The sequence below is a fragment of the Theobroma umbraticum genome, unplaced genomic scaffold (genome assembly GCF_002168275.2).
Source record: "Theobroma umbraticum cultivar Fairchild unplaced genomic scaffold, ASM216827v3 scaffold_204.0, whole genome shotgun sequence".
Taxonomy (NCBI): domain Eukaryota; kingdom Viridiplantae; phylum Streptophyta; class Magnoliopsida; order Malvales; family Malvaceae; genus Theobroma; species Theobroma umbraticum.
The window spans coordinates 4,677,665-4,733,956 of NW_018397267.1; the positions used below are offsets into that span (position 1 = coordinate 4,677,665).

At 33.5% G+C, this 56,292-nt stretch overlaps 9 protein-coding genes and 1 pseudogene across 19 annotated transcripts; 7 read left to right on the plus strand and 3 right to left on the minus strand.

Annotated features, from left to right (window-relative positions):
- Nucleotides 1-2,924: 2,924 nt before the first annotated feature.
- Nucleotides 2,925-4,770, plus strand: LOC110424746 (uncharacterized). 2 transcript variants are annotated; one of them, XM_021439403.2, is made up of 3 exons: nucleotides 2,925-3,062; nucleotides 3,422-3,636; nucleotides 4,003-4,770. In XM_021439403.2, the coding sequence occupies exons 2-3, from the start codon at nucleotides 3,478-3,480 to the stop codon at nucleotides 4,480-4,482; spliced, it is 639 nt and encodes a 212-aa protein (XP_021295078.1). In that variant the 5' UTR covers nucleotides 2,925-3,062; nucleotides 3,422-3,477; the 3' UTR covers nucleotides 4,483-4,770. The 2 variants fall into 2 exon arrangements, with proteins under 2 accessions (XP_021295078.1, XP_021295077.1); XM_021439402.2 differs by lacking the exon at nucleotides 2,925-3,062 and having other exon boundaries at nucleotides 3,069-3,636.
- A 6,689-nt stretch (nucleotides 4,771-11,459) lies between these two features.
- LOC110424736 (histone H4) lies at nucleotides 11,460-11,985 on the minus strand. The gene has a single exon (XM_021439391.2). It carries the CDS (start codon nucleotides 11,907-11,909, stop codon nucleotides 11,598-11,600), a length of 312 nt encoding a protein of 103 aa, XP_021295066.1. The 5' UTR covers nucleotides 11,910-11,985; the 3' UTR covers nucleotides 11,460-11,597.
- A 174-nt stretch (nucleotides 11,986-12,159) lies between these two features.
- On the plus strand, nucleotides 12,160-13,813 carry LOC110424735 (large ribosomal subunit protein eL42-like). The gene is made up of 4 exons (XM_021439390.2): nucleotides 12,160-12,431; nucleotides 13,130-13,309; nucleotides 13,455-13,529; nucleotides 13,626-13,813. Exons 1-4 carry the CDS (start codon nucleotides 12,429-12,431, stop codon nucleotides 13,683-13,685), a joined length of 318 nt encoding a protein of 105 aa, XP_021295065.1. The 5' UTR covers nucleotides 12,160-12,428; the 3' UTR covers nucleotides 13,686-13,813.
- Nucleotides 13,814-14,669: 856 nt separating this feature from the next.
- On the minus strand, nucleotides 14,670-16,718 carry LOC110424231 (uncharacterized). 2 transcript variants are annotated; one of them, XM_021438769.2, is made up of 2 exons: nucleotides 16,464-16,718; nucleotides 14,670-15,285 (listed from the first exon to the last, which is right to left on the minus strand). In XM_021438769.2, the coding sequence occupies exon 2, from the start codon at nucleotides 15,172-15,174 to the stop codon at nucleotides 14,887-14,889; it is 288 nt and encodes a 95-aa protein (XP_021294444.1). In that variant the 5' UTR covers nucleotides 15,175-15,285; nucleotides 16,464-16,718; the 3' UTR covers nucleotides 14,670-14,886. The 2 variants fall into 2 exon arrangements, with proteins under 2 accessions (XP_021294444.1, XP_021294443.1); XM_021438768.2 differs by having other exon boundaries at nucleotides 14,670-15,208; nucleotides 16,464-16,708.
- A 978-nt stretch (nucleotides 16,719-17,696) lies between these two features.
- Nucleotides 17,697-21,473, plus strand: LOC110424825 (Serinc-domain containing serine and sphingolipid biosynthesis protein). Of its 2 annotated transcripts, none has more exons than XM_021439530.2 (7): nucleotides 17,697-17,857; nucleotides 18,051-18,292; nucleotides 18,942-19,181; nucleotides 19,352-19,463; nucleotides 19,541-19,715; nucleotides 20,368-20,608; nucleotides 20,959-21,473. In XM_021439530.2, the coding sequence occupies exons 2-7, from the start codon at nucleotides 18,109-18,111 to the stop codon at nucleotides 21,246-21,248; spliced, it is 1,242 nt and encodes a 413-aa protein (XP_021295205.1). In that variant the 5' UTR covers nucleotides 17,697-17,857; nucleotides 18,051-18,108; the 3' UTR covers nucleotides 21,249-21,473. The 2 variants fall into 2 exon arrangements, with proteins under 2 accessions (XP_021295205.1, XP_021295206.1); XM_021439531.2 differs by having other exon boundaries at nucleotides 17,715-17,857; nucleotides 18,054-18,292.
- A 130-nt stretch (nucleotides 21,474-21,603) lies between these two features.
- LOC110424826 (ubiquitin receptor RAD23b-like) lies at nucleotides 21,604-25,272 on the minus strand. Its single transcript, XM_021439533.1, has 12 exons — nucleotides 24,960-25,272; nucleotides 24,687-24,848; nucleotides 24,126-24,164; nucleotides 23,955-24,031; nucleotides 23,824-23,868; nucleotides 23,057-23,234; nucleotides 22,825-22,959; nucleotides 22,676-22,741; nucleotides 22,522-22,569; nucleotides 22,334-22,443; nucleotides 21,971-22,049; nucleotides 21,604-21,885 (listed from the first exon to the last, which is right to left on the minus strand). The coding sequence occupies exons 1-12, from the start codon at nucleotides 25,023-25,025 to the stop codon at nucleotides 21,769-21,771; spliced, it is 1,122 nt and encodes a 373-aa protein (XP_021295208.1). The 5' UTR covers nucleotides 25,026-25,272; the 3' UTR covers nucleotides 21,604-21,768.
- A 1,231-nt stretch (nucleotides 25,273-26,503) lies between these two features.
- LOC110424824 (Protein kinase superfamily protein) lies at nucleotides 26,504-36,218 on the plus strand. 8 transcript variants are annotated; one of them, XM_021439527.2, is made up of 24 exons: nucleotides 26,519-26,760; nucleotides 26,872-26,992; nucleotides 27,113-27,152; nucleotides 27,391-27,571; nucleotides 28,494-28,748; nucleotides 29,071-29,195; nucleotides 29,459-29,503; nucleotides 29,592-29,673; nucleotides 29,767-29,835; nucleotides 29,924-30,094; nucleotides 30,202-30,267; nucleotides 30,796-30,864; nucleotides 30,958-31,077; nucleotides 31,228-31,298; nucleotides 31,564-31,800; nucleotides 33,368-33,477; nucleotides 33,618-33,715; nucleotides 33,792-33,848; nucleotides 34,451-34,576; nucleotides 34,661-34,709; nucleotides 34,799-34,860; nucleotides 35,616-35,677; nucleotides 35,757-35,808; nucleotides 35,891-36,218. In XM_021439527.2, exons 4-24 carry the CDS (start codon nucleotides 27,413-27,415, stop codon nucleotides 35,894-35,896), a joined length of 2,091 nt encoding a protein of 696 aa, XP_021295202.1. In that variant the 5' UTR covers nucleotides 26,519-26,760; nucleotides 26,872-26,992; nucleotides 27,113-27,152; nucleotides 27,391-27,412; the 3' UTR covers nucleotides 35,897-36,218. The 8 variants fall into 8 exon arrangements, with proteins under 8 accessions (XP_021295199.1, XP_021295203.1, XP_021295202.1 ...); XM_021439524.2 differs by lacking the exon at nucleotides 27,113-27,152 and having other exon boundaries at nucleotides 26,504-26,645; XM_021439528.2 differs by lacking the exon at nucleotides 27,113-27,152 and having other exon boundaries at nucleotides 26,504-26,645; nucleotides 26,872-26,944.
- Nucleotides 36,219-42,568: 6,350 nt separating this feature from the next.
- LOC110424174 (fasciclin-like arabinogalactan protein 14 pseudogene) lies at nucleotides 42,569-43,839 on the plus strand (annotated as a pseudogene).
- A 1,756-nt stretch (nucleotides 43,840-45,595) lies between these two features.
- On the plus strand, nucleotides 45,596-50,789 carry LOC110424172 (putative glucose-6-phosphate 1-epimerase). The gene is made up of 8 exons (XM_021438690.1): nucleotides 45,596-45,870; nucleotides 47,238-47,312; nucleotides 47,855-47,911; nucleotides 47,995-48,155; nucleotides 48,566-48,706; nucleotides 49,287-49,389; nucleotides 49,494-49,593; nucleotides 50,399-50,789. The coding sequence occupies exons 1-8, from the start codon at nucleotides 45,778-45,780 to the stop codon at nucleotides 50,611-50,613; spliced, it is 945 nt and encodes a 314-aa protein (XP_021294365.1). The 5' UTR covers nucleotides 45,596-45,777; the 3' UTR covers nucleotides 50,614-50,789.
- A 901-nt stretch (nucleotides 50,790-51,690) lies between these two features.
- On the plus strand, nucleotides 51,691-54,350 carry LOC110424386 (uncharacterized). The gene has a single exon (XM_021438944.2). The coding sequence runs from the start codon at nucleotides 52,604-52,606 to the stop codon at nucleotides 53,738-53,740; it is 1,137 nt and encodes a 378-aa protein (XP_021294619.1). The 5' UTR covers nucleotides 51,691-52,603; the 3' UTR covers nucleotides 53,741-54,350.
- Nucleotides 54,351-56,292: the final 1,942 nt, after the last annotated feature.

Here is a 56,292-nt window from a genome sequence, read left to right on the forward strand (position 1 = left end):
TCATCTATATATATATATATGCTGGTGCTGCTATTCCTTATTATAAAACCCGATGCTGCATTGTCTTTGTTTATGATCTATGAGAGGCTATAAGCAGATGGGCTGATTGGTGGAGTAATTTATAGAGTCAGCCGTACGGTCCGTTGAACTTCATTGCATGGCCCTTGAGTTGCTCAGATGCATCCTACATTGATTAATTTCTTGCAGGAAATATATTCCAGTCAAACTCAGCTATGTGCTTTTTCTTTACAGTAATAATTAACTTGAAGAACCGACTCGAGGGAAGTTTCGTTTGTTCTATCAGTATAGCTTAATCTGATTAATTAAGCCATATTATTTCTTTGATGGAATGATTAATATGCCTACTTATCCCAATATTTGGTGTGCATTTGAGGTGCACGTGTAACTCCACATTGACTAGCTGCTCCTGCAAGTTACTGTAGATTACAAGTGATTCACACTTGTGTTTTTTCTTTTATTTATTTATTATTATTATTATTATTGTCTTGGTGCAAGCCAACGCTTTAACAGCTTCAGTTTCATGGTTCCACGAAATTGTCTTGGAGTGAACGGTGCAACTTAACGTCCTTATTTGAGCTGTCAAATTGTAGATCACTAACAATGATATGATGAATTTTGTATAAAGTTCTAACCGACGCAAACGATTGCAATAATACATGCTTTGTATATTTTCTACCCTAATTCTCCCAATAAATCAAATTTGTTTTAAAAAAATGAAAAACGAATAAAAAAATCAAATTTGTCCATTTTATATTGTTATGACCTATAATTAGAAGGAAAATCAATCTAGTTAAAAGTTAATTCAAAAATTATTCAAATTTTAAAAACTATATCAACAACATATTAGATACAATTTAATTCGAATTTGATTTTGTATTTTCTTTTCAATTAATTTATGTCTTTTAATTTTCACAATTCAAGTTGAATTAAATTTTATCTGAATTTGTCAATTTTTAAAAATTTAAAATAAATCATTTTTATTTTATAAAAAAAATACAATCACATAAGAGCTAAAACTGATATTGTTAATATCCAGAAGGAAAGTGACATTAGAATTCAAAGGGATTTATGTGGAGTATTTTGCTCAACCCTGTCAACGGCTCTTTTGAACTTCGCGATTCTAAGCATGACCCACAGCCATGAGGAAAAGAAATAGGAAGGAAAGAGAGATTACCTGGTTCTAAAGCCCATGAAACTGACATTGAAAGAGTGGCCCCACTTTGTCTGACTTTCTGAGACCCACCCCTGGTGACTGGTGTGAACACTGGGTTGGTACTTCGTCTACTTTATCCGCCCAAGTCCCTATGTATCAGAAAAATTGATGCCCACTTTCTCGGTCTGAGGCTCTCCATTCTTCAGAGCCCACTGGACTAAAACTTAGATCAAAAATCTTCCCTAATTGTTTGACTTATCGCTGTACGTGCTGTCGGTCCATAAGATCCATGGAGAAACTTCCTCTGCTTTCTTAAAGTTCTTCGGAAGAAAGTTCAATATTGGCAAACAATAAGCTGACAATGGTCAATGAAATCCAGAGACAGATAAGATTGTTAACAAGTTGAATTCTCGTTATTGAAGTTTAAACTATTTTTTACCTGAGTGCTTGATCTAAACTAATAAGGTGACTTTCGGTAGACTGCAGTAAGAAACATTCCCTATAATTAAATTAGAATGAAGCACATTACAGATTTATAGTGTTTGGTTGATATTTGGATAATGAGAAAGAAATCCCTCAGCACTCCTTCTCTTCTCTCTTGGAGGGGCTGCAAATTTTTATTCCCCAATTTTTCTTTTCTCCTTCCTACCTTCTTAACCTTCTTCTTTCCTTCCCACCTTCTTCTCCTTCTTCTTTCCTGTCTTTTTCTCTTTCACTTAACCTTGCCTTCTTCTCTTTCTTTTCAGTGTCCATTGGAAAAGTAGCTCATCACTGCATTTTTAGGTCAAATTTTACCACCAGATTTAAAAATTAAAACTTTGAGTTTCATGAAACTCTAATTCAAATTTTAATAAATTTGAAAGTGTTTTGAAAAAAATATATTTTTAATGTAAAAAATTGAGAAAAAAAACATTTAAACGGTTTAAAATCAAGAAAATTTACTAAAAAATTCAAAGGATTTGAGAGAAAAAATATGTTTGGGTGCCACAGTTACGAGAGAAACAAACTTCAAGCAGACTTAAAATAATATATCTATGTTTTCATCTATGGATAGATTATGTTTAAACTTTTAACAACGATTTAATAACTATCAATAGATAATGTGATCTATTGATAGAATTTTCTATTTATCAATAAATATTTCTTTAGATAAATTTTTTTATTTATGATTTTTATAAGTTTCAAGTGAAAATAAATATTTAGTAATTTTGTATATTTTAATATTGAAATAATTAATATAAAAATATTATGTTATTGTTTTCATGTTATTATTTATTATTTTTATAGCTTAAAGTTAGAAAAAATTAAATTTTATATTAAAATTTATAAATTTATTCAACTTATATATTTTTTATTAATAAGGGTAATTTTGTTAATTTATATTATATTTTCAATAAAGTATTTACAAATTAAATATTATCTTTAAATCCTCTCAACAATCACATATCTTATAATTATCACTTTTTGTAATTACATCAAATACTAAAAAATTATATTTTCAATAATTATATTCTCAATAATAATACAATTAAGAATCATATTTTCATTAATATATCAAATGCAAAACAAATTACTTACTTGTTATCTACTGAGGCATAACGTGGAAATTTCATGTTTGCAGACGTGGAATTCATATCAACAAAGCTGCTAAACATAAAGTATTAGTATCAGTACATGATTTAAATGAGCATTCAATCTTTGAATTTGACAAAAGGATATTGGGCATCATGAGTCTCTCCTTATTCAATGGCCTAGATTGAAGGCGTTTAATGGTAGAGTACTTTATGCGCCTACACGTGACAGTCTTACAACTATAAAATCTGCGTATGACTTTAAAGGGCAAAGCCTGGACCTTCCCTCACGCACAGGGCAGCTCTTAAACAAAAGGGTACAAACTCATTAAATGCCGCCATTAATGCTAGCTCTCCAATTTTCTTCATTCTTTGATACCTATCTGCGCGAATTAATTGAAGATTGTTGAAAAGTCTATGTCATCCTTATCAGCTGTAATAAAAAACTTCAGAGTAATTAACTCAGTCACAGGAGGATGATATTGTCATATCATAAGGATTGGCCATTGCCATCATCATTAACATTCATATTATAGTCCAAAGGATTTTTAATGTTCATCAATCGGACCATAACTTTCTTGAAGTAGACTGTTATATTTACTCTATTTTCTTTTAGTGGAATTTAACAGTTTCATTTGCTCTGCCTCTGCTTTTTCTTATTTCTCTTTCTTTGAAGCCCTCCTCTTTTTTGCTGTGTTTTTGCTGTTGGGCACTCTGGTTGAAGGCTTAGAAATGGCAGCAGATGTGAGTAGCTCATTGGTGAGGGTATTGAATGGACATATTGAAGAACAGCCTCAGATTCATGCTGGCAATTCGGATATTTTGATTACAAAAGATTTGTTGGGAAGTTTGTCCAAGGCTGCAACCAAAGAAATAGATCTCGAATTTAAGGTGAAAAATTCAGATTGATCTTCTCTTTCTTTTGCAACAAATTCCAAGAACTCATCTCTGTCATTTTAGCTCTCTTGTAGATTCAGTTCACAATTAATTTGCTTTACAGCCCATATAAACTTTTCAGGTCATTATGAATATTGAATGAATAACAGAGTATTTAATACAGAGAGGGTTCTTTACTCAAAATTTAATGTTTACTTTATGAAACATCGGACATCTTCGGAATTTTATTTCGCCTAACTACGGTTTTAATTGTTTGTTTGACATTTTAGTATCTTCCTTCCTGGTTATTTATTGAAGCTTTCTTCTCTGAAGTTCATGTTCTAAAGCACTTTTTGTTCCACACTGTTCCTTACCATGCAGCCTGGAAAAGTACAGACAGAAAGATGCAGATCACCAAAGTCACCATTATCAGCACCAGCATCTTCTTCTTCTCCAGAGGGAAAGAGCAAGAATCAATTGCCAAATTCATTTCAAGATTCCAAGTTTCAAGACTTGAACTTCCCTCCAATTAACTTCTTTGAAGACACCTCCCTGGACTTAAAGCTCCAGTCTTCAACCCCAAGCCGTTACCAGAGTGTCTGCACTCTTGACAAGGTCAAATACGCCCTGGAAAGAGCAGAAAAAGAAACCATGAAGAAGCGTTCATCATCACCACCACCACTACCTTCGTTGCCTGCAACATCTTCATCCACACCGGGAATGTTTGCAGCTGCATGCCCTGGTTGCTTGCTATATGTCATAGCTTCCAAGACGAATCCCAGGTGCCCTCGCTGCAATTCTATTGTTCCATCTGCCTTGGCTGTGAAGAAGCCTCGGATTGATCTCAATGCGTCATTTTAATCTCTTTTTTTTTTCTCTCTTTTTGAGCATTGATCAGAGATAATTGTAACTCTATAATCTATATTACAGATATAGAGTTACTGCACTTTTCAGTCCTGCAAACATATTGATTCTTGTAAATCGAAAAATATAGGTTTAGGTTTCTGGTTACTTTAGTACAGGGGACCATGATGATATCACAGTTGTTTTTGTTAGATTAATTTGATGTGTATTTGGGAGAATATATAGAAACTTTAGATCTCCTCATCGTATGATATTACATACCTCAAATTTTTGTTTCTTCCTTGATGCTTGGGATATATCTGGGAAATCTTTTTTTTATTGCCAGAACAAAATGCACATACCCAAACGCAGTTGTAGTAGCTTTTTACACAGCTAAAATGGGGCTGTTATACGTAACAATCTGCTGTTTTTATTTATTTTTTTCCTATTTTGGTAGGGTGGTGTTGAATGGAGATCCAGATTGGTAACAGTTCATATCTATATACCACAGGCATTTCTGCTTTTTAACCAAAACAAGTGTTTTTGTTTATTTCATGTGGATTTTGCTTAATTCAGCTTTGTATACGTGAGAGACTGAGTTATCATGTGCATGAATTAAGAACACACAAAGTCATGTTTATTCCGAACTTGATAGTTGTTGCTATCGTTTTTAATTGAGTGAAGAACAAGGATATGGGTTTAATTAGTTGTAGCTACTAATTATAAAGATTTGGCTAATACATTTTACAGCCAAGTAAAAGTAAAAGTAAAAGAATGGACTAATCGAAGGAATTTCAAAACAAACAAACATCGTTGCATGCATAAAGGCAACGGGAAGGGCCAGGTCTACATCCAACATTAAAGGTCTCAACATCCAAAAATAAATGTGGTTGAAACTCCATGTCACCCTCGCTGCGACTTTGGACAGTTATTCAAGCCCCACTTTGCATTTAATGCTTTTCCTTGAAATGATTCGCCACGCGTCGCCCTCTTCTGCTACCCTCATTTAATGCGAATGTCGTCTGGGCACGAAACTTAAGAAAGGGTTTGGTTTTTTTGTAACTTAAGACGAAACTCATTAATGGAAGACTTTGATTGATGGAAACATAAAATTGATTGCAAAGGCAATCATGGCAAGCAACTCATTTATTTTCTTGGTTCGTGAAATTTATTGCGTGGATTGGGGTCAAGAAATTGATTGGATAAAGGAAAGGCTGTCTTCAGAGCAATTAGGGTGCTTGTCTTCACGTGAAGGCAGCTCTTGGATTCTAGTCCTAGGGCTTTTCCCTACCCCATTTTCATCCCTTTTTTCACAATACATTGCATCAAGAAGGTTGCAAAGTCCGATATTATCTCACCTTGCTTCTAAAGAAATTCAAATTAGAAACCAAAGTTTGTCCCAACTGGATAGGATAATCTCAGCGGCCAGTTGGGTACGCGTCATTTCCATTTTAAAGTTTTGTTCAATTCCACATCATTATTATTATTTTTTGTTTAAATTTCAAGTTAATTAATTAAGATTCTAATATGTAATAATTGATCAATGGTATGACATATTTATAAAATATGATGAAATGGTCACATAATATTAATTAATTATTAATTTTAAAAATTTAATTATTTAATTCAAAATTTAAATTAATGAATTCAAATTTGAATAAATCATCATTCAAATAAGATAAAATTTCATCACTCTTAAATTTAATGTGTTTGATTCACGTGGTTATAAAAATTACGGAGCTTTTCTTGTGTATTTTGACAAATAAACCAACATATTAATTAGTTTTGATGTAGATTCTTCTTTGGAAGACAGAAAGGATTTGAAATTTCATACGATAAAGGATAATTAAGTAGCCCGCCCCTTAATATGCAAACGCGTGCTACATATATTGACGCTGATATTAATATGTTCAACAAATGATTCAAAATTGTTTATGTGCATGGAGAAGTCAATGATGAAGAAAATGTCATGTCTTACAGAAAACACGAAGCCTAGCCAATCAGATACGCAAAAATAAAAAGAAGGAAGTTCGGATCGTTGCGGTTCTCCTACCACGGGCACGGGAGACTTTCTGTCGATTGAAAAGTCAGAGATTGTTTTCTGCTATCGTTTTCGGTCGGCTGTGGATATTGCCGCCATGAATCTCAAAAACCAATTTGGATACTCGAGAAAGTAGTTGCTCTAATATCAGCCGGATTGGCGCATTCAAGTGCGCGTGATTCTGCCTTTTCCAGGTTTTGGCCGCCTCGCGTGCATGGTTCACCATTCAAAGCCTTATGTGCCAACAACTTCGGTCCTTGGTCAAGGTCGTCCAAACAATATAATCCTCATTTTCAAAGGATTAGTTTTTCCATCCACCCAATCCCACCACCACGCAATCCCAGCACCGGTGGGATTCTTAGCCTTGTTACATTTGTCTATGATTCACATTTTATGTACTTATAAATTATAATTGATGCCCACAAATTGGCCAAGTGTTAAAAGCTTATTTAAGCTCTTTTTGTTAGAGTTTATTATTAGTCGAAGGTCTATTTTAATTTGCACCGTTATAATTTAAGGTGGAGAAGATGCAAAAATTACAATAGTAGGAAATTTACAACTGAAAATTTTTAATTGAAATATTTTTGTTTTGTTAGTATTATTTTCAGAATTTTTACAGAAAATAAAATATTTAAAAAAGACTCGAATATGTTGATACATTCATGAAAAAAAATAGGAGACATGTACTGTAAAAATATTTTAATAGTATCAACGGCGAAAATATCAAACTATGATCTAATTAAAGTGTGTTTGCTAGGATGACGGACGTGTTCACACTCCGAAAAAGAACGTCCACCAGTGGTCCGTAATCCTGGTCATGGCTTCGGTCGCCAAGTGCCAACCCACACCTGGGCCTGCAAATGTAGTCCAAAATACGGCTTAGGAAAAGGATGTTCGTTGGACTTGAGCCCCAACGCTAGGTAGTTCGTAGAATATGATATTAATTATTAAGTCAAATATTTGAATGGATATGATATTGATCGGTTAGTTTTATTTATTATTATTATTGATGATTTTAAATTTAAAAATATTAGTTAGTTATATTTCATTTTTTTAAAAATTTTGAAATTTGGGTCAAATTCCTTGAAAGCCATATTCAACTGAGTTTTAAATGTCATGAAGGCAAACGGTGAGTTAAAAGAACTTGTACCCAACGCTCACCAATTGTGACATCAATTACATTGATAAATAACAAGTGGGTGTGGTGTATACTTTTCTTTTTCCCTAAATAGAAATGATAAATGTGTTAAAACTTTTGTGAAAGTGATATTTTCCGACATTATATCCTCATTGAAGAAGATACTGCTTTATTAGATTTGTCTTAGCTACTAGTACATCCCTCAATGCTCGTAATCAGTGATTCGGCGTTGGACAGCCCCCCACGAGTTGACAGTGACCAACATCAGTAGGAATATTAATTAGAATTGGGCATAACCATCATGTGCATGAGCTTAGAGCTGCGAGTTATTCCACTGATTAATTAAAATTAGCACAATATTTAGGACATAAGAGTCCATTGGTCATAATCAATCTTCTCATTCTTCCAATCTAGGGGACCAGGCGCTGGACATTTAGACCAACAGCATGGGCATCCAGCTTTAGCTAATATCTAATTTTAAAACGAATAATGATAAAGAATGATCACTCTTTAAAAGAATAATGAAAAGGATTAACATAGTATTATGTTATAAACACACGTAGTGGATCCATTCCCCCTAGACTAGATCATTTTATTTAATCCGGCAACTCAATACCAATATATGATGTAATATTTCATGCTTTAACAATCTTATGCTGCAACTCCCACTCAAAGCCCGTTGCTTCTTGTTTCCCATCACTAGCAATAGAGATCTCCATAGAGACGTCAACAGGTAAAGTAATAGTTAATTTTAAATCATTCAAATTATAACTTTATAAAAAATAAAATATTTAAATTTTATTAACTATCCGAATATTTTAAAAAATTATTACCCTAACTCTAATCTTAATATATTTTCAATACCCTATAATTACATTAATCAGTTTAAAATTTTGATTATGCAAAAAAATTATTAAAATTCAATTTATGGTATCCAATTATCTGAATCCAAATTCGTACTTGTATCCATATGTAATAATATTTCTCTTACATATTTTATATAATTTACTAATAATTAAATTCATAAAAACACACAAATAAATAAATTTAAATTTAAATAATTACAAATAAATAGTTCAAACATAATTAATAATGTTATAAGTTATAATTTTTATAATGTTAACATAAAATAGAAAGTAAATATGTTTATATTTAAAATATATATATATATACACACTAAAAGTATTTTAATATATATATGTAATACTAATTATATTCCTTTATAAATGAACTTAATATATATAAAATATATATATTAAAAGACATTACAAGTTAATTAATAATTATAGTTTCAAGAATGAATTTAATTAACTATATAAGTTTATTTTTAATTACATGAAATTTAAAAAAAATTAACTAGGTTTTAAAACTATTCTAATCTCACAACTTCTTTTAAGGTTTATATAAACAAATGTATATATATTATTATTAATAATTTTATAAGTTATAATTTATACAATGTTAACACAAAATAAAAAATAAATATGTTTATTTTAAAAAATATATATATATACAAAAAATATTTTAGTATATATATAATAGTAATTATGTTTCTTATTAATTAACACAATAGATAAACTATATATATTAAAAGATATTACAAGTTAATTAATATTCATAATTTTCTGAATTAAGTTAATTAACTATATGGATTTATCTTTAATCTCATGAAATTAAAAAAAAATAATTAAGTTCCAAAACTATTCTAATTTCAAAAACTCTTTAATTATATATATTATAAGTTTATATAAATAATGGTATATATATTATAATTAATAATTTTATAAGTTATAATTTTTTAATGTTAACATGAAATAGAATGTAAATATTTTTATATTTAAAAATATATATAATAGTAATTATATTCCTTTATAATATGATATGATATTCATATTATAAAAACATAATTAATAATTTAATACTTTTTTAATTTAAATATATTAATGTCATCACATTAATAATTAGAATAATTATACTTTTTATATATTTTTTAGTTTTTAACAAAAATAATTGTTTATAAAGTTAGTAAAAATTATAAATTTTAATTATTAAAATAATAATAAAATATTTATCAATGATAATCGAATTCAAATAACGAATACTCAAGCGATGGTAACTGAATCTTATCCAAACTTGATATGAATTGTGAAATCACTACTCAAACTTATTCCAAACCCATCCTAACCTATATAATGGGGTTGAATATCCATATATATCTTATAACAAGATACCTATTACCGTCCTTAACTAGCAACTTGAAAGTTCACCAATGGCACCATCAAGAGACTTCTTAAAACCACCATTGGAAATAGAAGTGTCAATATGAGTTGGCCAGGCCTGGCCCTTGTGGGTTGAGAAAATATGAGTTGGATTTGGTCAACTCATTTTTTACATGAGTCATCAAAACCCCAACCTAATCCATCCCTTACTAGTCCACGAGTCAGGTTGGGCCAATCTATTTTTTTTTAAATCATTTTTATAATTCTATCTAACAAACTTCCTATCAATAAAATTGGTTTATGATTTAATCTATAAATTGAATAATGAAAACATGTTATAAACAAATAAATTACATCAAATATAGATAAGTAAATAAATTATATAAATAAAGTTTTAATTTTTAACATAAATTACCATCTCATAAACATAAGTATATAACCAAATAATAGAAACTTTAAAACTTATTTATATCCTCCTTAATCCTCATCTTCAAATAAAATATTTAAATATTATTTAAATATTAATGATATTTCAAGATCTGAATTATTATTAATTTCATCTAATATTCATTGTCATAAAAAAAAAAGAGATAATAAATTTTAATTTAAACTAAAATTATTAACTTGACAAGTAAAAATTAAAAACATTAAAATATTTAAAGTAAGTAATACTATTAGTAATTAAATTATTAATTTTATATAATTAAATATATAAAATTATGAATTTTTTTTTTTTAGCTCACAAGGCTGACCCGTTTCAGTCTATCCCAACCCACTGATGAGATGGCCTGATTCATTTAGGCCCTATTCTATTATAGATCTAGATTTTGAAACTCAATCCACTTCATTTTAAATAAAAAATGAGTTCACTCAATAAGCTAAGCCCATTTTGACTGATCTGGCTGGAAAGATCCCTTGTGCATTGAGCCAAGCCGTAAAGTTCCTTTGATCTGTCCCCACGCTCCAACTGCACATATTCTCAATGTGGTTGAAGCTTCCTTGGCTAGATGGCTTAAAAGATGATAAAGCCTTATAATTGACAGTAGATTGCTCACATATAATGCCAAATCTGGTTGCCAATTGGGCGGAACAAGCCTTTCTCAATTGACATATTGGGCAGCTCTGGCGGATTTCACTGCTGGCCTTTTTGGCAACACAAAATAAGTTATCAGCCGAAGGCTTAAGCCCCGTCCCAACCCAACTCAAACCAAAGACCAAAGTTCAATGTAAAATTTACCTTTGCTCTTTTTATTTTTTCTAAATCAATTTTCAGTCATAAAAATATGTTCTGATCCTTTTAAACTTGAGATTTTCATTTCCCCTATGTGTTAAGGGATATAGATTTCAACCCTTAGCTCCATCATAACAATAAATTCAGCCCGTAGCAGTATTTTCATTACGCTTAAATGACTTATTTTGTATTTCATTAGAGTAAATCCTAAAAAACAAGTACAATTTGGGTTCCAAACAGTTAGTTCTACCAATTCACATAAACCATTAATGAGGAAACTTGTAGCTAATGGAAAAGACAAAACGTTTCATTTTCACTTTCTTACGCATATTTTCTAGGAAACCAAACAGAAACAAAATAGTAACGTCGAAATCCAAACACAATTTTCCCATAAAAATTCAACTTCTATTACATCATCGAAAAGCACAAAAACTGACGAGATCTAAAAATCATCTCTGTAAAAGACCACCTAATTCCTTTCCAAAAAAAAAAAACCCCACCCAATTAACCGCCAAAACCATAAAGGGTTCGGCCCTGTCTTTTCAAGGCATAAACCACATCCATAGCAGTTACCGTCTTCCTCCTGGCGTGCTCAGTATACGTAACCGCGTCGCGGATCACGTTTTCAAGGAAAATCTTGAGAACGCCTCGCGTTTCTTCATAAATAAGGCCGCTAATCCTCTTCACTCCGCCTCGTCGAGCCAACCTTCGAATTGCAGGCTTCGTGATCCCTTGAATGTTGTCTCTCAGTACTTTCCTGTGCCTCTTCGCTCCTCCCTTTCCCAATCCTTTGCCTCCCTTTCCACGGCCTGACATTTTCTACCTCTCAAAGCAAAATTTTGGTGGCTTTCTCTTTAACTTGGATTGGATTTGGTGAGGAAATGAGAGATATCCTGTGTATTTATAGAGTGAGAGCCTTTGATTTTTATCCGTTGGATGTTATTTTTAATCAACGGCTAAGAGAAACGATCCGTGTGATACGGTTTCCATTTGGCGCGGGTTCAACAGGAAGAGGAAGGTTTTTCCATTTTCGATTTCGGATTTCGAATTTTTTCCAAAGGCTAGTGGGGCACGTGAGATAAGCGTGATTTGAACGGAAAAAGAATTTGAAGGCCGGCCCGTGGCCCATTGGGGAACAACAAATTGGGCCTGTTGCAATTTAGATTTGGATCCTGTCACCGATTCGATTCATAAACTGGGGCCAGCTGTTAAAACCCGGCTCTGAGTCTGTTATAAAAACCCTAACCCTAACTTCGCTTCAGGGGTTTTTCTTTTCATTTCTATTCTGTAACAGAGCAGTTCAGAGCTTTGGTTTCTCTCCCATCATTTTCCACGATGGTATCCTCTCTTTTTCACTCCCCTTTAAATAAATGATACATTTATTATTGAATTGATTATGTGCACAGGAATTTTGCACATAGTTGTTTGTATCTCTTAAATCATTGGCATGGGAAGAATGTTAATATTTTATGTGATGAGTGATTAAATTTGAAACATTTGGTGGCAAAATTTTTGTGTTTCTAGTGAGTTGTGGCTTGAGTTTTTTAGGTGATGGGATGCACCAGTCAATTTAATCAAGAGTTGAGAAGTCAATTCTTACAAGTATTTAGGTGAATGTTATTCTTGCTTGAGTATAGTCTGATAAAGTGTCAATTTTTCTGCTTCTATTTAGCAATGCTTGAGGTGATTTAGGCTAAATGGCTTACACTACAGCCAACTTTTAATTCTCTTCTTGTACAGTTTTCTTCTGTGCTTTCTTGGTTTTAATTTGCTTAGGATTAGGATGAGCAAAGCTCATATTCCTGAGAGCCTTAAGTCATCAGTTTTTATGGATTTTGGCGGAAATGCTGTATTATGTGATTGCATCAGCCATCAAATGTTGCAACCATTAATCATTTGTGTCATATGTTCGAAATTTGGGAACCATGTGTTGCATATGATTTGAAAATTGTTCCAAGAACATTGCTTTGGAGGGCGCAAAATTGTCATTTCGTTGATAGATTTGTGTGAGAAAAATCAAAACTTCTGTATTGTAGGTGAACGTTCCTAAGACAAAGAAGACCTACTGTAAGAATAAGGAGTGCAAGAAGCACACCTTGCACAAAGTCACCCAATACAAAAAGGGGAAGGACAGTCTTGCTGCTCAAGGAAAGCGTCGTTATGATCGCAAACAATCAGGTTATGGTGGACAGACAAAGCCAGTTTTCCACAAGAAGGTAAAAGAGTTCTCTTTGATGACTTGTTCACCCTTGTGTGAATATGACTGTTACTGTGGGAAGAACATGAACAATTTGTGTACTACCATTATTTTAATCTCTTTCTATTCCATTTATGAATGGATTTCAAAATATTTTCTAACAGGCAAAGACTACTAAGAAGATTGTGCTGAGGCTACAGTGCCAGGCTTGCAAGCATGTGTCACAACACGCCATCAAGGTAATTAACTGCAAAACTTGTGCATTAGCTAGCCATTCTTAGATAGCCTTACCTCATTTGACAAATGCTAACTCTTTGTTGATACTGTTTCTGCAGAGATGCAAGCACTTTGAGATTGGAGGGGACAAGAAAGGCAAGGGGACATCCTTATTCTAAATGAATCATTTTTGTCACTATCTTATTGTTTCGCACTTGTTGTAACTGAAGCCAGCATTGAATTTTGTTGTTTACATTGCATTGTTGCTAATTTGGTAATCTCATTCCTAATGGTGTTTCCTAATCAATTTGATTTGATGGTATCAGTTTTTATTAGGATTAAAATTTAAATGTGATTTATATTTTCTCCAAGAGTTCTAGAGACACCGGTAAGTTGATTTTGCTCATATTTTTTTCCACATCATCCATTGGAGATAAGGAAAGGTTTTCTATAAACATCTGGTAAAAATACGGCAGGCATACTCACTTTTTGTCAAATATTAAGAGAACGCCATAACATCTTGTCGTTGACGCGTTCGAGAATCCTTTGCTTTAATAAATCGCATTGCTTAACGTACATCACATGACCAAAAGAGAAGGTTATGGGAGATCTCGAGGGATGTGATTGGATAATCTCATTCCTTGGAGATCAGAAAAAGTTTGATCAAGAAGAAGTCCGGAAGGAATTTTGCTTGTTTTATGTGATAAACTTGAAGATTGTGATCAAGAATGGCAAACATTTTTCACTTGTTGGCATTTAAGACCGAAGTGTTACTTTGTTCCTCAATTATGTAGGTATCTCTTGGCTCCAGTTGGCTGATGTTAGCCTCCTATCCTGAAGAACAGGACAATCCTCTTGTTCTGGTTCTTGTAGATAAATAAAATTTTCCTATTCATGCCAATTGAAATAAGATCCTTTTTTCATCACTATCAATTTCAATGTTCACGGACACCAAGAAGCAGGAATTCTCATAGTGTGTAATGAATAAGTAATAAGTGATCATGTAGACTTAATAAAGCATAATATAGTTGCAGTATTCTAACGGTTGGTTCAAAATTGTTTGCAATCACAATCTCAAATGCATGAAAGATAAAAGCCGTTGCACTAGGACATTGTTTGACAAACTGCATAACCTCCAAACAACATTATATGCATCTTCAACATTAAGAAAATTAGCTTCTTTAGAAGATTAATCATTAAAATAGAGTTTGCAGTACAAATTTCAGCTGCATAGATTTAAACCTGCATATGAACAAGCAGCATAAGAGGACACAAAATATTCCACTATAAATGAATTGTGTTTTTCAAATTTGAATACCTTCAGTTGCCTAAAACCGAATACTATAATAATAAACCAACCGGTAATTGGCCATAGACAAGCTAAAGGAATTTCAGTTTTCCATGGGACAGAGTCGACCTTGCATGCTGCAGTTTACATGTTGCTTTCTGTGTTCCTGTCAACCCAGAGCATGTATCGGCGGTGGCCCCTAAAGTAACTGCAAAGTAAAGGTAGATGGTACAGAGGAATGCTAAGAGTCCCAAAGCTGTTAACAGAAATCTATGCCTCTGGACAAGTGTTGACCAGCTGCCCAACTCATCTTTTTGGAATTGCTTCCTGATTGATCCTGACCTCCGATGGGGAGAAGATACAATGCCATCAAGAACCATAGCTTAGAGGCTAAAATTCCCTTGCCACCGTGACCTGATATCATGCAGCCCATTTGGTTCATCACCACATGTAAGAACATGCTCAAGGACAAAGAAAATAGTTTGTAACAACTACATTTGAAAAGACAGGAAGAACATGTCACGCTAAACCATTAACCTACTGACAAAACAATTTAAATAAAAGACAACAATCGGAAATATCTAATTTCTCAAAGGAAAAGACCTGAACAACAAGCCGTGCAAAACCATTCTTCTTAAATACTGTGGTCCAAACATCATAATAACCAAGGCAAAAATATCTTTACACTAATTAAACTCCAGTGCCTTCAGAATGAGAAATAAACACACCAGCTACCATTGAAATTCGACATCTAGATACACAAAAGTCATAATAGATTGACCAGTGCACGAGCGGGAATAAACAAATTCCAATTAAACTGATTGCTGGAGCTAATACACAGAAGCAATTTTATCAGTCTAACTAAAAACTCCTTTTTAAGACATCCAATCACACATACAATTAACTACTTGAACACATTATACAACAAAGACTAAATCTCCCATATCTAACAAGGCATATTTCCAAAATCCAAAAGGGTGACAGATTGACAACCTACAACAGCAAAATTATAAAGAAAATAATAATACCAGCAAGACTAGGATGCAAAATCTTTTGTGATGTCAACAGCACTATAAATTTTGAAACTAAGGTGCAAAATCTTTTGCGGTGTCAACAGCACTATGAATTTTGTTTAATTAGCTCACCAAGTGATTTCCCAAACCATTTCCTACCGATCCAATCCTAGCCTGAAGATTGAAAACATTGGATGTCCAAATGTCTCAACAGGCAGGAGAACATAATTGTCTAACAAATCATGTAACATCTCATAAATTAGCGTCGTCAATTCTCATATTCACAAAGAATAAATTTCTAAATTCTCTTTCACCTGAACACTATATTATGTTTTAATTATTTCTAATAAGACAGACACTGGACCAAAAATGTTCCCAGTTCTGTCAGATCATAAGAAATCCTTCCTATTCCTTAATCCCGCTAATGAAAACACGTTATCAACACAGATCCTTAAAAAGCCAAGAAGAGAAAAGCCTGAGGATCATGTCAAATCTACATGAAAAACATACTCACCACAAACATTCAACAACATTTAATTACCAATCCATATATCTATCTAAAAAATATCAAATTCAAAACCCTTCTCTATCCTATAAAAAATAAAAAACACCCAGATCTGTAAATGAATCAAAGAGTTAAAAAAGAAAACACTTACGGTTGACAAACGCAAGGTTGGATCAAAGGGAAGAAGGGAAAATGAGTATATTTCTTGATGCTTTCTCTTTATAATCACTCTTCTTCCCTCCCCTTTGTCTTCTCCTTATGTCACGGTGTAAGGGACGTTATAATAGAAAACAAAAGCAAGAGGTGCTTGAGCTTTATTGAGCAAACCCGTCACGAACAATGAAACGGAATAAAGGGTGTATTCATGGGTTAGGGAACCGTCGAGACCGTTATGAAGCGAAAAGCATTTTATTGGGCCAAATTTAGAGAGAAGGTTTAGACAAGCTTGGACGTTTGGAAACGTCCAAAGGCCGTTTAATTAGAAACTGGCCAAACCCGCGTACCGTTTGAAAGGGAAAGTGCGCTCCACCTGGCATTCTACTATTTCTGATTGTTTACTATTTTCTTAAGCTAGGTTCTAATCTTAGCTATTTTTTTTTCATTTTTTGTTTGAAATGAAAGTTGTAATCTTAATTATATTAACTAATTAACCATTTTAATTCTTTTTTTCTTCTCAAAAAAATCTCTGGGTTTTGTCGACTCCATCATGAACCACTATCATCTTTAATCCAACTATATATCTCTTATGGCTGTTGGCTTGTACAACATTTTGATTGTAATTAATAGTAATTTTTTTCAAAACTTACAAACCACCAAAAAATAAATAAATTAATAGTAATTTGACACATAACCATTTTATTTTCAAATGTAGTTAAACATTTAATTCATTAATTGATACATAATTCTCTTATCTAAAAAGTAAAATTTAAATCACTCTTCTCTCAATTATAAAAAAAAAAAATCATTTACAAATGAAGTTTTTTCTGTAATGCATTGTTGAACGATGAGAGTGATATTTGATATTGATTTTAAAAGTCAATTAATATTTTACATGTTTTTAAAAGCAATTTAAAATGATTGGTTTGGTTTGAGTTTTGCAAAATTGTCATTTGTGATTAAATACTCAATACAATTTTTGAAAGAAAAATATTTAAAATTGATCTAAACTTTTTTGAAATGTAAATTACAAGTTTTATTAAATAAGATATTTACAGAAAGTAAAACAATAGTGGAACTAGACAAAATTATTTAGTACACAATTCTTATTAAAGAAGAAGGTTCAAATCCTTATTTCAATTATAAAAAAATTCTCAACAAACGACAAATCCAAACCGTTCATTTTAGCACCGCCAACATTTCTAACGGTTGAGATTAGTGAATTACAGGATTTGTAATATACAGACAACCGCATATGGTTTTAAGCTCTGTATTCCGACTGAGAAAGCAATTCCAATTCTCTTTGGGTTCTTTGAGTCGTTCCTATTTTTCTTCGTGCGCGCCCACCGATCATCGTCTTCGGGTAACTTTATCTTCCTTAATTCGCTGGTAAGAGAAAATTAATCACAATCGATTATATTTTTTATTATTATCAAAAAGGGTTTTGAGTTTTTTTTTTTGGGATTGAATCTTCAACAATTGGGGTTTTCTGTGGAATTTATTTAGTTTTCCTCGTATTCTTAGAGATAAAGGTTTTTCTTTTCTTTTTCTATATTGATTTTTGTTGTTGTTGTTGTTGCAGCAGCAGTTAGGGTTTTGGATTTGGCAGGCTGTTTGTTTGTTGTCGTGGTTGGAAGAAGATGTGGGCTGCTTCATGCCTTGCATCGTGTTGTGCGGCATGCGCATGCGATGCGTGCCGCAGTGTGGTTTCGGGGATTAGCAGGAGGTCTGCAAGGATCGCCTACTGTGGCCTCTTTGCCCTTTCTTTGATTGTTTCCTGGATCCTTCGTGAGGTTGCCGCCCCTCTCATGGAGAAGCTCCCTTGTAAGTTTCCTTGAAATTTGCTTTTTATTTATTTGGTTTTGATTATTACTAAATTTCGTCGATTTCTTAGTGTTATTTGTTACTCGGAGCATAATTTGTTTGTTTTGAGATTCTAACGCCAATCGTGGTTAATGTTTGAATGCCCAAATGATGGTGCAAAAGATTCAATACTATCCTGGCATTGACATATTCGATGGGCAGGGAAGTCAAATGGCTTTGGTTTTTTAGCGCAGTCATTTGTCTAATGAGCATTGAGTTACTCTGAGCTAAATGTAACTTAGACATGCTCTGTTAATGTATTGGGTATTTTTAGGGAATCTGAAGAGTGCTCAGATTTCCATGTGAATCCTGACATCTATAACCATGTTATGGTTCTGTTATATTGAATCAAACCTGTTTCCTGGATGAATTGTGGGCTTGTCCTTCTACACTTTTTTTCTTTGAGTGGCTTGGTAACTGTTATTCATAACTCATCTTTCCTGGATCAGGCTGCCACAATTAGATTGTCTTCAGCTATTGATATTTGGCCCCATATTTAATGTATTTAATGTTTTACACCTTTCTTGGTGGGGAAAGGTGAGAGTGTTGGTTATGTCTTGCATATACTTAGTTTGCTGATTTAATTAATATTATATTGTTATTTATGCAGGGATCAATCATTTTCACAAAACACCAAACAGGGAATGGTTTGAAACAGACGCGGTGCTAAGGGTTAGCTTGGGAAATTTTTTGTTTTTCACTATCCTGGCAGTTTTAATGGTTGGTGTGAAAAATCAGAGGGATCCTCGTGATGGTTTGCACCATGGTGGATGGATGGTGAAAGTCATCTGCTGGTTCATTTTAGTGATCTTAATGTTTTTTGTTCCAAATGAGATTATCAGCTTCTATGGTAAGCAACATCATGTACACAGTTCATTTTACTAAATTAAGAGTACCATCCTTTTCAAAACTCTTACATGATATTGTAGATAATGTTCTTACAGAGCAGTTGTAAATGATTGGAGGAAATAACAATTTGGCTAAAATCACATCTAGTTTGACGTAATGTTGCATTTGCAGAGACGATATCAAAGTTTGGCTCAGGACTGTTTCTTTTGGTTCAAGTTGTGCTGTTACTTGACTTTGTTCATGGATGGAATGACAAATGGGTTGGATATGATGAGCAGTTCTGGTGAGTTTTACTTTTGTGAGCGTTTTTGGTACCTCTTTTTTGTATATAGATGACATATACTTCTTTTTCCTCTATAGGTACGTTGCACTGTTTGTTGTTTCACTTGTTTGTTATTTGGGGACATTGGGCTTCTCTGGACTTCTCTTCCACTGGTTCACACCATCTGGACAGGATTGTGGGCTCAATACATTCTTTATTGTGATGACCTTGATTCTTGTTCTCTTGTTTGCCATAGTTGCACTGCATCCTGCAGTAAGTCTTTACTTTTGATTTACACTTTACACAATCTTAATAGCTCATGGATTATCAGTTCTATTGGTTTTCTTTTATTTTGTTTGCATGGATTATAAGTGCATGAGTTCATAATTAATTGGAGTAAAACTGATGCCACACTGTGCAAAATTTCTCATCTCTTTCCTGCAGAACAGCTAGATCTCTTGTGGATTATATACCTTGGAAATTGGCTGGCCTTAGCTTGAGTTGATGGCCCCAGTTAGATAAATGAGACTGTTTCCATGATTGATAAATTAGATCTTCCTTTTCAAACATAAGATGATTGATAAGCATGTAGACATTGCAAACATGTTTTCTGTCTTGTTGCAAATAATGGATATAGAACCAACATATGGATGGATATATTGAAAAGAGGGCTTAGATTGGAAAACCATTTTAATTTTAAACTTTGTGAGAATGCTCCTTCTTGTGTTCCATAAAGTTGAAATGTTGAGGTCTCTTATCTCTCTTTCTTATCATATCATTAACATTTTTTTGAAAAAAGGAAAGATAATGAATAGGATTTTACCACTGTTTCTAGTGCCATATTTTGTAGCATTTACATGAATTCTTACAATCTATAGAGATGCTTTTTGCTCATTCCTAATATATATATCTCTATGATTTCTAGGTTGGTGGTAGCATTTTGCCAGCTTCAGTTATATCACTGTACTGCATGTACCTTTGCTACAGTGGGCTTGCAAGCGAACCAAGAGATTATGAATGCAATGGTCTTCACAAGCATTCTAAAGCAATTTCTACTGGCACCCTGACCTTCGGTCTGCTTACCACTGTCCTATCAGTTGTCTATTCTGCTGTTCGCGCTGGGTCCTCTACTACTCTGCTCTCCCCACCAAGTTCACCTCGTGCAGGTATTGCTAACAAAAATATTCAATCTTTATACCATACACCATTAAAATAACTGCTTATGATGATAATATTTCTGTTTTTAAAATTTGAGCCAAGAGTTGTCTATAAGTTTTATGATTTTGGGATGAGGATTGAGGGTAGGTAAAAAGAAACCATGTTCCTTACACTTTATGAATATTTTTAAGAATTTGGGGTTAGCTTCTCTCTCTCGCCTCCAACTCTCACCCCCTCCCCCCCTTCCCCGTCTTTCTTGCTGCGGTTAACTTGTTAGGATCTTTTTTGAGGGTAAAATTAGAAAAATAAGTAGCATAAGTTGAGAGTACAATTTAACATTCTGTTTTAATGGGTGAAGGTGCTGGAAAGCCTTTGCTTCCATTGGACAAGGCAGATGAGCAGGAAGAAAAGGAGAAGAATAAGCCAGTGACGTATTCATACGCCTTCTTCCACATCATCTTTTCTCTTGCAAGTATGTATTCAGCAATGCTTTTGACTGGATGGTCAACCTCGGTTGGGGAGAGCGGTAAGTTGGTGGATGTGGGGTGGCCATCTGTTTGGGTTCGGATTGTAACTGCGTGGGCAACTGCAGGTCTTTATATCTGGTCTCTGGTTGCTCCTATTCTGTTCCCAGAGAGGGAGTTCTAAATTTCCAAAGAGAATTTGCAATAAATTTACTATGTATATGTGTGCGATCGCAGACGGGTTTACATTCAAAAGTTTCTAAGTTGAACTGAGATGGTATTGGGGTACATTTAATCTGTGTATGTGTGTCATCGGTGCAGGATTGCTCCCACCGAAAACTTACAAACCTTGTTGATAATATTTTCATAATGTAGTTGTTATCACAAGTTTGAAATAAGTTTTCCTTTTGCTTCCCATTTAAAGAATGTTTACGAAAACAGAAGCAAAAAGTGGGAATGCAGAATATCCGAAACAGATGTTGATCTGAATATCAATACCAAAAACGCCAATCAGGTTATATGTTCAGTGAAAACTAAAATAAAATGAATTTTGTTAAAGCCTATATCAGAAGCAATTGTGATAGAACACCCAATTAGTTTCCACGCTTAATCCCAAACGGTACCCAAAGTAGACATGTCAACACATAACTCAGATCCATCTAAGTCGACCAAAACTATGAATCAAATAAGGTAAGATTCCCCCCTCAATCCTCAAAATCTCCAGCATTTTCCAGTAAATAGTTTGCTGCCAATTCCTCATTGCGATCACAAGCCAAAAAGGCTTCAATGACGAGTGCTCTATCAAATCCCATTGCTTCAAGCTACAGACATTAAGGAAAATAGTTAAAAAGTTTATAAAGAGAAACCCAAATAAAATAGAAAAAGAAAGGCAACTGAATTGCTTACTCGTTCAATAGCCTCCTGTTCTGCTGGGGTGACATTGATAGCATGAGGCATGTCTTGTTCAGCCTGATCAAATATATCCCTGAAGCACCAATTCAATTTTAACGTTATTGATGATGCTAAGTCAATGAATAGATAGCATATACCTTTAATGATTCAGAAATACTTCTGTTAAATTCAATAATTTCTACTACCACGCTTTTAGTTAGAGTTTTAAAACGTCAAAATTAAACAGAATTAATTAATGGTGAATAAAAAGACAGTTATTACAGAGCAAAATAAGATAAATTAACTAGCCTTCACATCTATCTTAAATAAAACAATAGATGCTTCATCAAATTTAGGTGATATCCAGTAAGTACTCACCCTTCAGAACCTTCAAGAGGTTCATTTATTAGCTGAAGAAACTCTGCATGATGCTCTTGAATTAGTCTTAAAAGCTGGGGGTTTTGCTTTCCAAGCTCCTGTAGCATGGGCTGTAACAGAGGAGCAGATCAAATCCAGAACAATTAAAACCATTGACGTTTAACTAGTGAAAACATAGACATGCAAACCTGTAGAATTTGTGGGTTTGATTGCACCATAGAACGCAATGCTTGGAACTAAAATGCAAACAAAGATGCACTTAGTATTCCATATGTCAAAGAACTAAAAATCTTAAGAGTTATAAGAAAGCAAAAGACCAATAATGATATCACAAGAGTACACCTGTTGGTTGTTTCTGAGGAAATCTAGGGAGCCAAGGCCACCAGCACCAGCACCAGAAAGTGCTTCCTAGTATCACAGCACGTCAGGAGAAAAAAAAAACCAGCACATACAAAAATTAACAACAATTTGCACAAGAGTTATAAATTTACCTGAGGAAACATATTTAAAGGCGATGAATTAGGAGCCCCTGAAACAGGAGCAGCAGGGGCTGCACCAGTTTCAGTATTCTGACTTGTAGGAAAACGACCCACTGGCACAGCCACTTCTGCTGATTCAGGAATCCCCTGAAGATAAAATAGCATCATAACAACATGTAGACCAATGTAGTAGTTTACATTAAAATTCTAGCCTTAGATACAGTCATAAAGTTTTTTGACATACGGAATATAGATAATCCACTGCTCGCTCTGGGTTATTATAAGCAGCTCGAAGTGCACGAGTTACTGTTTCTTTATCCCAATTGCCACCACCCATATCCATCAATTGCTGAATAGTCTGTTCTAGATTATTTCCAGCAACTAAATTCGAAGCAGCTTGACTATAGGTATCAATATTTGGACTGCAACAAGTTAACATAATATTTGTGCCATTACTTTCACAATGTTCACAAAATTTCAAAAAGGTGGTGTGGGAGAGAGAGAGAGAGAGAGAGCAACTTTTCTGGCTTCAATTAAGGGAGTGGCAACTTGTCAACCTTCAGTAATTAGACATGGAAGAAAATAAAATGCCAACTTTCCAGCAGCAACATACCTATTCTTGTAGGGAAGTAATGAAATGACTGAATCTTCATAGATAATGTCAGGCATGTTCAATTACAACAAAAAACAAAAAAGATAAGAATAGGCACTGGGGAATGTAAATACTAACTGCTATTCCGCTTGTTTATCAGCCATGTTTGATCTTTTCCCATTTTCGAAATGAGGCAGTAATAAAGTTCTTTCAAGAGGTTGGAAATACCAACCAAAAGGAAATCAAAGTTATACCTATCAACTCCTATTTTCTTATAACCTTTCCTTGATAAGCAAAAACTAATCATAGTTGGCTCTAAATACTTGTCCATCACAACATTTAATAGCATGAGATCCATGCACATAATTTCAAGCAACTATTGACCTGATAGACAGATAATTTGAAGATAGACCACATACTTAGCTGTTGCAGTATCTGAAGCAGATGTGGTGCCCTTCGAGGCGCTACAATGAAAGAAATTATGATGTGCATAAGAATTTAAAAGGGGCAAGTTCTTGAAAGAGGAAGAGAAGTTGCTGAATGAACTTACGGTGCTTGTGCAGGAGCTTCAGAAGCAGGGGCAGGATTAGAAGCAGGTGCAGTTATAGATGGAGTTGATGAAGCAGGCTGTTACAGAAGACAATAAAAAATTTGTTTATATATTGACATGAAACAAAAACATAACGCTCAACCTATCAAAAGAAATAAATAAGAAGGAAACCTGAGCAGATGAGGTGCCAGCTGAACCCAACGATTTGCTCTGTAAGAACAGCCAAAGAATTGAAAATATATAAGGCACAATACAAACATAAATGCATACAAAGAGCTCATGCTAAACCGGGATTTTCTAAATTTATTTGGAGAAATCAAATTCTGGAGCTAACAAAAAGCAATCATTAAAGACTCCTTACTGCTTGTCTTTTTTTTTTTTTGCTAAATATTCAAACAACCGAGGCAGCTTGCGAATTGGAAGTGCAAGCAAACTTGCAAAATCTATAATCCAATCAAATCCCACATTCATTTCGGTAAATTCATATTCAAATTACCAAAATTAACCATCCATATTTTAGCTACTAACGACAATATATTTTTTAACTAACCAAAATATATATTACTCAAAACTCTTTTTCATCAAATTCCCATAGTATAGATCATACCATATATGAAATTAACTACCAAAGTCGAAAAGACTAGAAAAGCATAAAACTTAAAAATAATACATTAATTAAAAGATTTCCCAACGTATTAAGAAAAATAAAAAAATTTCCTTAAAAAGATATACCTTGCTGAGCATGACAACAAGAAAACCATCCTCGGAGACTTTGTTATCAGCTAAGGTAGTTTCATCTTTCAAAACCTTCCCATTATGAATCAAAAGCTGCTGCCCACATGGGTAATTGTCTTTCCCTTGTACATCTTCTATGTTTTTCTTCACAGCCATAACCTAATAAAAAAAATCAAACTTTAAGCCAACATTTTAACCCAAATAATAAAATAATTGAATAGCAATGAAAGGGAAAGTGAGAATAAAAGAATAGAAGAGAAAGGGGATTACGGTGTCGTTAGGCTGAACCCTAATTTCAAAGTGACTGCCTTTGAGGGTTTTGACGGTGAGCTTCATTTCGGCGAGTTGTGGAAGGGAGAACGGTACAACGGCAGCGTTTTTTGGATTTGAGATTTGAATAACAGAAATAGAAAGAGAGAACGGGAACCCTAGGAAGTGGTTTTTATAGGGATCCAGAGAGAATCAGAATAAAGAGAGAAAGAAAGAGAGAGACACAGAGAGAGGCAGAGAGGCCTTTGTTGCAGAGAATGAGGCAGCAGCTCCTAGATTTTGCCTTCGCCGTTTGGGTCTCCCTGCTCCGTGCACTGCACGTGACCAATATTTTTATAACTAGTACTATTTTTTTTTCTCTATAACTGATACTAGTATTTATTTATTTATTTATGATTTAACGTATTCCCAAATTAATATTTTACTCATGCATATGTAGAAATTAATATCGCACTATGAAAATGTCGAAATTAATATCATTGTTGTGTATATATAGAACTTAATATAATACCTATGTATGTATAAAAATTAATATCATAATGTGTGTGTTTGTAAATTAATATCAATTCTATGTATGTCTGAGAATTAATACCAAATCGGTGTATGTTTGGAAGTTAATATCATTCCTGTGTATATGTGTAAATGAATATCAAATCTTTGCATGTGAGGAACTTAAGGAATGCAGTGGAGAGAAAAAAGGGAGAGGAGAGGATAGGGACAGGGGAAAGGAGAGAATAGAGAGAAAGAGTCCATGGTTGAGAGACGAAAGAAGGGAGGAGGCAGAGAGCGCAACACCGGTACCAGCGACGGCCAAGGAGCGGAGGAGCGACGGAGGGAAAAAGGAAAGAGAGAGAGTGCACTCTAAATAAACACACAGATTAAGCCTGATTTAAGGCACTTCTTTTTACCGTCGAACCCGTTTTTGACTTTTCCAATGTTAACCCTTTTGACATATTTCTAAATTTCCGTTTAATTAATATTTTTATTATTTATTTTTAATCAAAGACCAGTAGTTTCTTTGGTTTAAAATGCCTTAGTAAGGAAAGAAATTTAATACCAATTTCGTCCCTCTTCCCAGCGTATACGGGCATCCTATATAGCTGGTCCAAATTAATGGTACCAAAAAATTTGGCCAAATTGGGGCACGGTGGCATCCTATCAAGTGAAAACGCTTAGCCAAAATGCACTGCACCAACTGCTAACAACGGTGCTCTAACCATTTAAAACAAATCCATTAGATGAGACCTAATCACTTTTTTTGTTATAATTAAGGTTGATTTAGCCTAAAAACTTTAATTCTAAATTGGACTTTGACTGCCTTTTTTTTTTTTTTGGGTTTTGATTTGCCAATTTTAACATTTTTCTAAATTGCTTGTTTTTACTATATATTTCTAATTTTTATTTGTTATCTTTTTTAATTCTTTTGAAAAAAAATGAAGGTCAATTAAATTTAATTAATTATTTGTTTTTGTTTTTTAAAAAAAGAAAAAGAAAAAAAGGCACATCAGGAACAGAAAAAGGGAAAAGAACCTAGGAAAGGAAAGACAGAGAAAGCAAACACAAGTGGCGGGATTCCTGCATGCAAACGTTATTTCCCAGTTTGAGCGGCGATCCGATAGCCTCGCTGTCTTTCTTTGTCTCTCTTTCTCTCACGAGAAAGCAAAGACAACAAGCCCTCTCACCAATGTCTCTTCCTTTCTCTTTCTGATTCCTTTTCACTCTCTCTCATGTGAATACATTGCACATTAATCATTTCCCTTCAACTTTTTGGTTTCATGACATTAATAAAAACTTTCTTCCTGTAAACTTCTACTCAAAGAACCCTTTTTTTTATTATTTTCTTTTCTATGCTTCACTTTTTATATACAAAGTTTTACGCCTTATGTTTGTTTCTTATGGTTTCTTTATGCAGAGATATTTTTGTTTTGGAAAATGGGATGTGGGTTCTGAGATGCTACATTTTTAAGGGTTTCAGCAGACTTCAGGTTGCCATATGACTCTTCTTTTGGGGAAGCTTTTGGATGTTTTATATGGTATATAAATGAATGTGAAATTAAATACATATGCATTATTGTGTTTATATGGTATTTTATTATTAAGTTTTGGTTTAATTTTTTATTAAAAATTGGATTCGTATGGGGATCTCTTTCTAGAGACTTGAGCCGCCTTTGCTTGGTATTGAAGAGAATTGAGGTCAGCTTTGATATGATTCCATTAGTCCCCGTTGATTTTTCAACATTAGATGTTATCTTCTAATAAGGTGCAAACGTTTTTATTGCTATTATTATTAGTATCTATAATGGTTTTGCTTTGAATTTATGCCCTTTCGAGATTCGCTGCCAAGTTTTGTTTTTTAATATTGGAAGAAGATTGAAAGCTGTGTTTTGATTTTCTGAAAAAAAATTAAGGATACATTGTGATTCTTTCATAGTGAAGGGGAGGTCTAAATTATAATGGAGAAGAAGAAGTATCCAATTGGGCCGGAGAATTATACACTGCATGAGGAGGTGGGACAGGGTGTTAGTGCTTCCGTGCACCGTGCTGTCTGTACACCCTTCAATGAGATTGTTGCAATCAAAATTCTTGATTTTGAACGCGATAACTGTGATCTGGTAATTCCTTCATTCTAATTCTGCTACTGGTTTTATATTTTAGTTATTTTCATTTTGGGGGTCAAATTTTGGTTTATTTTCACCGCTTCATATACTGCATTTTGTTTTTTTCTCATTTGTTATCTGAATCGGGTTAAATGTTGTGTTGAACTGGATCAATATAAAAAATTACTGTTATTTCTTTTTACCTTTGATTCTTGTTTGCTCTGGCTCTTTATCTTTGAAGAACTTAGAAAGGATGTCATTGCTGTGTTTTTGTGATTGTTAAGAGTTGATGTCGGATTTCTGTAGATTGCAGCACATCTTCTATTGGAGATCTATTGAGAATTTGATGTTTTATTTTCTGAGAAAGGAACATTGATATTTTAATTGGCCCTTTATAGAATTGATCACTTGAAAATTAATGAAGTTTGTGCCTTATGTTATCTTCATGGTCAATACAGCATGCAGTTAGTTAACATTCTGCAATTGTATTCAGACAATCTTGATTGCCTACTTGAGCTTGGCTCAGCATTTTCCTCTTGATTAAGTAGATACAGATTGTTAATATCTGCTTGAAGAGCATAGATAGGTAGATTGTTAAAGTGTTACATGTTCGTGTCGTAATGGGACTTCTCCCTTAATAGATGCTGTAAATGCTGGTGCATTTGGTCAGCCCAAATTCTATCAATATGTTGAAAGTTACATGGAACTTAAAGGCATAGATCCATCATATTCCTGGGATCATTGCTGATGCAAATCTTTTTAATGCATACAATAATTTCAGTTTGGCAGAGTTTGTTTGCATCAAACTTGATTGTTCCAAAGTCTTCAATACTAGTTCTGCCTTTACTTTAAAGGGCTTTTCTTATTCCTGTTTGGCTTTTCAGCTTGTGACAATTACTAGTTATTTTGACATTGTTCTTGTAATGTGCTTTTGCAGAATAACATCTCTCGTGAGGCACAAACAATGATATTGGTTGACCATCCAAATGTTCTTAAATCACATTGCTCCTTTGTCAGTGATCATAATCTATGGGTTGTCATGCCATACATGGCTGGGGGATCTTGTCTTCATATACTGAAGGCTGCCTACCCAGATGGTTTTGAGGAGGTAGTTATAGCCACAATACTTCGTGAAGTGTTGAAAGGTTTAGAGTATCTTCATCATCATGGGCACATACATCGGGATGTTAAAGTAAGTACTTGCTCTTTGTCATGATTTATTGCATAATTATTTTATCTCTAATTCTCTAGAATTGAGCAGTTTAAGTTTGGAAGTTAAGATTTACATACATATTGAAACTTGGTAAGTGCATATAATATTTTCTCTAAGACAGGTTCTGATTTCTGTGATATATATTTGAGTTAGTTATTTAGTGTTGTTATCTGGAAAAAATGGATTATCTTGATTATTGGGTTGTGAACTCCATTAATTTGGATTAATGTTCATGTAGCTGTTTTTTATGTGAATATGAAATGTACTTTATTTCTTACTTGCTCAATGTTCTTTTTAATAGGCTGGGAATATTCTCATTGACTCACGCGGTGCAATCAAGCTGGGAGACTTTGGTGTTTCAGCTTGCATGTTTGATTCAGGTGATAGGCAACGCATGAGGAATACATTTGTGGGGACGCCTTGCTGGTTTGTTTACATCATTATGTCTATATTCCTTTAAGTTTCTAGTTCTTACAATCCTGAGTGCCAAATAATTTTTTGATTAATTTGGGCTTGTTATATTCTTATTTAAACCGTAGAAATGTAGATTTCAGAATAATCAGCTAGATCCAGTTGATAAAGCATCTTAATTTTGAAGATGTCACACTGGATTTACTATGTTTCTGTGTGAGTAGCATGTTTTAATGCTTTTTATCATCTATGGTCTAATTTCTTCTACATATTTGCAGGATGGCACCTGAGGTTATGGAGCAACTGCATGGTTATGACTTCAAGTCAGTCTATTGTTTTCTAAAAAAACATCTCTGGTTCATGCTCCTTAGGTTGCATCATGTTGATGTTTATTTGGCAAAATCCCTGCAGGGCTGATATCTGGTCTTTTGGTATAACTGCACTGGAGCTTGCTCATGGGCATGCTCCATTTTCGAAATATCCTCCAATGAAGGTGGATAACTTGTGTAACCCTCCTTGCTACAATTATGGTTTTCTATTGAACACCAAAAATTATTCTGATTAAAAGCATATCTATTGTTCTTAGGTATTGCTTATGACCTTGCAAAATGCACCTCCAGGCCTAGATTATGAAAGAGATAGGAAGTTTTCTAAGGTAGGGTTTAACCAATCCAACTTATTTAGTAGTTGATAGTAATTAGATAAAGTGGTGTGTTAATTCTGTGTTTCTCTTCTCTCGTCAGTCTTTCAAGCAAATGATTGCTAGCTGCTTGGTGAAAGATCCTTTAAAAAGACCTTCAGCAAAGAAGTTACTTAAACATTCTTTTTTTAAGCAAGCTAGGTCAAATGATTATATAGCACGGACACTTCTGGATGGATTGCCTGCTCTTGGTGACCGTATCCAGGCATTAAAGGTTAGCATGCTACTTTTAGCCATATGTCTCTTAATTTGTATCAGTAAGCTCTCGTAATGTTTCAGTTTCCATCTTATACTAACAACTGCTATCATTTTGAAATATAGAGAAAGGAAGAAGATATGCTTGCACAAAAGAAAATGCCAGATGGTGAAAAGGAAGAACTATCACAGGTTAGAACTTTAAAAAATATACTAAACAAAGTGGTCTTTATAAGGCCCTTGTGCAATTGCTCACAGCAACATCTTCTAGATTCTTGTTGTTTGCTTGTTTGTTTTATTTGGGTTTTCTTTATGAGACTTGCTATATCATCTGGTGGTATAATGGATGCATTAATAGTCTTTCAAAGAGAAAATTTTTTATTTTCCCCTTGAAAAACTAGCTGTGTTTTGACAGTGGCAATCAGTCATGATTATTGAATTCAAATTTTTTGTTAGATTCATAATTACCTGAAGTCAGTCCTGGAGTGTGGATTTGGACTGCAATATTATACCTGTGAAACTGTGATTGGCAATAAGAAAATCAATATTTAATTTGTGAATTATTATTTCACATATATGTGTTTTACTCTATTTTATCCTAGATTTGATGTTCTAAATTCTTGCTCACTGGTGCAATATCTTATACAAGAATATGCCTACTGGCTGGGATTTTCAAGATCCAAGTTCATGATTTATCTATGCCTTTGTAATTATGTACAGAATGAATATAAACGTGGGATCAGTGGATGGAATTTCAATCTTGAGGATATGAAAGCTCAGGCTTCCCTGGTATAGTAATGGTTTTCCTTTCCCCTTTAAATTTTTTAGGGTTTTTAAAGTGCTTTTAGAACTCGTCATATGCCTCTTTTCTTCCTTTATCAGATTCAGGATGAGGACCTTATAGCTGACACTAACCAAGGAGGGAGCTCAAGTTCTTTGTCTACCCTTGATGGACAAGATAAGCAATCAGAATGCCAAACCTCTTCCCAACCTATAGACAAGGTATTTCAATGTATACCCTTGTTTTGGCAGGTTTGTTACTGGGAAAGAGGTCTTTATTTGTTTTGTTGTTGTATGGCTTGTGGTTGGTCTTTTCTACTTCTTTTCTCCAAGATCCTTTTTTTGTAGTACATGATGGTCTAGCATCCACAGGAAGATAATGATCCGGTCCAGAATCAACCAACTCCTGTTGCTGCTGTTGAACCAGCAATAAATATTGCCGAGTATGTTATTTAGATATTAGACAGTCATGCTATATTAAATTTTACCTCTACATCATTTTTAATCAGTTCTGTCCAGTTATAGGTGGTTATGAGATATTTGACAGTATTCTAAATAGATATTTGACAGTCATGCTATAGTCATGCTTGGGCTGAACTAAATTTTAAATACTTATCTTTCCACGTGAGTGTCACATTAGGTCTCAGACTTTGGAAAAGGCTTCATTTAGTGGAGGTAATGTAATTATGTCTGTGTTTGATCATCCAGGGTTAGATTTGAAAGATCCGATGATGACTCAAGTGTTGCTAGTCCCTCTCATGAACATCATGCGATTTCACCTCATGATGACGATCATGTTGAAAGTAATCTGGGTGAAAAGTCTGTTTTGGAGATCAATGGAAAATCTTCTGATAATATGAGCAAGCCTTCTCATCAAAGGACATCATCATTTTCAGGAAACACCAATATTCCAGAAACTATTGTTCCTCCAATTAAAGGAGAAAGGTAATTCTTTCAATTTCCTTAATCACACTGCTTGCTTCTATGTTGTACCACTAGTGCAACTTCATTTGCTTGTGTAATTTTGTAAACTTCCTCTACCAAGTATTTGTTCTATGAACTCCATTGATTGCCTGTTTCCTCTATGAGATAAAGCATTTATTCTGCCCATATTATTTTTTGTTAAGTATGCTATTCTGCTTTTATGGTAGTGGTGAAATTGTTATTGTAAATGAATAAATGGATCTCAGCTCTCAATTTATTGAACTCTAAAAACAATGAGAAATCAATGTCTTAAAGGGGAAATTACTACTCAAAATGATACAACTTGTCACTCATGTGAGCTTTGCACTGATCTATACCTAACAATAGATAAGTTTATTTCCAATTTCAAACAGAGCCAAGTGGGTTTATTGAAATTTTGATGAAATAGAATAATTAATGTCGTTTTCAGAACTCAACGACCTCCCTGGCCACTCAGCACAAAACAGAAAAAAAGCTTTAATATTTTTCAGATGGTTTTGATACCGATTTTTATGCTGATAGATCTAAAATTATTTATAATGAAATCAAGTAGTAAAAATAATATTGGATTAGATAAAATAGTATTCTATTGTGTGAGCAGCTTAATATATGAGACATGTTCAGTACTTCAAGCACTAGTACTTCTCTGTATCAGATGTTATGTCAACTCATAATCTAGTAGTTTGATTAACTGCCACTGTTGGTATTTGTTTAGATTGCAAATAAATCATTCTAGGAGCTTTCAGGAAAAGTTGAAATCAGCTAAACAGGAAAATTAAAGGGATTATATTATGTAAAAAATCTGATAAAATGTCATCTTATAGAACTACAATACATCTTTTGTTTGACATTTTTTTTCTTCTATATTAACTCTCTAGACAAATGCAGGTGCATCTGGGACCTCTGAGTTTCAACAATGATTCTGCTTTGTATACTTTGCCTACAAAAGAAAATTGAAACGTCCTGTGGAAAACTAAAACTTTAATAAAAAGCAATTAGTTAGTAAAAGTTAACAGAAAAAATTTAATGGATATGATCAACAAGTTAATGGCTTGGGAATTGTTTGCCATCAGGTTTTAAAATCAGAATAGGCATCATTTTATATGCTCTATCATGAGAAATAAAGGAATCATTTTAGCTCCTAAAAAGCAATATTGATTAATTTGGGTGTGATCCAGGCAGCTCCATTCATTGTATGATTAATACAATTCCTGATTGGTGGTTAGTGTGGCAGCTTCCTTTGGTTACAGTTTATCGCTGGGCTCACATAGTCTTCATTTCCAATTTGAAAGAATAATAGCTAAGTCTTATGATCTATGTATGCCAGTGTGATTTGAGTTGCTTGAATCAGAGAGCTAGAATGTTTGGACAAGATGCACTTTTTAGATATCAGGGAAACATATATCTAAACTTGTATGATTAAACTATCATCCCCTCCCACTGCATTTTCACATATTAAACTATAATTAAATTTTCATGTTTTGTTGTCATCTACATATAGAGTTTTTCATACTATATTTCAGTAGCACTCATGTTATGAAGTTTTCAGCGACAAGCAAAACCAGCCCCAGAACATTTTTGTTGGCAATGGAGCAGCTGTGCCTGCAGGAGGGGAGGATACTATTTCAGACCTTCCTTCTAAAGCATCTAAATCATCAGGCAAGTGTTAATTGTTCATTCTCTGACTTTTCTTATGCATAAAGAGTCTCCAGGCTTTCATGATTTGGTTGATATTTGATTATTTTGCTCTCCCGCTCTTTCAAGTTGATACTTTCCCCATAACAGAAGTGTTATTGCAGCGGTGAATAGTGATGAACTTGATGAGAAAGCAAAGCCTCCTGTTGTTCAGCAAAGGGGACGTTTCAAAGTTACATCTGAGAATGTTGATTTGGAAAAGGTGACTTAAGATCTTTCTGGTCTGGTTGTTGCCTTCTTTTCCTCGTAATGGATATAAATTCAACTTCTCTTTTCAGGTTGCGCCAGCTCCTATACTACAAAAGAGTCACAGCATGCAGGTTGGTACTTTGGAGGTCAGCACATGTGTGCCAAATTGCCAATTAGACCCAATTGTAGCATTCCTTTGTATAGTTCTCTGGTAAATGCACACCTAGGTATTTGACTTGATTTGTAAGAGATCGGCTTGCATAGCCTGCAAGCTTTTGCAGCGCAATAAGTTGTTCTGACAAGTATGGTAAAGAAGATATCCGGTCACATGCAGAAAAGCTCAGAGTCCATACTGAACCATTATTTGAGTGGGTTGTGCCTTATTCAAGCATCAACAAGGAGATTATAAACTTTTTTTCCAAAGTTGCATACCTTACTATTAATTTCCTGATAGGATTTCTTAAACTTTTGGCATAGTTATCATGGTAGGCAATTTTTGCATCCTTATAATATAATTATTGTTGTATCTGTTTAATTGAGAACTACTTCATAAAAGTATTATCTAAGCAGAAACTAGTCATCTTAGAAATAGAAAACCAAGTTAGGATATTGATCTTGGAAGGGTATATACCTTTTCAAACATCCTAAGTAGACAACGAATGTCTCATATGCCTGGAGAAACTAACATATGTGTACCCTTATTTTATTTCTTATAAGTTATGTGATGTAAAAGTTATGGGTTATGTAGGTACTCACCCCACATCCTGTAGTTTCACTAGCACCACCACCATCTGATGCTGCATCCTCAACTCTTGCTGCCCATCATCTTTTCCCGATGTTGCAGTCCGTTTTGCAGACAAATATTCTTCAAAGGGTATAGGTTAGCCATATATTTTTGGCATTATTACTTTATAGCTGGCAACTAATGTCTCTCTACTTGCCATATTTTTGTCAACAGGAGAATATTCTCAATCTGATTAAGCACATCTCTGCCGTTGACTCTACAGGTGCTAAAATTAATGCTTCTGAAAAATACACCTACTCTCTTTTATAAATTCAAATGAGATGATCTTATGTTTTTTTCTGCATTACTTAGTTAACCGTGCATTTGAGGGAGTAAGCACACCTGCTAATGTGGCTGTCACAGAGAAATCTTTGGTAAGTCATATAGGGCTCTCTCAGTAAAAGTCTACCAAGATAGTCTTCAAAAATATTGTAGTACCATCCAAATTTTGTGATTATGCACTTCATTAATTGAAACACGTGCTCTGGACATTCGTGTGTGAGATCTTTAGATGGGATAAGAGGCAGATGAGTTAGCTGAGCTCTTGACAACTTAAGGAATATAAAATAAAAATGGAACTGAGTAATAGTTCAGTGATAGTGGAATTTGAAGGTCAACATCAATGTTGAGCCAAATTCTACCTGAAATGTGAGTGCGTGTGTTTTTCTATCTTCCTTTCTTTCCTTTTGTTTTTTTTTTTGGTGAGGACAAGCACCAGAAACTGACTTGTTCAACAGGTTGAACTTACTCTACAAAGTTCTATAGTGAAGGATTCCCACTTCTGTTTAAGTTCCTTTGAAGAGTTTAATAGAAGGCCAGAATTTATTATTGGCCACAGCATTTTACCTGTTAGTGTTGTCATCTGTTGAAGTGATATGATAGTAGTGTTTTTTTTAGTTAAAAGAAATTGCGAGAAGTACCTCTCCACAAAATTTATTATTTTGCAGTTTTTTTCTGAATCTGCCCTTTCTATTCTTTTCTGCTATTATTTTCTTTTCCTTTTTTCCTTCAGCGGTGGTTGGTGGGGTTGGCTGTCATCATTATGCTATAATGCTTCAACCTTATCTTACATCATTTTCAACCTTATCTCACATAATTTTATTGAGGAAACATATTTCTTGAATCCCAGTTGGAAGCAGCTCATGATAGGGAGAGGGAGTTACTTCATGAAATTACTGAGTTACAGTGGAGGTATTTCTATGTCATGTGCGTCGATTTTTGTCTCCATCTTTTACCATATCAAATTAAAATCTTGGTTTGCAACATGTAGGCTTATTTGTGCCCAAGAAGAACTGCAAAAGTATAAAACAGAGAATGCTCAGGTTAGTTTCTGAAATACTTTGCTTAGCTGTTTCACCTCTCTTATTTCAACCATAGCTGCCGATTCTAACCATCCAATTTCAGGTGTGAATTTATTTCCAACCGGAGCTGTGATGGAAGTAAAGCCTATTCCTTAAGTCATATGATTGTAACAAAAGCTAAAAAGAGAAGAAACAAACAAAATGACCAAAGAGATATCATTAACTATTGGTAGGTCGATATTGTTTGCATCATATATATAGGTCGTTTCACTCTGTGTTAGCTGGAAAGAAATTTTACTACAAAGCCTCCAACTTTTTGTACATGTACTCTTACACTTTCCTTTCTTGATCTGCATACAAATAGTAAATACTAAATATAGCTTTATAACCTTAATTTTAGAGATCTTTTCTAGCTCGTAAATGATGTGGTACCATCGTGTTCCTTTGTGTCTGTTTTTGTAATGATTGTTTTTCATAGAGCTTTTGAGCTGATGTTTTCTAAACAGAAGCCCAACACTGAGAATAAAGGTGTTTGAATGGCCATGCCTTTAGTTATCTAGCAGTCCGTAAGTCTAATGATTGATATTATAAAATTGATAATGAAATTCAAAAGAAAGTCTAATGATTGATAGTATAAAATTGATGGAAAACAGACATTTTCAGTTAGTGGACGGAATTAGTCAATTTTGTTGGGAGATTAAAGACAAAAATTAAAAATTTTAAAAATTAATATATTGAACTTAATTAACAATCAAAAGATTCATAATAAATAATAATTTTACATAACATGTAAACAAAAGAATAAAAATAATTTATAATTGTTATTTAAGAAAGTTATGGTCGATTATGTTTTGAGAATTCAAATTCAACTATTATTGATTTTGTATTGAAAAGGTTAATATTATCTTTTTCAATATAAAAAATTAAATTATCTATAAGAAATTCATAATCTATTTTATTATGGAATTTTATTTTCATAATTTTTATTATTAAAAAAGTTCTCTTTATAATTGTCGTAGAAATTGAAAAAATCAAAACAAGGTGAATTAATCTATTATTCAAGCGGTAATTTCTTGACTTTCCTGTTTTTGTTAATGTCTGGCACAATTTAGAAAATGTCTTAAGAATTTCAAAACCTTGGTGATGAGGCATATTAAGCTCATAATGCTTCATTTGTAACTTCAGAATAAGTTTTTTTTGTTCTATAAAATCTTGAGAATAAAAACTCTATGTTAACTTGCAGATATTATCAATATTAAATTATTTGTAATTGTTATTAAAATCTAAAGCAATGTTTAAAGTTAAAAGTTTCATAATTTGCTTATTAAATTTCAAATTCAATTTTTGTAACCGAGAATCTATTATTACTAAGAATATATCAACTTGATAATGATGTTCTACAGTTACATCTGGTTGACGAAATTGCCTTTTCCAAAGATATATTGTGCTCCCATTTCAAGAATTTTTATCTCATGTTTTTTACAATTTTTTCACATTCTCAATCAAATTAGATTACCCATCATCTTTTAACTTCTGAAGGAGTGATTTTGTGGTAAAAACAAGATAAATTGCATTTAAAATATCTTAAAAGCATAATTGTAATGCTTGACAAAGAACATTTGTGATTCCCATGATCTTATACATCAAATATAGTATGCAAATAAATTCAAATGATGTAATATTTTACTAATAGTAAAAGCATTATCGCTTTATAAATAACTGGTCCATTTGTCAGTAATATTTTCAATTACAGTACAAGTTGCATCAAATATTCTCGTCAAGCTACAATAAAATGAATGTGTGAGCTCCATCAAGTATCTTTAGCTTTTTGTAAAGTTCCCATTTGATTTGTTGCTTTATCTGTTTCAAGTTCGTTGCTAGCAATCATATTTATAATGTCATTGCGTAAGTAGCTGGTCATTGGTCATGCCTTTTGAAATAAGCATTAACAATATTTATAATAAAAGTCAACTGAATAAAAAATTCAAGAATATGAACTACTTCTCTATATGCTGCAATTAATGCTAATTGTAATTTGTGCGCATAACAATACACATAATATGCGTATGGACAATCGTTAATTACTAAAGCTTATAAACCATTCCATTCACCACGCATGTTACTAACACCATCATATTCTTAATCTCGAATACTTTCAACGTGAAGGTTATAACGAGCAAGAACAGATGGTAATTGTTTTTTCAAAGTCATTGTACTAGTATTACTAACATGTATAAAGTTAAAGAAATATTCTTGAACAAAGCCATCACCATTAACAAATCTCAAAATAATAGCCATTTGCTCTTGTTTAGACTCATCTTGAGCTTCATCAATAATGATACAAAATTTAGCATTTCACACATTATCACGAACTACGTTTTTTCGTTTGAGTATACGATAATTCGTGCAGCACTTGAGTGAACGCTTTCACGTAAGTCAACGAATAACTCATTTATATCTAAACAAATATCAACAATAGCTACAAATTAGATTAAAAGTAACCCACATCAAAATTATATAGTATACCAAATGTCAAATACGCAATCACTGGAGTCACATAAAGAAACATATTTTATTAATATAAAAAGGAGTACAAAGAGATTAAGACACATCATCATCGGGCCACAAGGATAGTCTTAGATGATTCACTATAAATATATCTTTACTAGTGAGACAATCCAACAATCCATTGCTCACCCTTTATGAAGAGTTACTTTTAATATTCTAATATTCTTAAAAAAAAAGCAATCAACATCTAATATTCTTCTTTTATTTCTATTTAAGCTTGAAATACTAAATATAAAACTATAATGCATCAAATATAAATAGTTAAATATGAAATACAAGATTTCACACAATGATTAAATAATATAAATAAAAAGAAGAAGATAAAAAAACCTTTACTTCTTTTTAATTTCACACAATTGTAGTGAGTGTTCACTATCCTTTCTTATTCAAACTCACAAGATCATGAATATCTTTTGAAGAATGAAGTATGTTTCAATAGTGAGTTACAGGGAAAAAAATGTAAAATAACAATAAAAGGATATTGAAGACAAGAGAAGAAGAAGAAGAAAAAAGAGAGAGAAAGGGGTGTAGAGGAACTTAATCTAAGGTAAATTTAAGTAAGTTTGTTGAGTTATTTTATTATTATTTATTTATATTAATTATTAAATAAAGGTTATTTTGAGGAGACTCATTAAAAAATATATAATAAATAAAAATTTTTAAAAATTTTATGGAGATCATTAATGAAATATATATAATAAATAAATATTTTTAAAAATCTTGAGGAGGCCTTTACGCTCCGCCCCTGTTTTTAGCCATAATTTCGGATATTGTTGGCCACTTTGATCATTGGATCATGATTTTAATGAAAGCCAACATTCCCAAGCAAATAGTGAGCTATCTTTAGACACCCACCAAGTCAAATCATGGCTGTTTATGTGGGTCTAATACACGATCAATGTCGATTTGTGCAACAATGCAAGACCTAGCACGTGATACCAATTGCCAGCTTTGTGGGCTAGTTATGAATGTTGAATTGGTGGAGCTAAAATCAGATGGTTTAATTATTAATAAAATATATAAAAGAATATATTATTTATATATCATTTGTGAGTTTTCAAAAAATAATACAACAAAATATTGTTATCGACATTTTTAAAAAAAATTATAACAAGTTTTTCATGAATCTAATACGTATTATGATGATTATAACTTCATGGTAATTTTATCAAAAGCCACTTTATCATGATTTTAATTAAATAAATAAAATATTGAACCTATTGATATGGAGGGAGAGACTAATGAAAATTACAAAAATCATATCTTCAAATGTTTGTCATGTAAGGAGGGTGGAAAGATAGCATGAAGAATACAGCCTTCTTTCTGCTCTACTTATTACTTAAACTTTCATGTTATTTTTTTTTTTGAAACATTGTCAAATTGAGAGATTGAGACGTTAGGATATAGTGGGAAACAATGATGATTGCTCCTTTATGATGTTGAAAGAAGAAGATAGTATTACAAATCAATCAATATTTTTTAGTTAAAATTCAATTTTACAATGTAAAATTATATTTTATTTAATTTTAATATTTTAATTTATACTAATAAATAGTAATATATAACAAATTTTATAATTTTAGATAAATAAGATATGAAAAGATATTTAAAAAAAAAAGGAAATTATCTTACAATACTCAAATCAATAACAATAAAATTCTACTAATGATGATACTCAACAATATTCTTTTAAGTAAAGACGTGTTGAATTTAATTTAAATATTATGCACCTCTCGGGATTGGAGCTAGTCCTGAATCCGGGTATTATAGTGGTCCATGAATCTAGTTTAAAGGGCTTTTGGACTTGGATTTGTACTAAGAGTTGGTCTTAAATAAAGTGTAATGTGAAGTTTTTGTTTCAATTTCTGTTTTAATTTCATGGGTATGCATGCTCGGCGCTTTACTACGAATAAAGGGCATTGATCTCCTTTTAATAACGAGTTTGAATTCTGTTGAAATCAGATGTGGCTTAATAGAGCAAGGTTATGTTGGAGTATTTACCGAATATTCCTTTAAGCTGCCTGGTATGTATAATTTAGTCAAGCAAGTTATTGCATTAACAATTTTTTTTTAAGAGAGACAAAAAAGATGAAAGAGAAAGTAAGGAAAAAAAATTAAACTAGTAATCCTTTTGTGGGAGAGAATGAGGAAATATGAGAAAAAAAAAGAAAAAATTAAAATTCAATATGTATTAATTAGAAATTAAAAAAAAATAGATACATGACATTTTATGAGTTGATACAAGATGAGGTAGGAAATGGGGACTGAGGATTTGAATTCTAACTTTGAGCTGTTCTAACAGATTTTATACAAAAGTCTAGCTTACAAGCTTGTTGATACTAATTCTAGCTTACTAGCTCATTGATTTAAAGTCTTGAGAAAATTCTTCGAATTAATCTCAAAGCTCGCAATAAAAGACAAATTTAAAAAATCTTTATTGTTTTATTAGTATGCATGCAGCTCAACATATAAGTTAATGTGTACAATTTATTAAAACTTTTTGATATAGCCTTTGTTGGTGTATTTTTAAAATAAAAAATTATTTTAATTCAAAAGTTATGTCACATAAAGTGACATAGTGTGACTATTGGATTGTAAGTAGGTTTTTATGTGAATGGGTGATGTCTCTTGATAAAATGACATTTAAAGGTTATGAGACAAATTAGAAAAATATTACAATTTAAAAGTTTAAATATGAAAAGTTATTACTTCAAATTATAGTTCAAAAGTTATATTTTATAAAATGAATGGTTGTTCCCTTATAAGCTGATTATTAAAATAATACTTTTATCCAAATGTTATGTTTTATAAAATGTAAAAATATTTTTCAGACAAAATAGTGTCTTAATGAAAAGGTTGTATCCTTGAAGAAGAGACACTTGCAAGCTTATATAAAGGTTTTGTTGTCAACCATTTTGATACATTAAAACAAAAACAAAATAAGAGCCTAAAAATCAAGAGTAAGAGAAGTGTTGTGTTTTGAAATTTAATATAAACACTTAAATTCTCATCAACTACAAAAGTGTTCAAATTCTTTGTAATCTACTTACTGTAGAAAGTAGGCTTTAAAGTCGAATAATTTTATAAACCCTTAAGTATATCTAACGGTCTACTCTTATAAAGTGTAAAACGAAATTATATATTGGCTTTATTGCATCTGTAACACTATTTGTATTATTCTCTTTTACATATCGAGTGATGGAGATTAAATAAATCTTAAAAATAGTATTTATTGAAAGATTTACCTTGAAATCAACTTTACTGGTTTTTTAAATTTTATCTAAATTCAATTTGCATCAATAGTTATGATTTTATTCAATGAGAGCCAGTCTGGTTGAAACACACCCATAAACTTTTTCACTCATCCCGCGCACGAAGCCTTTATGGCTCTGCATAAGCCCTCAACTCGTTTAAGAAAGGAATTTTGAATCGGCTGGAACAGACCAGACAAGGGGTTTGTGAAGAGGAGTGTTGATGGAAATGCAGCAGGTTGTTCTGGCCCTGCTGCAGCTGATGGTGTTGTGCGAGATGGTGATAGCCACTGGCTGGCCTTTACCTATAGAGTTGGAGTCTTTGGAGTATCCATCACACTTCGGCAGAGAATATTAGGGCGTGTTTATTTGGTTGGAATTATGCTGATAGGGGGGCTATGGCAAGTTGAATATAATAACATACTGCAAATTCACATTTGGAAATAGAAATGTCCGTACCTTTTTTCAGCAAATAAGAGCAAAAAAAAAGAGAGGAAAAAGTACTAATTATTGATTAAATGTTGTATAATTATTGTAGATATTGATTAACATATCATAAAATTATGTTACAGTTACAATCTAGTTGCATTGACCATGCATGATAAAGTATGACATCCAATAAAATGGAGAGCCACATGCAGTAGACTATTAAGCTAGGAGACAGGATCTCTGTATATCAAGTTTAAGGGTTTCAGGGATGAGGAACATCTGACAGTCTTCTCATAAAGTTCAAAATTTACTATATTTAGAAGTGCAAGTTTCAAACATGGTGTGGAATTGGCATCTGGCTTTACAAATTGAAGGAACCTCCACTATCTGCTCTTTCGTTCTCTGACCAACAGAAAGTTCCCACTCATTTGGCGGAATAAACTCAATCCTACAAATATAGACTTCAATTTGAATCCACATGTTCTAATATAAAACCTTATGGCTCTGACCCTTGTCCGTAGTGTAGCCTCATTTGTTAAGAAATGTCGCCCGTTTCTTCTCCAGTAGTTGCTCTCTTCTTTTCCCTTTTCCTTCTCTTACCTGCAGCAGATGCGTTTAACATCACTCAAATCCTCAGCCAGTTCTCCGATTTCAGCACATTCAACAACTATTTGATTCACACCGGAGTTGCGGATCAAATCAACAGCAAGCAAACCGTGACTGTCCTGGTGGTCGCCAATGGTAACATGTCCGAAGTTTCTGGTCAATCGCCAGATGCAATGAAGAAGACCTTGAGCGTGCATGTGATACTCGATTATTTCGATGCAGAAAAGCTCAAGAACCTACAGAATAAAACAACATTAACCCTCACGACGCTTTACCAGCAAAGCGGGCAAGCCCAAAACCAACAAGGTTTCCTGAATGTGGGTCACGTGGGCAATGGTGGGGTGGCTTTTGGATCTGCAGTTTCAGGTTCTAACCTCGACTCCATCTTTATTAAGCCGGTTGCTTCTCAACCGTATAACATTTCAGTATTACAAATCAGCAATATTATAAACGTGCCCTCAAATTCAACTACCCCATCTTCCCCCCCTGCGCAAGCACCTGCAAGTTCCCCAACTACTAAACCACATCCTCCTGCTGCTTCCCCACCAAGGAAGGTCCTAGCACCAGCTCCAAGTCCTAAGAAATCTCCACCTGGAAAAGCTTCACCACCGCCTGATGCAGCTTCTCCCGCTGCATCCCCGCCTAACCCGAGCAATGCTACTGCACCCTCTGTCGCCAAGGCACCGGCCGCTGATACTCCTGCAGAATCAGCATCTAATCCAGTCGCAGATGGACCAGATTCAGATGAAGCTGATAATAATAGTTCTTCTGTGTCTGTAACTTCTGGGAATTATCTTGCCGCCATCCTAATGATGTTCACTTCTGCTTGGTTCCTGCTTACCATGATTTGACAGATATGAAGAAAAGGAAAGCTTGGGTTCTTTTCATATTCGAAGTTTTGGGTTATACTCGCCTACCGTAATGAGATGTTCCGATTTTTCCTAAAGCTGATATATGCAGGCTTTTGTTTCCAACTTTTTTGAGTTGCAACTGTAGAAGAATAGCTTCAGAAGTGCCTTTTTAAGAAATAAATGCCTGGGAATTAATTGGTATGCGACTCCTCAAATCTCAATTTAGGTCAAATTAATCAATTGCTTTCTTCGCTTTAGCCTGATGATTCCATGGTAAGAAATAGAGGGTCAAATCTTGATTCTTGAGAAGGACCCCAAAAGTTGCAATCAAGGATTAGGCATACGCAAGTGAGACATATTCTTATAACATGGGATTCTGGTTGACAGAACCTGACAAACATAACGAGTTGATTTAATGAAAAGGATAATGTTGATATTACAGAATACTGATTTCTAAGACTCAACCAAAAAAAATACCGAAAGCTAGTTTGAAATTATTAAACCTTAATAAGAGAAACATGTTCAGGCAATGTTCACCATGTAATTCTGGTGAGTCCAAGCTGATCTTTATATTTTCTCTATACGACTATACCCCAACGCTTGGTGTATCATAAACTATACTTCATAAACCTTTTCGCGTGGCTGTTGCCACTGTTTTAGGACAACAAAAAGCACATCGTTCCTAACCCTCATAATTTCTAATTTTCAAGAATTCCATGCACATCAACCCCCTCATGGTGCACTGTCACAAAGAGACACAAAATTGATGATGAAAAATTGGGTTCACTTGTTTCTGAATATTTTGATTGAGGTTTTTCCCTACATGTACAATCTTAGATTACCTAATAAGAAGTAATTCTTTTTCATTTTATTAAGTTTCACATCATTTATTTCAAAATTCAATTTCAGAATGAATTTTTATTTTCACAATTTGAACTTCTAATAACTACATCACGAATTGAATCTTTTGATCGATGAGTTAATATAATTTAAATATTGTTATTTCTTCAAATTAAAGCATATTAAGCTTTCTTATTCACCTTTTTATGTCCTACTGTTTTTGCAAACTAATTGCAATATTATATATTTCAAGTGTGCAATGCCAAACGCGTAAGAAATTGTTAAATGTAAACAAGTTCCAACTACATTGAAAATATGTTTTTAATGAGTTAAAAAAATTATATAAATTCAAGATGCATATTAAAAAAATGATCTGCATGCATTTTGCAAATTCAATTTTATATCCAATTATATAAAAAAAAATTACGTAATGCTCTCAAGTTTTATAAGTTGAATGAAAACAAAACAAACATATAAGATATAGATGGCAAAAGCATGTATTTTTTTGGTGCAAACAACTTGAACCTCGAAAAGGTTAATATAAAGGATAAGTTAATTACATGAAAGGTTATAAATCTCAAATTTAAATATCATTTTAGGTGTTTCTTTTTTTTCAAATTACTATACACTTAGCCCGATTATTTAATGTATTTATTAATAATATATAATTAAATGCATTAATTATGTGGTATTTGTATATGTTAAATGTGTTCAATTATAATTTTTATTCTTATATGTAATTTACATATATAGTAGAGGTAGACTTTGGAGTAAAATGCATTTTTAACCATCTTTTTATGCTTCAATTTTCTTGTCCACATGTATTGTTGGTATATAATCTTCATGACATTATGACTTTTGTTTTAAAAATAAAAATAAAATTGAGTAGATAAATTGGGCTTAATATAACCCTTTTGAATTTAATAACAAAAAAGGAAGGACAGATCCTATACCTATTTGGAGAAGATAAGGTTACCCTTTTTAAATCAAGATGACGTGGCTTTTTCACAAAGCAAATAATTCACATGGATAAAAGGAGAGCGAATGAACAAATATATATTAGGAAAAAAAATCCATAGGTTGTAATCAGGAATATACATATACACGTCAAGGTAACGCATGCAGGCACCGTCATTTCCTAACTAAGGAAAAACCGAATGAAAATAAAACTTACCAGAAAAACAGGGATAATGGAAACGGATTAAAATAAAATAAATTAAAAACTTTAGTACGAGTAGATAGACAGAAAATGGTAAGGGCTTTCTCATAATCTGATATTCCTTATTTAGTTGTAGACCCCTCCGAAAATCCTCCAAAATACTCTTCTCGCTCTCTCTCTCTCTCTCTCTGTCTTTCTCTTTCTGTCCTTCTCTCTCCTCTTCCTTTCTCTTTCTCATTTGGAAGGACGATTCGATCTCAAGATAGATATTCAAAGAATTCCTTAGATGTCTGCAGAGAAAGTGCATGTCGAGCACTGTAAAGGTGTCAATGGCCTCGACAAGGTCATTTTAAGGGAGATTCGCGGTTGCTCTGCTGAGGTTTTCCCTTTCATTCTGTCTTTCTTTTTTTTTTATCTGATCTCTCGTTTGCGTTTTGTTATCGGATCATTCTTGTCTCTGTTCTTGAAACGAAATGATTGTTGTGATTTTCGTTCGAAATCTTCGAGCCTGCCTTAACATGTTAGCCACATTGTGAAATATTATCGTTTCTTTGAAGAGTTTTGCGTGATTTTGTTTAGTTGATTATTGAATTATCGATTTAGATCTTGCGATTATCTTAGGTTGCTGTATTATGGAACTCTGATGATTTAATCTTGTAACCGTTTTGCTTAATAAATCTTGTGATGATTCGTTAAGTTTGCATTTAATTTAGATTAAGGAAGAATTCATCAAGATTTCTCTTGTCGTAGTGGTAAACAGACCTAAGGTGTTTTATAGTGCAAAGAAGATCAAGAAGATATCTGGAGAAGATTGTTGTGAAACCAAACTTTTGCATGTGCGTGAGAGTGAAAGGAAGCCAAAGTGTTTTAACCAATTCCATAAAATTGTATGACAAATTCTTGTGAAACCAAACTTGAGCTGCAGTTTTAAGGACATGATTACTAATTGTATCACGTTTTAATTTGCGAAAACTTTCCCTCTCGAACATTTTGTGGAGATGGTGGGAGAAATTATTAGTTTACGTGAATACTCAAGAGTGTTTATGGAACAAGTACTTGTAAGGTTGTTTGGCACATGAACAAACTTGAGATATGTTTTAAAGTGGAAAGAGTTTATGCCATGTATAGAAGATGTTTTAGAACACCTATCTTTCTTGTTGTTAGTGTACTCTGGCATGCAGTTGTGCATGCGTGATTTCTTTTAATGGTAAGTCATGATGGCAATGTTAGTAAGACTATTATTTTCTATACACGAATGGGAGAGTTTTAAACGTCCACAAGTGAGTTAATATGCTTACCACGTTCCTATAGAATGATAAATAATAAGTTAACATATGTAGCTAAATGGACACGTGATGATCAATTAAATCCACTTGTGTAGTTTTTCGAACTCCATCATGGGTGTATAGATGTGATCCATTTTGGTATCCCGCAGATCATGGCACCTCATCAATTTTTTGCTAATGATTAATATCACTCTGAACATTAATTGGTTTGTTTGAGTATGTACAATTTTATTGATTGATTTTTCTTATATTAAACGTACATTAAAGTGGAAATAGTATCCTTGAAATCCTATTTCATGAACTGAGGAAGTCATGAGTGCCACTTATCTAGTGCAATTTATTCTTTCTTCCCTCTTCGTCTTCTTCTTCTTTTTTAAACCTGAAAAAATTAAAATATGCTTGGGAAACAAATCAGTTTCTTGTGTTCATTCTGCTTTTTCCATTTTTTTTTCTTAAATAGGTGTATCTGTATGGAGGTCAAGTCACTTCTTGGAAGAATGAACATGGAGAAGAGCTGCTTTTCCTTAGTAGTAAGGTATCTGTTTAGCTTAAGAATTTAATGCATTCAAGTTACCTCTTCACCAGTTATTAATGATCTACCGTTCATCATTAGAGATAGTCTTAAAATGTGCATGTAATAGTTCATGAAATGAATTTACCACATTGGTGGTGGCAGTGGTGATATCGTCTTATCCCACTTATTAGGCAACCACATGCTACTAAATGCCCCATTAATCGTGCAGTGCGATGATTAATCACTTACAAGTTATAGTATTTTCTTGGGTGTTTGATTAACACTTAACGCTACTTCTTGGTTAAGAGGTTGGTGCTTAGAAAGCACTTTTGACAATACGAGTTCTTAGATAGTTTCAGAAGGAGAGGAGTGTCAAAATGACTGTCAGTTATACTGACCTTTCGATAAGGATAACGTTTTTTTATTTTCATAAAGTACAGAAGAATCTTTAATTGAAATGGTTGATGTATTTGGATTTTATGCAGGAAGAAAACTAGCAATTTGAACGGATTTGCTAAATATTTATGAATGCTTTCTCAATTAATAATTTGTGCTTTCTGCAGACTACGTTTAAGCCTCCTAAGGCAATTCGTGGAGGTATACCAATCTGTTTTCCTCAAGTACGTGCTTTAATGCTTTTAGCTATTTGTTTTTGCCATTTTTTATATTTTTGTTTCCAAGGTCAATTGTTTGCCATACGCAGTTTGGAAATAATGGTTCTCTTGAGCAACATGGATTTGCAAGGAATCGATTGTGGAGTGTTGATCCCGATCCCCCACCATTTCCATCAAATACTTCTCACAGGGCCTTCATTGACTTAATCCTCAGGCCTTCTGAAGAAGATGTGAAGATCTGGCCTCACAGGTGCATTACTCAATATGAATTTTGATTTATTTAACGCATTTCTTAAATTGGCATTTCAATTTCAATGCTCCTCTTTAAGCAAAGTTGTTAAACTGGCATGTAATAATTGTTAAACGACTGTCTGGACCAGATTTTAATGCTGTTTATTTCCTGTATAAAATTTCCTTTTTTCACCGTAAAAGGAATTTTCTAATTATGGCATTAGGTTGTCTGTTGTTTTGGAGCTAAGATGTATCTAGTGTTAAAATTAATCATAAATGTGTTCTGTCTGTAGATTTATGGGTTAACTGATTACATTTGTGCATCACTTGTCTATGAATGTGTTTTGTACATTTAAAGCATTACTTGTGTGTGTGAGACTGATACTGAAGTCCTATAATTTGGATTAAGGAATATGCAATTATATGCAGGTATGAGTGTCGGTTAAGGGTAGCTCTGGGACCTGGAGGTGATTTGATGTTGACATCCCGCATTCGAAATACAAACACTGATGGAAAGCCGTTTACATTTACATTTGCCTATCACACCTACTTCTTCGTCACTGATATCAGGTTTAATATATGTATCTTGCTATTGTGTGGTTTTTACTCATGGGAATCTGCATTTAAACACAGAATTATGTATCTGTAATTTTGTTAGTTTCAGTTTTAGTTACAATGCTGGCTACCTTTTTCTAAAGAGTTGAAAGCAGTGTGAGATGCAATCTCTGGTGAACATTCTATGAAGAAATCACCCTATAGCCTCGGACTGTCAAAAGCTGGAGTATAAATATGAGATCAAAGTTGTGACATAACTTAGTCACTGAGCATAAGTAGTTTACTGACACATATGATTAAAACTTATGCATGTTACAGTCTTGTGCATGCTAGGTAAATGGATTTGCTTTGTTATTGCACATAGATTTTCTAAATATTCTTGCAACAAATGATGATTTGTTTGATCTTGAAATATTGTAGAGTAAGATTATAGTTATGATTAGAAGCAATTTCTATTCGGTTCACCTTTTAATAAAATGTTTATATTACAGATGGAATGAAAAAGCTCTGTTCTAGATGTTAGTATTATGATACATTGCTAGGACATACTCATTCTGTGTTCTTTACAATTCTTTTTCGATTTACTTTTATTTAGTGAAGTGCGAGTGGAAGGCCTAGAGACACTGGATTATTTGGATAACCTGAAGAACAAAGAGCGATTCACTGAACAAGGGGATGCAATAACGTTTGAGTCAGAAGTTAGTGTCAACTTTTCATAAGCAGACTTATGCTTTTCCTGTATTTTTTTTTATTCTAATTTGTATTTATTGTTTTATGATTACTGTTCTTGTTGATGAAAAAGGTGGATAAAGTATATCTTAGTACACCTACAAAAATTGCCATCCTGGACCATGAAAGGAAACGTACGTTTGTGTTGCGAAAGGATGGACTTCCAGATGCTGGTGAGTTTATTGTCTCTATATACTCCTACACTAATTTGGAGCACTATGTAAGTCGTGGTGTGAAGGTGTATTTACTATAGGAGATATGAATATTTTATCTGTGATCCATGCTTCATCTTAGAAGTTAACAACTCTAGAATCAGTTGACATAGTAGTCATTGGAGCCTCTAAAGGTAACAAACAGCATGAGGTTTATCTATTTAGTATCCAAAACTCCATTTTTAACTTTATTGGCCATGTTAGGGGATTGTTCTCCATGACATCCTTCCCTCCTGATGAATCCACCTTTAGTGTGGTTTCCCGTTCAAAATTGTTCTGTTCTTTTACCCTGTTTAGAAGCAAAGTTTGTCAGAGTGGTTTGGAGAAAAATTTACTTGCATAACCTGAATTGTGTAGAACAAAGGACAACTGCTTGTTGTTTCATATGATGCAGTGGCAGGGCATCAAAAATTGTGTCATATAAACTGCTCTTAACTTAACATCTTCATCTGGTTGTGTATTATTCTAAGAAAGCTTTATGCTGGTGGAGTTATGGAGTGTGGATACAAATGAATGTTTGAACCTGACTAGTATTTCTAGTTCACAGTCAAATGTGCCATTGTAGCTCCTTCAATCGTGATACTATATTTATTACAACAACGCAGACTACTTTTTTTTTTTTTAATTTTAAAACATTTTGATTGGACATGTAAGAGATTTACTGCTTACTTGGCTATGTATCACTTAATCTTTCCTTTTACATTATTGGATAAGCATGTAAATCATGGTTAGATTGCCGGTTACATTTGGTTCCTATAATTTTCAGTTGTGTGGAATCCCTGGGATAAGAAAGCAAAGGCAATGCCTGATTTCGGTGATGATGAGTATAAACATATGCTATGCGTAGAGGCTGCTTGTGTGGAGAAGCCAATCACCTTGAAACCTGGTGAAGAGTGGAGAGGACGGCAGGAGCTCTCGGCTGTTCCTTCCAGTTACTGTAGCGGACAACTCGACCCGCGGAGAGTATTCAGTAGTGGTTGAATGTTGGCTTTTTCTTGGGCATATCTTTGTACAGTTTAAAGACAGCAATCAGATTTGCACAGCCGATTGGGCCTCAAACTATTGGCTCCACAATAGGTGCTAGCCAAAGCATTTTAATTGCAAAAATTGTCTATGGTGCCGAAAATTTCATATAAAGGGTATGGTAATTTTGCAAATTCAAGTTCTTTGGATGTTTGATTGCTAGTCCATTGATTTTTTAGATTTAGTTTCTAGGAAATGCTCTGTTGTTGCATGTTGAGGTCCATTCTCTTATTGATATACCACAATAATTTTCAGAAAATTGTACGAGCAAATTTATTAGAGCTTTCCGGTTTGGTAACAGAATCATTTGTGAGATTACAGACCAACTCGTATTTTTCAAGTGTCGATGACTTTTTGGAACTGTGAGGAGGAAACTAAGAAACTTAATAAAAGTATTAGAACAACAAATTGTGTTGTAATTATGAATAACGAAGATATTAATAGACATAGGGAACTATGCAGTCTTTCGGGTAGAAAGGTAGTCTATTTGAACATTCTTTGATGCAAATTTCATTGGCAGAAAAGTTATGCATTGCTAAAATTTAATAATAATGATATAAAATACTAAATGACTTGAATTGTGGAACTACAAGGATGAACAAGATTCTAATAAATTAAATATGAAAAGCATGGAATAATCTAACATAATTATTTCTTGTTAAATCCTATCCAATGTTGTTTGCCCCGAGAAAATTGATTTAGCAAAAACTAATATTATTGGTACTATTTTTTGTCTTTAATAAATTTTTTCTTTATATTAAAAAAAAAGGATGTGTTTGGTGGAAGTTAGATATGGAATTGCCAATAATGAGTAGTACAATGTTCAAAAATTATCTGCTATCGGTAATCACATATTTATTATATCCTCATTTTCCGTCAGAGTCTACTCTTTGGGCGTGCAAAGCACCCTCCAATAATATCTGAACACGTATTAGTTACACCTGTCAAAACATAAAGCGTTGTTTTCACGTTCCTTAGACCAACGTGAAATTGATCTCTACGTTCCTCCCAAAAAATAATGCTCATAATATAAAAAAAGAAAGAAAGAAAGAAAATGAAATGACAAGCAAATTGATCAAATAGGGTAATCTGCAAAAATCTTTTGATTGCAAACCCAGAAAGCCCAAACAGATTTTTGGAAGAGAAAAGCAGAAAAAAATGCTTTGACAATGCAACAATTTTTTCTTGACAGAGAGAGAGAGAGACGCAGAAATAGAAAATGAAGATGTAACGAGAAAGAAGCTCGAGTATGAAGGAAGATAGCAAAACGAATTTTTCTTTTTGTGTATCTGGAGGAAATTTTCTTCACTTTCTCGAGCTCCAAACAGGTTAGAGCAACTAAAATTCACCTTCGAAATTCTCTCTCTCTCTCTCTCTCTCTGGAATCTTACATCTCTTTCTTTGCAACCTCTGTTGTATTCGATCTCCCTGTGAAATTCAAGCTATAGCTGAAAATTTCACATGAACTCTAACTTCTTAAATTTTGTGATCTACGTAAAAGAGTTTGCCTTTTGAGGGTGGTATTTTGCTGCTAGCTTCTATATATTGAATAAAGAAGAGGTTTTATGTGGTTGAGCTTGTTTTCCTGGATTTTGTGGTCCAATCTATAGGTGAAGAAAAATAAAGGAGGTTTTTTTGTTGATATAATAGAAAGTTTGGCTTTTTCTTTGGGTTGTGATTTGAATTTTGATTGATTGAATTTGGAGGGACAAGTTCAAATCTTTGAGCTTTGGTGAGAGCTTTACTCTTGGTTGCAAAGATGCGTTTTATATTGGTGTCTATGGGTCTTTCTGGAGTTAGTGGAACATCTTTAGTAGAGTTATGGAAAGTGGGTTTTTGGAAATGGAGCAAAGAAACCCTAATTTAGTTGGGGTTTTGGGTTGGAAGAAGGTGTACGTGTCTGTATTTTTGGTCAAATAATTTGGTTATGGATTTTTATCGGTGAACAATGCAACCGCCACATCAGCATTTGCGGATCAATCTCATTGAGTTGAAAGCTCAGTTAATAAAGCGGCTTGGGCCGGAGAGATCGAAGCTATACTTTCATTATTTGAATAAACTATTGAACTTAAAGATAAGCAAAATTGAGTTCAATAAGCTCTGTTTTCGTGTTCTTGGGAGAGAGAATGTTAGACTACACAATCTCTTAATCTCTTCAATATTGAAAAATGCTTGTCTTGCCAAAGTCCCTCCACCGCCGGTGACTGGTGATGAGAATCAGCAAAGTGGGAATGTTCTATTGTTGCCTGGGAAAGCAAGATCTAGAGCATCCACTAGGCTTAATGCCAAGGTGGATTCTGCCTTTCATGAATCAATAATTACTAATGAAAATGTTGTCTCTGGGAATGGCAAGCTGACTTGTCGTGATATACGGAAGCCGGTGCAGCATCATCAAGAAGTCTTGGGCAAAGCAGATGACGGAAGGGATGTTCTGCTTCACAACCCTGAGATGTTACCTTTAACAAAAGGATCAGCTGGTGGTTTTCTTTCTGAAGATCGCAGAGAAAAAAGTGAACCATTGGTTGTTGAAGATGGAAAGGAGTTATGTGCTAGAAGTTCATTGCAAGCACCACTTGGGATATCATTATTTTCTGATAGTATTTCTGGGGCCCGAAGGGCGCTGCCTTCTGTGAGAAGTGGTGGATATTCCAACTCATATGATACTGGTGGATTGCTTGACTCTGAGGCACTGAGGGAACGCATGCAACAAATAGCTGCATTGGAGGGCCTTGGAGGTGTGTCAATGGACTGTGCCAGTATATTGAGCAATGGGTTGGATATCTACTTAAAGAGGTTAATTAGGATGTGCATTGAGCTAGTAGGAACTCGGCATGGATGTAATTTGAGAAAAAACAACACACTCAAGCACCATTTGTATGGGAAGCTTGTTAATGGTGTCTTGCCAAGTCATCATAATCATGTGCAAAATAGCAGTAGAGCTTTAGAAGGGATAGATGGACAGATATCCTACAAACTTATTTCTTTGCTGGATTTCAAAGTTGCGATGGAATTGAACCCACAGGGACTAGGGGAAGACTGGCCATTACTGCTTGAGAAGATATATATGCGTTCATTCGAGGAATAACAATTCAGGAACTTGTGACTCTGTCAGAGTAATTGATTTCGTAACTTCTGGTCCAAAGGTTCCCAAAAGTAGCAATAATGTTTCTTGGGTATCATTAATGCATCGGATACTCTGTTGCAGCCATTTTGATCCATGTGCTGCCTTTAGGATAAAACTATGCCCCTTACAAGATGAATTGGAAGGGGGCAGAGTATTATCCCTAACACCATACTTAGTGGCAAGTTGGCAACTGACCAAAAGGGACAAGGAGAAAAGAAAGCCCACATTTGGTTGCCCTGTTGTACCTTTAGCATAATCTTGGTTCACCCAGTTTTTTCTGTAATTTATAGCCCATTAGGAAAAACCTTTATAACAGTTTTGCAGGAATAATATCTTTAGCTTAGTCGGAAGATAAAATTGCATGATGTAAAGTTCCAATGTATGTATTTGCAAAACTTAAATCCAGTCGGAATCTTGATATCAAAAGTTATGTGCACTTGACCATTCTTGCTAATTTTACCCAGGACTTTGAAATGTTTCTATGAACAAATATCATATTTAATTGTTATCATGTGGAATTTGCTGTAAATTCACATTATAACCTTATATTTTCTGTTCCTTTTTTTTTTTTAAGTTTTTACGTCTTATTACTTTATGTTATGGCTCTTCTGAACTAATGAAGATTAGCTCTATTTAACTGTACTTTAGATACTTTGAGTCATTGATATTGACTGAAAATTAAAATTTTCATCAGATATATTCCTCTTGCTTCCTATTCTTCAGCTTAGATGATATGTTATAGAGACAAAATATTTACTCCAAATGTTCTGCATGTCCTAACCATCCCTTTGATCTGATGGTTACCAGCCCTTGTGGTATGATATCCGGGCCTGGGTTTTCCTCATATTCAAGTTGCTGTGCATGCCTGTTGAATCGTGAGAGTAGACCAATGTTATTTCATTACACCTTTTATTTATGTGGCTTGTCATTTAGAAGCCTTGAAATATATGAACCATGCAGATCAAGCAAATCCAGTGCCAATGAAATGATATCTTATAAAAAATCACAGCCACAGTGAGTGATAAAGCTCCAAATGATCATGATTCTGTAGGAGGTTCCTTGGGTTTCTGACTTTCCAGTTTGGCCTATTAGTTGTCTGGATTCTTAATCGGTATAAGATCTCATTTCCCACAGGCTTATTAACACATTTTTCCAGTTAGATTTAATTAGCTTTGAGACAAAAATAGCAGATTACGCTCAATCTCCAGATCAATATATCTGTGGCTCCTGACATTTGAGCTTCTTTCCCTTCAGAGGTTTGAGACACGGATTCTCACAACCCTCTTATTTTACTTAATCTAGATTAGACTTTTCCAGAAATTTGGTTTGTAAGAATATATCATGGTACACATACCCAATGTTATAAAGCATTTAGGGTGTATTTTCAAGTATCTCTGACATGATATTTTTGGAGGTTCTATTTACTGTAAAACACTCATCTTACTGCTAATTCTTTGAATTGTAGCACTCAGATTAAAGGTTTCTTATATAGTGATTTTTATTTGATTAGAAAATAGGCCATTGCTATTTGTGGCTATTCTTTTTTCTTGTATTGATCTATGATTTAACGAACGTTTATTTTTCCCGGACTCATTGTTGGACTAATTTTTTTATTATTTTTCCATTTAAACATAATGTTCTCTTCTAATGCACCAATCACAGTAGGAGCATGAGGATTTCACACTTTGACTTGATCACAATTTGTGTCAGCCTATCACAGTTACAACTTAGAATTTCATTTAAATATCTGAATTAAACTCTCTAACCCCAACTGTTTCACCTTCTATATGCTACAGTCTAGTCCACATTCTCTTGCTTATCCTAAAACACATGGGTTCCTGAGTTCTTGTCTGATATAGCATTATCTTCAACAACTCTAATATATTTAATTATCTAATGAAGTATCAGTTCTACTGATGTTGTATGTGAAAGAACATAGATGGATAGGAGTTAAATTCAATAATAGTTGATATCCTTTTTCAAGAAATTGAAGAACTATGAGATTAATTAAATGCTGTAAGTTCATTTAAATTTGTTGCACAAATAATATAAAAGAAGTAAAAAATGATTCTGTGCTACATTAACAGCAACAGTCCGAGTTTTGCATATGTTATTTGTGGTAGTGTGCTTGTAACAGAGACGTACAGTAACATGCCTTGCAAAGCACTAATCACTACATTTCCATTGGTCTTGTAAATGACTTGTGAAGTTTTATTGCTTGCTATTCCCAATATCATAACATTGCAGGAGGCAGGTAACCTGAACTGACCAGGATTGCAATGTTTTGAAATTGTGGTTTCTTTTGTTTCCATTATTTCATTTTTTTGAACATTTCACCTTAGTCTGTAATTTAATTTTAATAATATTTTAGGTATTGCTATGTTTATTGCTTTTGTTGATCTATTAAGGGAGTCTGTGCACCTGGAATGTGTTTTCTAAGGGTGGATTCTAGAACCATGTATGAGCGAGCCTAAGGTTTCCGGGAAGGCTACAGGGACAGGGAAAAGTACTTG

Coding starts and splice junctions, on each gene's coding strand:
- LOC110424746 (XM_021439403.2), top strand. CDS start 3,478: ATGGCAGCAGATGTGAGTAGCTCATTGGTGAGGGTATTGAATGGACAT. Junction 3,637..4,002: donor AAATAGATCTCGAATTTAAG/GTGAAAAATTCA, acceptor CTTACCATGCAG/CCTGGAAAAGTACAGACAGA.
- LOC110424736 (XM_021439391.2), bottom strand. CDS start 11,909: ATGTCAGGCCGTGGAAAGGGAGGCAAAGGATTGGGAAAGGGAGGAGCG.
- LOC110424735 (XM_021439390.2), top strand. Junction 13,310..13,454: donor AGCCAGTTTTCCACAAGAAG/GTAAAAGAGTTC, acceptor ATTTTCTAACAG/GCAAAGACTACTAAGAAGAT. Junction 13,530..13,625: donor TGTCACAACACGCCATCAAG/GTAATTAACTGC, acceptor CTGTTTCTGCAG/AGATGCAAGCACTTTGAGAT.
- LOC110424231 (XM_021438769.2), bottom strand. CDS start 15,174: ATGGTTCTTGATGGCATTGTATCTTCTCCCCATCGGAGGTCAGGATCA.
- LOC110424825 (XM_021439530.2), top strand. CDS start 18,109: ATGTGGGCTGCTTCATGCCTTGCATCGTGTTGTGCGGCATGCGCATGC. Junction 19,182..19,351: donor TGAGATTATCAGCTTCTATG/GTAAGCAACATC, acceptor TTGCATTTGCAG/AGACGATATCAAAGTTTGGC. Junction 19,464..19,540: donor GGATATGATGAGCAGTTCTG/GTGAGTTTTACT, acceptor TTTCCTCTATAG/GTACGTTGCACTGTTTGTTG.
- LOC110424826 (XM_021439533.1), bottom strand. CDS start 25,025: ATGAAGCTCACCGTCAAAACCCTCAAAGGCAGTCACTTTGAAATTAGG. Junction 23,869..23,954: donor GAAGCTCCTGCACAAGCACC/GTAAGTTCATTC, acceptor CTTTCATTGTAG/CGCCTCGAAGGGCACCACAT. Junction 22,570..22,675: donor TCCTCAGAAACAACCAACAG/GTGTACTCTTGT, acceptor TTTGCATTTTAG/TTCCAAGCATTGCGTTCTAT.
- LOC110424824 (XM_021439524.2), top strand. CDS start 27,413: ATGGAGAAGAAGAAGTATCCAATTGGGCCGGAGAATTATACACTGCAT. Junction 30,095..30,201: donor ACCGTATCCAGGCATTAAAG/GTTAGCATGCTA, acceptor TTTGAAATATAG/AGAAAGGAAGAAGATATGCT. Junction 33,716..33,791: donor AGAATGTTGATTTGGAAAAG/GTGACTTAAGAT, acceptor TTCTCTTTTCAG/GTTGCGCCAGCTCCTATACT.
- LOC110424172 (XM_021438690.1), top strand. CDS start 45,778: ATGTCTGCAGAGAAAGTGCATGTCGAGCACTGTAAAGGTGTCAATGGC. Junction 47,313..47,854: donor TGCTTTTCCTTAGTAGTAAG/GTATCTGTTTAG, acceptor TGCTTTCTGCAG/ACTACGTTTAAGCCTCCTAA. Junction 48,707..49,286: donor TTCTTCGTCACTGATATCAG/GTTTAATATATG, acceptor ACTTTTATTTAG/TGAAGTGCGAGTGGAAGGCC.
- LOC110424386 (XM_021438944.2), top strand. CDS start 52,604: ATGCAACCGCCACATCAGCATTTGCGGATCAATCTCATTGAGTTGAAA.